Genomic DNA, 62,970 nt, shown 5'->3' on the forward strand with positions numbered 1-62,970 from the left:
GATTCAAGGCTAAATTTAATCAAAGTTAGTGTTTTTACAAAAAAGTATTTGGATTGAGTGAGGATTTGTGTGTTTTTCGCCTTTTTTGCTCCTTTTATGTTAATTATCTATCGGAATTTTATCATAACGGAATCATTCAAAAAATTGTTTTATTATTGACAGAATCTATGCATATGCAAATGCGCCAAATTGGACACATATTTTTTATCAGTTAAAAGTTCATAGTTTTTATGACTTCAACACTGTGTTTGCTTGTGTTTTTGAGTTTTAGTTGTTCTTTATTATTCTTTCTTTGTTGTTATTTTGTCTTTATTTGATTTGGTCTTGCTGGTGGCATTTTTCATTGGCTTCCTATTGGTCTCCAACTGAATCTATCTAGTGTTTTCAGTTGAAAGCTTTTTGTTTTGGGCTTTCAAAAATATTTGTTTAAAAAACAGTTTTTATTTGAGCTTTTCTGCCTTCTTTTCTTTTTTTTGGTCAAGTTGTAGCTTAATCTCAGCTGAAAGTTTGCATTTTCTTTCAAGTGAAATAAATTTTAATAGTTGCTGGGTTTTTATGTTTTAGGAAATAGATTTTTTGGATTTAAGATTTCTTTTATTTGATTTTTGGACATTTGCCCTTTTGTCATAATTACATCTATATTTTATTTTGCAAATGATTTTCGTTATTTTTAGTTGTATTGTTGTATAATCGGCAGAACAAGAACCTCAGTTGCTTCCTATTGAGTATGAATGAACCTCTCTAAGGATTTCACTCCATGGCTAAATGTTTTGTTGATGTTGAGTATCTTTGATTTAAAACAATACCAGTGGTATTTTGAACTTTGCCCTATTTTAATCCTTTTTCTGTGAATTGTATCTTAGTCGCATTAGTGAAAGGTTGCTCTCTAAAAAAATATTTTCCAATTTTAATCTAAATAGCCGTTTTATGCTTAAACTAATGGTTTTCTGGCTTTGATTCTATTGCCGTTCACCACAATTTTCAAGATTTTGGAATAGTTGACAATAATTGAGTTTAGTTTTTGATGTCTTCTCACAATTGCACACCGAAGAGAAGTCCCACCGACGTTTAACAAAGACTCAATCAAACATATGTTTTTTTCATCATTTAATAGCTTTTGATTTTATTGGCTTGGACATTGATTTTTAGCAAATCGTTTAATGTTGACAGTAATTTTCGTTCTTTTGTTAGTCGTAAGACATATTCTGAATAACGGAATGTCTGAGTGGCTTCCTATGGACTTATAACTGAGCTTGTTTAATGATTCCAGCCGAGCGCTAATTGTTTTAATGTTTTTGAAATCTTTTTTTTTTGTTCAAAAAATGTTAACTTTTTAAACTTTGCCCTTTTTACTTTTTTTGCCTGCTAGCTAACTGGTCTCTTTTTGCCTATCTGTTTTTTTTTAATGTACAAGTTATTTTTGTTATTTTGGGTTTTGTGTGATACTATTTTGACTTTGTTAGGAATTGGGCTTTGGTCGTAATTAATGTTTGTTTTGTTGTCTTCTCGCATAGTCTCGTAAATGGCATGCATACATCATCGGTCCTCTTAAGCAGAATTGTATTTTTTGTTTAATGGTTTGATTTCAAGCCGATTTTTTTATTCATATATCACTTATTTTCCGAAAAAAAGTAAATTGTTGAAAGTGTTCTATCTATTCCTCATTTGGAAGACTATGAATTCAAAAATGTGGATGAGCGGGGTCGGAACATTATGTGCGAACGCACATTACCGAGCGTCCGTGTTCATTGTCAGTTTAAATTTTGTAGTTTCATATAATTTGAAATTTGCACAGACTTGCACGAGTCGTTTGGTTTATAACGTTGCTTGTCCTCTTCAGGTCGTTTCTCATTCATCGGCTTTAATTTGGAGGAATCTATTTAAATTACAAACGAAAGAATTATGTTTTTTATTCCTACATATCAAAATATTTGAGCAAGCTATTATTGGTTTTTAGTATTTAGTATGGATGTGTGTTTCAGTGGCACAGGAGGAGGAAACATTGAGCCAGACTTCCACATTCCGATAATTGCCAGCAATTCCATTTTCGCCATTCTTATTTGCAGGCATGATTTTGGAGTAATTTCCGTTTTTTCCTTCCCCCTCTTTGTGGATGCTTATTATTAACTCACAGCTATTTGCTATGTAATTCAGCATATTTTTAAACTCAAGAGTGCATAACGTACTGGGTGGGTGGTGTCAATAACGGAAAAGCTCCTTTAGTTTTAAGTGCACACAACGCACGAAGACTGTCTCATACGTATCAATAAAGAGTAATAAGTGCCTTGACTCTAATATTAGAATGTAAGTGTCGCAATGACCTCTAGCTGTTTCTTCACTCGGTATTTGTTTTACGCAATTGAACTCATGAGGTTGTAGATGTGTTTGAACAAATTAACTTTTATCTTGGGCTTTTTCTTGGAATCGCAACAATCAGAAGTTTCATAATCAAAATATGGATCTAAAAATGATGCAATAATGACGCAAAGTGTTTATTCGAAAACAGAAGTTTTTAGTAATGTTATCAGATTTCATGATCAGGAATCAGGCCGGGGGGGGGGGGGTAGGTGTAAGTAATAATCATAAAAAGAAGAAACAGCGTCCGAGGTATATTGTTTCTGCGTTCTATCCCGTTTTTCCCTTCTGTTGTAGCAATTTTATAATAAATGTCAATTCTATCCGCTTAAGAGACAAACATCATCAGCTGTTCTGTATGGAATATTGTTGAATTGAAAGTGAATAAATTTAAATTAAATCTTAACCAAAACAATTTTTGTCTTCACACAAAAGTTGCACTAATTGACTAATGAACTGTATAAGAAAGCAACAAAATGTACAAATATACAGCAGCATCAAAGCTTCATAGCATGACTTTTACATGCAAAAAGACATCAGTAATCAAGAGGAAACTTTTTTAGTTTGGACGAAAGCACTGTTTTGTTTCTGTTAAAATTCTGAGTACCAGGCCTTAATATTCACATCTCAAGTTTGCTCTCATGGCTGTATTCTTGGGAATGGAAATTCAACCATTCTTATGACATTCTCAACCCATATCAATTCGGACTTGGGCCAAATTTGAGTTGTATTGACGCCGCCAAAAACTGACCAAAAAAATCCGGACAGTAATGGAGAAAAAAAAACTTCTGGACATTTATGCTTGCTTTTGAAAAAAGCTTTCAACACAGTTGATTATCACATACACCTATAAAAACCCTAATTTTAAGAATTTCGTGGTAAAAATCTCATTGAAAACTATCTGAGTGACAGAAAACAATATGTTCTCTGGGATAAATCGATATCAGCAAAAGTTAATTACGTATGGAGTGCCATAAAGCTCAATTGTGGGGCCCCTTTTGTTTCTTTTGTACAGCAATGATCTGGCTAATGCCGCAACGGATTGCCAAATTTCTTCAAACCGGTGATACTAGTCTTTTTTTGCTCTTAAAAAATACTGGAGAATTTGTAGAGAAAAAAGTAAAAGATGTGTCCCAATGGCTATCCCGATAAATGCTTACCCTGAATACAGACAAATGTGAAATCTTTTGCTTCATGCAAGTATCCTTGAAAAATGGTTCATGCAAGTATCTTGGAATACATCTTGAGAAGGATTTAAAATTTAGATACCATATCGGCTAGGTTAGAGGAAAGTTGGTACGTTTTTGTGGATTGGTTTTTAAGTTACGAAATTTTTTTATCCCGCAGACACCTCGTTTTCTACGAAGCATATGCAAAGTCCATCGTCAACTTCGGCATTATAATCTATGGCTGTACTTATAGATCATATCTACAAGATATTTTTAATATTCAAAAACGTATAGTTAGGGCGATATTCTTCATAAAAAAGTTCAACTTGGTATCAGAAATCTTCCTTAAACACAAGATCTTTTAAGTATTTGAACTCCACACTTCATCGGTTTCCTATGAGTTATTCAAATGAATAAGAGAGGGTAGCTATGATAATGTTGTTTTTCCAGTTGCCCATGTTTCTAGTAGAGTAAGTACTAGAAAAGCATCTCAAGAGCTCTTAAACCCACCATGAGAGCGGACAAAAACTCGAGAACAATCTATGACAAATAAATTAATAATGTCTCTCAGCGTATTGCAATCTTGAAGAATTCAGCCAGCATACCTAAATATTTAACAAAGCCGGCGTTCAAAATTTTTCGCAAAAGATTCAACGAAACATGTGTTTGATAGTGCAGAAATTATGGATCTCTTTTCCAATGAGAAACGCCTTGATTTAAAAGTTTTCAATGTTAGGTTTTGATTTAGGCAACCACTCGAATAGAAATGTTTTTCTCATTAGTTGTCCTGGTTGGACTAATGTTTTTGTTTTAAATACATCAGTCTGTATACCTGTAACAATACAACCAACCAAATTTAATTCAATTCAACCATTTAGATAGGGCTATTTAATTTGAAGCAATTATTGTAAACTTTTTGGCCTTTTTTATGCAAAATTTTTGCTTGAACGTTTTGACTTCCCGAGTAATTTTTGCACTCTTTACTTTTTTGTTTTGCGTGATCTAAATTTCTTTGCATTCACAATTTTAGGCAGCTGAACTCAAGTGGCGGCAGTTCACTACAAAAAATCAAATGAAAAGTGCGCCAAAATTGTTTTTTTTTGTTTAACTTTTATTAGTGACTACGGTATATTCCAACCTCTCCTGACGTCATTTGCAGCCCCCATAGTGATTTTATTTACTCCCCTACTCCCCCGACTGAAACAAGTAATAGGTTAGAGCTCCCACTAGTTCCGACACTAGTATGTTTCTTAATTTTCAATAGCTGAACTAGGTTACAATTTGGGGAAAACAGTGGTTCGTTGAAGCAGAGATAAAACCAACGCCAGAGAAATATTTTGATTTATCTCTTAGGAACAGTTTTTTTTAAAAGAGAATTTTCTCTAAATTTTTGCTATGTGGGAATAAAACTTCATATGACAATATGAACTAGATTTTACTTATCGAACATTGCGGCTCAATCGTGTGCCATTATAAGATTATATTCCGATAAGGGTACAATTAAGTTGCAAGCTTCTTAGCATTGTATGAATTCCAAAAAACGTTGTTTATACCAGATTTCGTCAGATCAATAATCTCACAATATTCTTTGAAATCTCACTCCATAATTCCGTTTTATTTTGCGGTTATTTTCACATTTCCACTTTGAAGCGCTTTGATAACGATTTGTCTTTAAATACTAATTATGCTACAAATTTCTGTCATTTTTGTTCTGATGTTGTATACATTCAATCATCCATCACATATATGGTATCGCTTTCAAGTGGGAACCAAAGTGGGTATCGCTTATAAAGAGCCGTGCAATTATTGGAAGCTATTGAATCCTAGGCCAACACATCTAATTAATAAAATTTGCCAATTATAATTGATTTCTCGGCTGTTTCATGGATTGTACTGTAGGTTCATAGGATAACTTCATGGTAATTTACGACAGAGAAATCGTTTTTTCATTTAGATCAACTCTGTTATTTTACTGTATTATCATCCGAAAATTCGAAAAACATGGAAAAGATGTTAAAATATCTGTAGTTCGTTTTTTCCACATTCAACAGAAGTTAATTCTCTTTTGGTGAGCATCGTATTTAAAATGATTGACTACAACCATTTCCTGGTTCGCTTCCTCGTTACCCCATTCATAAAAATATCGGCGCCCAATTATCTGAACGCCCAATCATGGGGTAGGGAGATTGTCTAGTCACCAAGGTATGAAAGGGTGATTTATAATCATAACTAACATAACTAGTCAGGACTACCCAGTATTTGATAGTAAAAAAAGGAAGACACGAATTGTTTGTTCATATGTCTACATAAACTGTTCAGACGGGCGCCGTCTATCACTTTGAGGACTGCTATTAGGGTACATGCTCGAATCCACATCTTTGCTTCTGGCCATGTAAGGGTGCTCTCCCAGAGAACCCAAATGGACGTTAAAGTCACCCGCGAGTTCAATCCCGGACCTGTGTGGATGGGGTGCTGAGGCAGTGATAGCTGATTCGAATGTGGGTGGGGGTATATTGAGGGGTGGGGGCGTTAGGAGGAGGCGGTCCTTGTTTGGTTCTGTGTCGAGTGTTGAGGGTTTCGGTTGTGTGGGTATTGGAGGAGGCCGGTTAAAATTAAATGTTGGGTGTGCGATGAAGTCGTCATAAAGCTGAGCGACTAAAAACAACTTTTAAACTTTTAAGTCCGAAAAGTTCTTATGACATGAAAAGTTACCAGGTTCTTTCGTAAACCTACATCTGTTTTTAAATACCGGAAAAGAACAACAAAAAGTGTTTTAACAATGACAATCCATCACGTGACAGATTTTTTGTTGAAAAAAAAACAAGCTTAAGCAACTACTGGTTTTATTTTACTTTGCTTTTGTGTTGTGCATACCGAAATACGATTAGTCTTCCTCATTTTGTCATGGAATGAAGCTTTAACAACAATCAAAAGATGTAAAATTTGAAAATTCCGAAGTTTTGCAGTGTGAGATTTTACAAAACCAGAACTTAATATTTAGTGAACTTGAACATTATGCACACTTCTGCAGAAATGCCGCTTCTGTGGTATACAAGCGGCAAGTGGAGCCAAAATTCTCAGTGACTTCATCTGAATCACGTAATCTATACATCAATTTCACGTATCAGGTTAGGTACAAAAATAAGTTATTGTTTTATCTCTTGACTACAGTAGCCGCAAAACTTTATTGAAAGTCACAATTTTCGAAAAAAAGTTATGACTGAAAAAAAAATTGTTGCAATTAAAGCAAATAATTTGTACCCAACTCTGAAGTGATCACTGAACTTGTATTCCTCGAAATGAGTCTGATCAAAAACACCCCATCTGATCTCAGGTAGGCATTGACGAACTTCCTAACAGATCGTCTCTCGCTCTCGGAACCCCCCGATGTTGCATTGGCTCCCCCTCCGCAATGAACCCGGTCCAAGAACTTGAGGTGTTTCCGGATGTAGGTGACCCGGTCATGACACCAGAGGATTCGCAATAGCCAGATGATGAAGTTCAAACATGTCAGAATGGCGACCAGGACAAACCAGAACCAGAGGACCACAAATATCTTCTCGTTGAATAAGTTGATGTTAAGGACGCACTGGACTGTGTACTGATGGAGGTTACCTGTTTACCATGAGGAAAATTGAGCGATATTTTTTAAATTAAATATTCGATATTAATTAAATTCAAGTTTCAGAAGATTCAAATTTCAAAATATAAGTTTCAGTTTCAAAAGACATTTGGATAGATAAAACTTTTTTCTGAAGTGATCGCAAAACTCTAAAATGCTGTTTCAGAACATATTACGCTATTTTAATTTGAAACATGTCTTCCAAAACTCCATAAATCAATGATCCAGTGTAAATGGCTGCTTTTTTCTGATTTCTATTGTCAGTTAGAATAGAACTTACCGAGTACTCTGACTCTGAAGTCGCATAATGACACGTGTGGGAACCCGAATGAGGTCTCGAAGTCCGGACCTTCCGGGTAAGTCCTGTAGGCGTCACTGTACCCACTTGATGACACTCGCGAATTCACAACCTGGAAATACTCAGTATGCTGCTGCATAAATTTTTAGAGTAATAACCCCCACCCACACATACACACACGCGCCAACACACACACAAAAACACACATGCACACAAACACACACACCCAAACACACACATGCGCACACATCCCGGGTCGAGGTTTGGTGGTGAATTTTCGTAAGAAATGCGGTGAAATGCGGTGAAAAAAAATAATTTTTACCGCGTATTTCTTACATCTTTTTGCGGTGAATGCGGTGAATCGCGGTGAATTATTTTTTTTCACCGCGTTCTCAGTATTCTTACAAAAAAGAATCGTCCCTACACGGGTTCGAACCTCTGACCTCCTGCATGCCTTCCAATGCTTATTCCACTGCGCCAACTGTCACTTTCTTGTTTGATAATTCTTGTGAATTTAAATCAGATTGAGTAAACTTTGGAAACCATATGCGGTGAATTTTTGTAAGAAATGCGGTGAAATGTGGTGAATTATTTTTTTTCACCGCATCTAGCGGTGAGAAAAAATAATTCACCGCTTGAGAGAAAGCGGTGAATTATTTTTTTTCACCGCATTCACCGCATTTCTTACATTATTTTGCCATAATAGTCTATGCGGTGAATTTTTGTAAGAAATGCGGTGAATTTGGTGGTGAATTTTTGTAAGAAATGCGGTGAAAAGCGGTGAATTATTTTTTTTCACCGCATTCACCGCAATCACCGCATTTCTTACGAAAATTTACCCAAAAACCTCGACCCGGGATACACACAAACATACACACACATGCACACACACACAAACACAGATACGCACGCATGCACACAAACACACACACCCAAACACACACACATACGCACACATGCACACACACACACACACACACAGATACGCACACAAACACACACGCACATGTCTGCTGTCCTCTATCATTTAACTTTGGTATAAATTTATCCTCACCTCGATTTTATAGGCATTTCATAAAGTAGAACCCGCTTGACTAATGTGATGTTATTTTAACGAGTACTCTAAAACGCTGTATTAATGGTGCGTTAATACTGGTGCAATATGGTGTTAATACTTTCAGTAAACTCTACCATTAAAACGTATTAAAAAACTTTGTTTAAACGCTGTCCCCCCCATTTTGACCTTATTCCTTTTTTGCTTCATATTTATCCTGGATCTACTGTGTATACCTGCCATCCGTAGTAGTTGAAGTTGTATCCGAGTAGCCAATTGAGGAAGAGTATGTGGAAGAAGATGTTGATGACGTAGACAGCCTTGAGACAGAGGTAGAATGTGGTCAAATACCCACTGTGTCTCTTGTTGCACAGGATGAAAGCCTACAACCCACCACACATCCAATAACCCATAACAAAAACTAGGGTCGAGGTTTAACAGGGAAATTATTTAATTATGAAATTATGAGAATTGGGGTAAATAGTGGTGAAAAAATATGTTTTAAACTTTTTTGAGCTATGAACTTTTGAAAGAATTGCGATCAAATATTTTACGGTTAATTATTTATTTGCTTTTTTTCCGATTTAACTATTTTCAGCTTTGCTATTTCACTGGCAAACTATTTTCACATCATTCAAAGCTAGAAACTGCTGAAACCATTCACAGAAATTCTTTAATTTTTTTCAGCTTATCACCTCGACCCGAGAAAAAAAATTGGTACAATGAGCAAATATTTGAAGTTACAAGCGTCTCAATACATTTCGAAATTGTTAAAAGGCGTTGAGTAACATGAAGCTGCGAATATACGTATGATGAAATTTGTTCAAACAGGTATATTAAATTATAAACAAAATCAATTTATCAAAACAATTATTTCGATATGTATATTGTTTTTGAGTTATTAATAATTTACCGTCACAAGCATGATCAGTTTTGAGCAAGCTAATTTTCCGAAGAAGATCAGAACTCAAATCTGATGGTACCACGCACGCTGCTTATCATTACCAGTCAGACATGCCAAAACACATTTTGGACAGCTTTGATCTCGATTTTATTGCAACTTGACGAGTAATGGATGCTGTATACCACAACGTGGATGCATGCTTTATTTGAAAATTTTTCATGATAGTTGGTAGTGGTGGTGGTGGTTAATCGCCGGGTCGAGATTTTAACGAAAATTAAAGCGAGAATTGCGGCGAATAGAGGTGGAGAAATTCATCTCAAAGACCCCGTGAAACTTAGCGATCACGCAGCGTTGAAACCCGGGTCGAGATTTTTGTCAAAAATATGTAAATGTGCTGACAGCCGCTGAAAGAAATTATTTTTCAGCGGATAAATCATGCCTAGTTATCCGCTTATTGAGCACATTTGACACCACATTAAGCGGATGATTATGTAAGATTTTTCCACTGAAAAATATTTTTTTAGTGGCTGTCCGCGCATTTCTTACATAATTTTCAGTACTTCCAGCACTTATCTTACACAATATCAGCATTTATCTTTCGCATTTTCAACGCTTTCCTCTCACAATTTGCATTTTTTGAAAATATTTCTACTGTACATACAAAAGCAGCACCGGAGCAAGAGTAAACAGCATTGCACCAGAGCATTCCAACCTAAGACCTGTTGAAAATCTGCCAAAATACTCAAGAATTTTGTCAAAGCTTAAGATAAAGCATCTATTGCAGCCGGAGTTTACAGCTAAATTACTTTATTGGATGAAACCAGGTAGCTTAAGTAGAATTGTCTTCCTCCCTTCCGATATGATGAAAGTGTGACGCTTTTCAGTTGTTCAGTTTTTTGTTTAAAAAATCAATATTCATAAAAAAAAGAACGCAGATTTTTGATTGATTAGTGGCTGCTCAGATGCTAACAGCGCTGAAAATCTCTCGTTTTCAGAAGTGCTGAATTTTTGTTAGAAGTGTGCCTAAATGTGAAAAGTTGAATATATGTAGGAAATGTGTTCAATATTGTGCTGCATTTTACAAGATATATGCTGCATTTATTTAGGGAATGTGTTCAAAGTGCTGAATTCGGAATTTTTAAACTGCTGAAATTATATAAGAGATTTGTTGATTGAAGGTGCTGAAGTTTTGTAAAAAATGTGTTGAAAAGTTCTGTAAATAATTCTATTCGGTTTTTTCAGCGCCTAAAATTACACTGTCAACACATTCAGCATGTTCCTTACCATAATTTAGAACATTCAGCGCTTTTCTTGCAACATTTTCCGCAACAGTCTTTCCGCAACAGCCTCTTGCAATTTGTTTGACAAAGAAGCGACTTGATTTTCAATCATTTTCGATGCAGAAATAGCTGATACCATACCCCCGAGGTCTTTGTTTGCAACTTAAATTTTGAGAAGTTCATTAGCATGCAAAGTTATGGAGCTATTCGTGAGCATATTTAATTCAAAGCAAACTTTAGCAGTGCAAGGTGGAGTTAACCTAGTTCATATTAGCTCCAAAACAAAACTTTTTTCGCGGAGTCATTAAATTGTCAGAAAGATAATGAATGAAACAAAGAGGACAATGCATGGATTGAAACCCAAAAAAACGCAGCAGGAAATACTAACAGGGTATTTTGAAGGGACTAATGGAAATTTTGGTTTGAGTTTCTTGCACTAACGATAAAGTGGAACTCGGTAAAACTGAAAAAAAACTGAGGGTTCTCTGCAGGCAACGGCGGTTTTATGAAAATTAAATGGCGTTCTCCGTCAAAAATTATTGTTAAAATTATTAAAAATAAAGAAAGCATGCGATTAAAAGATAAAAAAATCCTAGAAAGCTGTCCAAGAAGAACAAAAAGTAATTGGTTGTCAAACAACAATAACAATCAGCAAAAGTAGAACACAAAACTAAAAGGGCGATGTTTTCGTGATAACTTTTTTGAGGTAAAAAGCAAAGCCAACTTCATCGGGAGCAGTAGATTTACTAAAGGTTTTTATTCCACAAATGATTTCAGCATAGATTTTAGTTTACAAAAGTCAAGTTACATGGTGTAGTTCTAAAAGATTTTGGACTCTGTATAACAACCAAATTTGCTGGGTAGCAAAACAAATTAAATAGTGCTACAAGGCGGTCGAAAAAAAAACTCACTAAAAATTGAGATTGAAAAAAAAACTGATTGGAAATATTGTTTACTCTTTATTGTAGTTGTACAATTTTGGATCAATAATTGCCACGCAGTTATTGGGAGAATTTATAGGAGTAAGATTTGAAAAATGATTTTGAGATTTTGGGGGCAATCGGGCATATATCTTGGGAAATAGTGCAGTCAGTTGTTGGACTTTTTATGTCCAATTCATGTCGATCAGTTTGAGTGTATCGGGTTAGACTTCGAAAGTCCAAGTGCAAAACTGAATTTTGAGCTATAAGAGATCAGCTTATCTTAGTTTTGTAATCGGACAAAGGAAAGAAGTAACAAAATAGCAATTACAATGTAGCAATTATCCAAGTGGACATGCAAAAGTTCAAAAAGTTTTGAAAAAAGAGTTTTTGGGTCGAAATAAGGATTTATGCAGTGTTCTGACGTTTATGATAGGTAAAAAACACAAATTGTGGGTTAGTAGTTTTATGAGACAGACTAAAGTGAAGAGTGCAGAAGTCAACAGGTTTGTTTGAAAGAATTTCGGCAGAGAAAAACTAATTTTACAAAAAAAAATATACGCGCCTCTATTTTCACCATCCCTCGCAAACACCTGAACTCATACCTTAAAATGACCAATTGTCCTCAAATATTAAAGGGGTGACGCCCTGGACAATTGTGTACGCGTGAGGAAAAAAGCAAGCTTATTCATGTATCCCAAAGCTGTTTTCCCCTTTTTATGAAGAAAAACCAGTAATTAGGTCTTTTTCTCGCTCTTGAGTTTTGTATCAGAGATATCATGCTTGCGAAAATCAGTGATACATTGAAATTTCAACTTGATCAATTTAAGTTACTGAAGATTTTCTATGAGAAAAATTCTAAACTAAAAAAGCAGGAAGATCAATTTTTTGCGGATTTCTTCTTTCGCTAAGATCACAAGGGGAATTGTTGAAACTAGTTTTCAAAGCAAAGATTACTACCTCTTAGGGGCTGACACGTGTACCCATTAAATATATCGCACAAATATAGGTATCTGGGAAGAAAGAAAACAGAAAACATGCACCCACGTAAGATTAGTTACGCATAGAACAAGGAACATGGTTCCCCAAGGAACAGTTTTGTTGAATCATGAGATTTCCTGACCAGGTAAATACGAATCCCCAGTCATCTTGAACAAACATTTACACGAGAGGAGCTACGACTGGTCACTAAGCTTGTACGTCCACTATTGCAGGTGGAAATTTTCTTAAAGAAACGTCACTTGTATAACTTAGTTAGTTATCACTTGTAAAAACCGATGAGGGCGAGTACTCTTAGGCTCAAAAAACTTGAGAATGAGAATAAGAGGGTGTACGAGAGTTGAAACCCTCGGGCAGAGCAGTTGATTCTCGGAGAGAACTATGCTTATTTAGTGAGTTCTTCTTGGAAGAACGAGTGCGTAGTTGTAGTGAGTCAACTTGCATAGTTACCTGGAATTGTTGGTTGAGGAACAATAAGTTTCTGGTCAATAACAGTTTTACTAAGACGCAGAACTTGTCAGAGTTATTTAGTTATTTGGCTTCAGAAGTCAATCATTTGAATTTCGGGTATTTCGTTGGTAGATTGACTAAACCACTTTAAATTAGTGTGGACCATCAATTTGTTTTGGTGGGAAGCTTCCTTCTGCTTGTTGAGTGTTTTCAGTTGCCTGTTTCTGATTATATCTTTACTAGTTGCTGATATTAGATTTATTGATTTTTAATTCAATTCATTGGAGTGAGGTTTCTGAACCGTCGAGAGTGCAAACTTTTTGGGACAAAACAGTACACTCCCAACAGGTAGACGAATCACCAAACAATTCTTTTTTGAATTATGATAGAGTTTTGGGTGCAGTCCCCATTTTTCTAACGACAAAACTACTAGCCACATTCTTCTAACGACAAAATACAAAATTCTACGTTCCAAAAATCCGCTACTTTTGGCGTTAAGTAAACTTCCAAACGCTGACCCCAAAAAGAAAGTACAGCACCGAAATAAAAATGTTTCTGTCACCTTGGATTTAGAATAATACAATTTTATCAGGTATCTGAAATTCAAGCGTTCTGCAAAAAAAATTGTCAGCTGTTTTTATGCGTCTGCTATTATTGACAGAAAAAATTATTTTATTTTTGTAGAAAAACGAGGGCAAAGTTTTACTCGGCTGAAAATTTTGAGAGGAATGCTGCATTTTCTCATACCAGTTGAACTTAAGATTACTGAGCTCCTAAGTGCCAAATCAGAGCGAGAGTTATAATTAACTTCCTTAACTATAATTATGCTTTCCATCTAAAAAACAGGTAATGCACGTGCCTTGGACATAAACAAATCATAACAGAGATTTAGTTTTCATTTTAATAATAACCAATTGATACTTGAAGAAGTTCACAAAGTTTTTAGGAGCTAAGACTCGTAGCGTAATGTTCTGAAAATTTTATCCTTTTTGCAGACACAAAAAACTTTGCGAGCCATTACACAAATTTGTTGTGAAGGTAATCAAAAATTTCTGTAATGTTGAGTAGACAAAATTGGTTCCAATTACAGTCGCGGGGAAGACTCCCCAAATAATATGAACTTCACAAGCTTCTTTTTAAAAACATGCAAACTGCCGCAATCAAGGACCAAATTGATCTAATGCAACTGATAATTTGTTGCACAATTTTTGCTATTGCTATAATAGTATCAAACCGTTGCAAAAAGATTTTTTTCAACATTTACAGTAAAAAAATTTCAATATCCGATAAGCTGCCAAACACATCAAGCGTTTTTTAATGCATCATTAAAAATTTTAATAGTCTCTCAGTGTTTCGCTTCTAGTGTAGTTATGATGAAAAATGCCTCCCAAAGATTTTATTTTTGATAGCCCTCAATGCATGCACAAAACGCATTCTTTGTGGTTAAAATTTGCATCTTGATTTTGATTAAAAACATTTGAGAAACGTTTAGCTAAAGAATTGTTCAATAGATGGAAAAGCTGAAATCTTTTTTCCAAAACCTTCAAACTTTGGGTTACCTCATTCCATCCTAAAGTACTGTTTTTTATCATTACCGCCTTCAAAAACCGTTGAAATAACGTTGCAAACCCGAAAAACAGTTTTTTAAGTCAAAAAAGTGATTCCCCAATGTTTACATTCTTCTGAGCATCAATAATATTTAAATAAAAAACTTGGGATGTAATTGACAAAGCACGGTTGTTGATAATCAAAGTAACAGCTCGTGTTCTCCCCAATTTAATCACGTAAGAACAACACAATCGATTCAAGGGTAAACAGCAAGTTTCCTACACACTAAATAAAGTTAAAGTAACTGAACCTTAAAAAATAACTTAACTCTCCTCAACTGTTAAAACAAATCTGCCTTTTCTTAATTCACTTTAACTTCGTCTAACTCTACCTGAACTTTGCTTGAAAAATAAGGTCTCACTACCTTGAAAAAGAAATAAGGTCTCACTACCTTTAAATTTTACTCTAAGCTGCCTTAAAATTAGATACATTAGTTACATTAACGGTAACGGTAAATTCCCTTAACTTTGCCTTAACTGAGCTCAAAATTATGCCGTAAATTAACGCAAATTAGGGTAAAACGATTAAGGTAACTTAGAACAAAGTTACCGCTACCGTTAGGGTAACTAATTAAGGTATTTTTAAGGCAAGTTTGAGTAAAATTAAGGTCTTTGTTAAAGTAGTGAGGCCTTAAATTTCCATTTAAAGTGGTGGTAATTGATGCTGCGAGAAAAGATTTGTTCAGGTAAAGTACAGGTAGGGCAAATTTACCTTAACCAGTTGAGGTTTAAGGAATTTCAGTTGAAATTACGTTAAATAAGAAAATAGTTAAGGTAAAAGCCACCATGCCGGAAAAATTTTCTTCAGTCGATTTATGAACTGACTATTGAGAAAACCGTTTCCAGTATACTGTAATTTTTACGTGAATCTCAACTCAGTATAAACATAGTATATACCTTATACAGGACAGCCTCTTTTTCTTACCTTAACTATTTTTAGTGTGTAGATGCGAACGGTGACACCTTTAGTAACAGAAATAAAGAAATAAACGGATGAGGCAAAGTTGTCTGAACAAAAAATGCTGGCTGGAAGCTTTTTCACTCATAACTGCTTTAATATAGGCTGTTTAATGAGTATGCGGTATGTATTTGAGTGGTCCATGTTTAGCCAAAGTTTTTAAATAGAAAGCTTTCGATTCACGTGATTAATTAATATCAATCGTGGTGTGATTTAAGTTCATTCGTTGATTATTGATTTTAACATCATGTCTTTATTGATCTGTTCAGGTTTCCTTTACGAGCTCCAATATCTCAGTTTCTTGATCAACTTCCCTCTCCGTGTTCATTGTTAGTTATTGCAGTGTATTGTAACTATTTATTCATAATGAACATGAAATCAGGAAACAGAAACTAAATACTCAGCCGTTTAGTAATCATTCATACACTAAAGTCATCATTCATCAACAAATATAGTTAGTATCTATGATGAACATTACCAGACATCTGCATATCTAAACAGAATTTTGAATGCACCAACTTCAAAAATAAAAATCGTAAACTCAAATAACACCGTGCAACTTTTTTCCGCTGGTTTAGGATAACGTGTTTAAATTAGATTGTTATCATGAGGCGTTGTAACTAGATCAAACTAATTATCACTTGTGTATGTGCACATCTGTGATATATCAAAAAGGCATGGGAGTTTTAGTTGAAGAAGACCCGGTAGATATAACAGATTATCAAGTTCTGTTGCCAATGTCATTGCAACTTTCAAGATGATTCAAAAACCGCCAAAATTGCAACAAAAACTTGACTCTTTTGTCCAACAACGTGAAACTTAGACGTGCTCTTTTAACAAATTAACAAATGATTAGACTAGAGATATGTTTTAAAACATAATTTTGGCGACCATCCGCCTTGATAATAAGGACATAAAACCTTCTGAATTAAATTTAATTTTTTTTGAAACAAAGAGGGGGCATGAGCACACCCCAAGACTAATATCCAAGACTACGACACAGTTTCTTATTGCAGACGAGCCAACCAAAGACGAAGAGTTTTTTTTTCAAGGGTTTTCAGACGTCACCCGACCAAGAAGGCCTGACATTTTTTTGGTTACAGACGTCACCAAGAGATGATCGCCCGAGGTTCCAGACGTCACCTTAGAAGTCCTTTCCCCGGTTAGACGTATCCAAAAAAAACGTGATTTTTTTGCGACAAAAAATCTCAAACACACAAAAATTGTCCCCCAACGAGCTTTTGGTAGATGGTTTATGAAAGAAATAGCCGTGAGCAACTACAAGTCAGCAATTAACGAAAAAAAACACAAATTGCCCGAAAAAAACGATAGCGTTTTTTGCATCGGAAAAACTCAAAAACAATTTTCTCAATTTGTCGCAAAAAATCTACATGAAAGAAAAATTTTTATTTGAATGGAACACTTCAGTTGGACCTAAAATCAACTTTATTTTGGTTGAACACCTTATGTAAAATTTCTGCTCAAAAATGAGAAAGTCGCAAAAGTGCTTTTTTGAGCGTCAAAAATCAAAAAAACGTTTTTCTAACGTCTTAATGAAAACTTTTTATTAAATCCAAAAAAACCCATTGATTAGCCCCCCTGGGTTTGTTGGAAAATAAGCTTCAAAATCAGTTTATCGATTTCGCAATTTTGTAAAGAAGCAACTCAATTTTGACAAAAATTGCTTCTTTGAATCTAAAACTTCAAAAAACGTTTTCCTAACGTTTTGAAGAAAACATTTAATAGTTCCACTGAAACCCATTGATTAGCCCCCCTGGGTTGGTGGAAAATAAGCTTCAAAATCAGTTTATCGATTTCGCAATTTTGTAAAGAAGCAACTCAATTTTGACAAAAATTGCTTCTTTGAATCTAAAAATTCAAAAAACGTTTTCCTAACGTTTTGAATAAAACATTTAATAGTTCCACTGAAACCCATTGATTAGCTCCCCTGGTTTTGTTGGAAAACAAGTCTCAAAATCATTTGATTGAATATACAAACTTATAAAGAGGCAACTTGAAAATTGCAAATTTGCTTCTTTTACATAAAAAACTCAAAAAAAAAAAACATTTTTCTAATGTTAATTGGAAATTTTCAGTAGATAACAAGAAAGCGTTCGAAATAGCTCCGTCCGTTTGTTTGAAAATAATCTGAAAATTTATTTCATTTATTTCAAAACTGCAAAGAAGCAACAGAAAAGTGGCAAAATTGTTTCTCTGTTATATAAAAATAATAAAACCGTTTTTTTTATTAAAGGAAAAATCAATCAATTTTCAAAAAATAGCTATTTTATATATCTCCGCAGTTCATTAAAAAACAAGCTGAAAAACTATATAACCATTCTGCAAAACCGAAAACAACAGACAGAAAATTACTGAAAAGCTTCTGACAAAAAAAAAACCTGCAAAGAGGTTTGTGTTTTCTTTGATCTTAATTGCATACTACTAGCCGCGAGCCTAGTTAGTGGGGTAGTATGCTTTCCTAAGAAAACCCGACATTTACACTTATTTTGTTTTCTTTTTGCATACTACTAGCCGCGCATCTAGTTAATTGAGTAGTATACACTGAAAATACCTTCTCAAGAGAAATAAAAGAGAAGATAAGATCTCAAAAAGAAGTAAATGAAAAGCTCTCGAATAATTCCCCACTCAAATTCATTCACGCATATAGTCCCTTTAAGTTGGAAAATTCAAACGTCTCTTCTTTTTTGTCCGCGGTCTCAACAGTTGCCGAAAGAAGTCCCTTTTCCCACTTTGGTCTCAGTAGTCACCAACTGAAGAGGAGTGTGTTTCCGTTGGGTCGCAGTAGTCACCAAAGTAAAGATGAGCAATTCATAGGTGGCAGATAATATCCAGAAACAAATATAAGCAGTTTAATGGTAGCAGTTGTCCTTAACTCCATAAGAATCGCAAAACAGAATTTCTTGGAAAAGAGCTTCAAAGTAGACCCAGCTTTTAAGCAACCAGTTTTCTCTGCTTGTCTGTAGCTCACGTTGCTTGGTCGCACCGCATTTTAAATTCTAAAAAAAAGTTAACTTATTTTGAAGAAGTATCAATATAGATTTAGTTTGTTTGGTTTTAGGTTTTATTTGTTCCTAAAACTCCACACACACAAAAAAAAGAAAACACTTCAGTAAAATTTTTTCTGGTACTTTGATTGTGATTAAAGGAGAACTAAAATTTACAGGAGAATCGTTGCGAAGTCATATATGTAAAAAAAATTGAAAGCAAAGATTTGGTCCTGTTCAACAAACCAACGGTACACACGCGCGAACGCTTAGTTTTTCCTTTTTTTTAAGCAAATTTTTAGCTAGATTTAGCACCAAAAAAAACACCTTTAGGATTCCTGTTTTTGTGAAAAGTTGCGTTGCTACTTTTGAACGAAAAGAGCTAGGCTGATTAGCCTACATAAACTTAAGAGGTTTTTAATTTACCAAAAAAGTCGTCGCTCCGTAAATTTCGAGCCGTTCTTTACCTTTACTTTAAATACAACAGAACCATTACGAGTTGACTACAGCCGGTTCATCAAGATGACAAAAGAAAACAGCCAGAAGTTACAATACGCATTGAACAAGTTCAAAATGACTGAGCTCAACATGAAAAATCAGCTTGATCTCTTACAGACATCCGTTGAGCAGAGAAAAAGCTTCCGCACTCTTTCTTTGTTGATCAACAAAATCAAGGAGAGCGTTGAAGAGCTGAAGACAAACCTTGACAGCATCATGATTGAAAAAGTAAGCTCCAGTAGCATAAATTCGGTCATGAAGCGTCAATCGAACTTGATCTCTCGTCTAGAAAAGTTGGAACTAGAAGTCAACAGTCTCGACGATGATGGTCAATTGAGTCAATCATCAACTCGAGTGCGCGATGACATCAGCTGCATCTCACAGTCCTCAAGAAGACAACTCGAGTTGCATCGATTTACACCGGTTTCCCAAAACTCAGAGCAAAACAACATGACAGTAAAGAACCCTGCCAGCGATGTCTCCCCTCCAGTGCCCCCAAGACCGGCGAAACCATCGTTTTTCCTTCCGCAAGGAGAAAAAAACCCAACCTTCTCTCCAAATTCCTTCAGAGCAACAGCCAATTTGCGCAGGATACTAGAGAAATGACTGAAGAATCAGTAAAAAAATTTACGACGGTTGAACACATAAATCAGTCAATGTCGTTGTTAGCAGCCCCAACACCAGCATCAACCCTATTATCCAGACCAAACATTCAAGACAGATTTGTCTTGAGTAATCCTCAATCCCCAGTACACAAAGTTGTTCTCAGAGAGCAGGAGAACACTTTCAACCAGTTTGCTTCAATTCAACAACCCTCCATTCCAATGAATCAAACTGCAGTCTTATTTCCTGTTGAATCTATTGATAACCAGCCGGAATTAACTCACTTGTCAATTGGAAAATTGAACTAGTTCTCTAGTTCAAAGCTGATCACATTGCCCGAAATGCCAATAAATCAACCAGCAAGTGCCACAGTTAGACCAAAAGAAAAGTCTTCTGTTCCCTTAAATAACAAAAGAGAAGATCAAAGCATACAACGTCATGCATTAGATTTACAAAACTCAATTCAACATAACTGCCCAGTTAACAAAACCAGTACATACCAAACATCAAGTTCATGCAATTTGAATGAGCAAATGCTTCAGCGTCAATTTCATTCAGAAAAAGGAACAAATAGAGTGGCAAATGAGACCACGCCAAATCCATATTGTTACGAAGACAGTCGACACAATCCCCTACATTTTGACAACAATCAAAGTGCAACTGCTCAAACTGTTTCAAACACTCAATTTTCAGCTGTTCCAATAAGTGAAAACCAGAACAGCGTAAAATTGGCGTCAGCAATGTCGTTACCAACAGTAGCGCAAACAAACGTTTCCCAACAATTTCAGAACCCACTTTACCCAACTGGAGTTCAATTTAGCAATGGAAATCGAACGAAAGAACCAAACAATGGAATTGTTTTCCCCTCGAATACAACACACAACAACCAAGGTACCAACCTTGTTTGCTGTACATCATCTCAGCCACCTAATTGTCCGCTTACTCCGGAAAATCCCTTTACAAACTACCAAACAGCCATTCTTCCCCCCTTTACTCAATATATTAGCCAACCAAACATTTCGGGAAATTCGAAACAAATTCCAAATTGGTCTTTTTCTGGAAAGCAGCTGTTTCAGCCACGAACTGAAAGACAAACAGAAACAATCCCGTTTGAAAATAATTTTAATTTACAAACCACAAACAAAAATTCCATTAAACTTCCACCAATAACAATATCAAATTTCAATGGTAACCCACTGAAATACCATGAGTGGATAAACAATTTTTTCAACCTAGTTCACAATAATACTAGCCTTACGGATACACACCGTATAACATACTCACAGAACTCGGTCGTAGGAAAAGCCAAAGAAAAAATTCAAGCCTACTCGTGTGACCCAGCTTACTACGCGATTGCTTTGAAAGAGCTCATGGATCACTTTAGAGATCCCAGCATTGTTGTGAATGCTTTCATCAATCAACTGGAAGCCTGGCGTCCGAACAACAAACAGAGTTTCGTATCTTTTGCTTCTTTTCTCAAACGATTAGTGCAAGCTTTTGAATATTTAGGCTTCAAAGCCGACTTGCAAAGTTCAACATTGATGAAAAAGGCAAAAGAAAAAATTCCACATAACATTCTGATAAAATGGACAGAGTATACAATAACATCAATTGGAAATCAACCAACCGTCTCTGATTTTCAGAAGTGGCTTGAAGTACAGGCCCAAGTATACGACAAATTCAACAGAGAAAATGTTCATAAGCCGTTTAATAATTGGAACACTTTCGGTCACAACAGTAATAGCATTAGCAGAATTAACAACAACAATGATAATAGGAACAGCAATGCTATGAATCAATTTTCTAATACTTCACAAAACAATTGGAAACCGAATTCATTGCACTCAAGTCGCCCTGCAAACCAGAATGGTCAACCACCCTTTCCTCCGCTTAAAGATGCTGATCAGTCAAACAAGTCTTGCGAGAAATGCAAAGGAAGTCACATACTCGCAACATGCCCTGAATACCAGAAATGTGCGCCAGACCAAAGGTATGACATTGTGAGCAAGAACAATCTTTGCTCGAACTGTTTAAGCAACAAACATTTTAAGCAGTCATGTCCGTCCACAAAACGATGCCAAAAATGTAAAGGATTTCACCACACAACTTTGCATGATCCTTCGAAACAAGTTAAGCGGCCCACCGCTGCCTTCTCAACAAGCAATCCCAATCAGCCGACACAAAATCTAGCAAGCCCCCAAACACATCCATCCTTTCAACAACAAAATCAAAACAAAAGTACTGACACTGTCAGCAGTACAAAGAGCCAGCAGACAAGATACGGTCAATCGTTTTCTGGTAAAAGACAATCACAGCAACAAAATATTCAACGCGCCCATTTGAGTGCTTCGAATCCGACCCAAAACTTCAGTATCAACCGAAATACAATTCCTCTTCCTGAATGGTATGAACAACTACAAATAATACCAGTTTCATTTGTAAACGGAAGTAAAGTGTTTGATACCTACGCCATGATTGACCCCGGGAGCCAGTTCAACTTCCTGCTGGATAAAGTTACTAGCTTTCTTGAGCTTCCCTGCGAAGCACAAGCATCAACAACTCTGCAGTACCTAAACACTCAACATGAAATGCCACTGTCCAAAATTAGTGAAACAGTGACAGTAACGCCTTATGACAAAATCAGTCAACACTTCAGCATTGCAAGAGCCTATAGCACGCCATGTCTCAATGTATCACCCGCTAACGTTCTTGAACTCAATCAATTATGCGACACCTTCAAGGAACTTAGTCACATTTATTTCCCTGACATAGCCAACGGTGCAATAGGCGCCCTTCTTGGTGTCAATACGTTTCCCTTCACATATCCAGTCGAGATAATCCAAGGTAGCAAAAAGCGTCCATTCGGCGTAAAAACAAAGCTTGGTTGGACTCTCGCTGGAGAGTACGAGCTATCTCCTAAAACAATGAACTCAAACAAGCCCCCTCGCCAACCATTCATTTACCATGTCTGCCGGAAAGACACTGAAGAGGAACCATTGGACGAATTAGTTCAAAGATTCTGGAAAATAGAAGCTGAAGGTACATTACCCGAACAGAATGAAGACAGCTCACTAGATCAATTAGCAGTCCAAACAATGGAAAACTCAATCTGTCACAACGGTGAAAGATATCAGATTGGCCTTCCTTGGAAACCTGTAAAGAACCTCCAGAATAACTATTTCTCAGCAGTCAGTCAACTTAAAAGTCTACAAAAACGACTACAAAACGATCCCGGTCTCAATCTGAAGTACAACCAGACACTCCAAACAGACTTGGATAAAAATTTTGTCAAGCCAGTCGAAATGCAAGCACCACCCCCAGAGTCAATATGGTACTTACCTCATCATCCAGTCACTAATCCAAACAAACCCGGAAAAGTGAGAAGAGTTGCCAACGCAGCATCAAAATTCCGCGGTGAATCATTGAACTCAAATCTTCTAACTGGTCCTGATTTGCTAAATAACTTAGTTGGAGTGCTGTTGAGATTCAGAGAACACCCGGTTGCTGTTTTGTCAGACATCGAAGGAATGTTTATGCAGATTGCCATGAGACAAGAAGACCAGTCTGCTCTTCGTTTCCTTTGGATGATAGACAACTCCATTCGACAATTTCAATTCACTAGATTAATCTTTGGCGCAACATGTTCACCATTTTGCGCAATTTATGTGCTCAATAAATGTGCAGAAGACAACAAAAGTGAATTTCCAGCCGCCTTGAACGCTATTAAACACCACTTTTATATGGATGACTACATTCATTCCCTGCCAACAATTTCAGAAGCCAAAGAAGTCATATCACAGACAACAAGATGCCTGAAAAATGGTGGCTTCAGGTTGACAAAATTTGTTTCGAACCAACCAGATGTACTTGCTGAAATCTCTTCCGACGACAAAGACGAGACAAAAGAGATCATAAGAGTCCTTGGTCAAAAATGGATCATAACAACTGACGATTTTGTCATGTTTCCCCTACAACAATTTCCTAAAGATTCAACAGTGTACACACAAAGGAAAATTTTCAGTTTGGTATCTTCAATCTTCGATCCCTTCGGCCTGTTGTCTCCCCTGACAATTAGAATCAAAATGGTTTTGCAGCAGATTTGGAAACTTGGAAGAAAATGGGATGATTTGATACCACATGAACTACACCATAACCTCCAGAAAGTTCTAAACAGCTACTTTGCCATGCCCGAAATCCGAATACCAAGAACTGTTCACAATTTCAGTAAAATCACAAGCAGCCAACTTCATATATTTGTGGATGCCTCAATGGCAGCTATGGCAGCCGTTGCTTACCTCCGTACAACCAATAGTCAAACCACTCCGCCACAAGCACGCTTTCTCATGGGAAAATGCAAAGTTGCTCCCATTAAACAAATAAGTGTGCCAAAAATGGAACTAGAAGCCGCTGTTATAGGAGTGCACCTTCTACAACTGATCCAAAGAGAAATGACACTGACATTCGACCAAATTTTTCTCTGGTCCGACAGTCAAGTAGTTTTGGACTGGATAGCCTCAAATAAGAAGCAAAACGTTTTTGTTTCAAACAGATTGCGAGAAATTCATAAAAGTTCTTCACCCCAGCAATGGCATCACATCTCAACTTATCTCAATCCCGCCGATCACGGAACTCGCGGTCTTGAGACAAACGAAATTCAGCAGGAATGGTTAGATCCACCCCAATTTCTTTGCCAAAGCGAGTCGACCTGGAATGAGATAAACAAACCACGCGCAACATGTGCGGCAGTCACGAGAAGTCCCAAGACAATTAAACCTATAGTCGATCCGAGTAAATTCTCAACATGGAACAAACTTCTTCTGACAGTTGCAACAGTTTTCAACCTAATTAATCGTGCAAAGAAAATGCGATCGAACAATCACCAATACACAACTGAAGACATTCAATTATCAAGAAATTATCTCCTGAAATTATCTCAGGACAGTTTTTTCCATTCGACCATTAATTCCTTACAACGTGGAATCCAACTAGATTCTAAGTGCAAAATACGATGCTTAAATCCGCTGTTGGATGAGGACGGATTACTCAGATCTTGTGGTCGATTGCAGTATGCACCAACACAACTGGATTTGGAAAAACGTCCAATAATTTTGCACGCCAAGGACAAAATTGTTCGTTTGTACTTGGAACATGCCCATCAAATATGTATTCACCAGTCCACAGAACCAACAAAAGCATTCATTCAACAAGGTTACCATGTGATTGGCCTTCGGAAAGCGTTAGCAAGCGTACGGTTTCATTGTTTCTTATGTCGACGCTTTGACACGAAAAACATTCAACCAATTATGGCACCATTACCTAGTTTTTGTTTTCCAACACCAAAAACACAGTTCCCCTTTGCTAATTCTGGTGTAGATTTCCTTGGACCCTTCTACATCGAAGATTCCAAAGGCATTTTAGAAAAACATTATGCTCTAATATTTACATGCATGGTGACGCGAGCAGTTCACTTAGAAACGTGTCCAGACCTCAATACAGATACGTTTCTCAATGCCTTCAGAAGATTTTGCAGTCGTCGATGCCAGCCCAAACTTCTCTACAGCGACAACGGGAAAACTTTCATTGGCGCTTCTGAAGAACTGAAGAAAACTGTTAAAGCCTTGGACAATGACAGAATCTACAAAGCTTTAGCAGTAGCCAATACAACGTGGAAATTCAATCCCCCATACGGCCCTCATTTTGGCGGTGTCTGGGAGCGTTTGATCCAGAGCGCCAAAAGAACGCTCCTCCTCATTCTAAGATCCAGAAGACTCTCTTTTGACACTTTCCTAACAATCATGGTGGAAACAGAATCAATCCTCAACTCCAGACCACTGACTAACGTTGCTGAGCAGCCTGACAACGAGGAACCTTTGACTCCAAACCACTTTCTTATCCGGCGTCCCTTCAATAGTATGCCAGCAGGACAATTTGGAGACCAGCAACCTGCAAGCTTGAAAACATGGAAGAACACGCAGAAGCTGATGAACCATATATGGCGACGCTTGGTGAAAGAGTATCTGCCAACGCTTAGCCGACGGTCAAAATGGTCAAACAGCAACGATCGACCGCTCAAAGTGGACGACATTGTTTGGGTGTTGAAAGACCAAACACCAAGAGGCATCTCGCCACTAGGAAGAGTCATGGAGACAACGCCAGGACGAGATGGAGAAACTCGAGTCGTAAAGGTAAAAACGGCTTACGGCACGTTCGTTCGCCCCGTTTCCGGTCTCGCACGCGTTTTTTCTCCGCAGTTTTTTTAAGATTTTTTCGCTCCGGTTTTAGGCAACGTGAGTTACCCCTTTCCCACAAGTTGATGTACTGACCATATTGACAACATTTAAGCCTACAGTTTCAGAGCCAATTTCAAAGAAGATGAGAAAAGACTTCAATCAATTGATGCCTCCGAAAACCCTTGATGCCCCCTTTGTGCCCTTGCAGCATGTTGCCAATGTTATTGCAACTTTCAAGATGATTCAAAAACCGCCAAAATTGCAACAAAAACTTGACTCTTTTGTCCAACAACGTGAAACTTAGACGTGCTCTTTTAACAAATTAACAAATGATTAGACTAGAGATATGTTTTAAAACAAGTTCAGTTTCAACTGTTTTCCAGGAAACTAACAGGTTTTAGTGAACGCAATGTACCATTTCAGTAGACATTTGACCAAAAATCAGTACTTTCATGTCCCAACCCAGGATGAGGTGCGGAGCCCGAGCCACCTCTGTGCAGACCGACTAGGGTCACACACGGGGGTGAACTGCGGCCTTTCCACAAAGTCTGGCAGGACTACTTGCATCTGGAAATATTGATCAGACACCCGCTCAAAGTCTGAATAGTCTGATCATAGCGTGGCCTAGAGTATTTCTAGTTTTTGTGAAAAGATCCATTTTCAGAGTGTGCACAGTCTGGTCAGAATTCCTTCCAGACTCTGAAATTTTGCTGAGAACCAAGATCTTTAACCGAGAAAACTGCCAGTCCCCCGACAGAGAAGAGATAAATAAACCCTAAGGGGACTGTATTTTGAAGAGCACTTCCCAATTTTACTCGAGAGACATAAAAGACCTCGCTAAAGACAAAACTTAGGAAAATGCTGTTGAGCTGAAAATTTTTCCTTGTATGGAATAAATATTTTTTTAGTGAACATACGAAAAACCTTATAAATTGTTGCCAATGCTATTGCAACTTTCAAGATGATTCAAATAAACCGCCAAAATTGCAACAAAAACTCGATTCTTTTGTCCAACAACGTGAAACTTAGACGTGCTCTTTTAATGAATGATTAGACTAGAGATATGTTTTAAAACATAATTTTGGCGACCATCCGCCTTGATAAAAAGGACATAAAACCTTCTGAATGTAATTTAATTTTTTTTTGAAACAAAGAGGGGGCATGAGCACACCCCAAGACTAATATCCAAGACTACGACAGATGAAGAGTTTCTTATTGCAGACGAGCCAACCAAAGACGAAGAGTTTTTGATTCAAGGGTTTTCAGACGTCACCCGACCAAGAAGGCCTGACATTTTTTTTCTGGTTACAGAAGTCACCAAGAGATGATCGCCCGAGGTTCCAGACGTCACCTTAGAAGTCCTTTCCCCTGTTAGACGTATCCAAAAAAACGTGATTTTTTTTGCAACAAAAAAATCTCAAACACACAAAAATTGTTCCCCAACAAGCTTTTGTTGATGGTTTATTAATGAAGTAGCCATGAGAAACAACAAGTCAGCAATTAACGAAAAAAAACACAAATTGCACGAAAAAAACGATATAGCGTTTTTTGCATCGGAAAAACTCAAAACAATTTTCTCAATTTGTCGCAAAAAATCTACATGAAAGTATTATATTTAATTGAATAGAACACTTCAGTCGGACCGTAAATCAACTTTATTTTGGTTAAACTCCTTATGTAAAATTTTTGCTCAAAAAAGAAAAAGTCGCAAAAGTGCCTTTTTGAGCGTCAAAAATCAAAAAACCTTTTTCTAACGTTTAAATGAAAACTTTTTAATAAATCCAAAAAACCCATTGATTAGCCCCCTGGGTTTGTTGGAAAATAAGCTTCAAAATCAGTTTATCGATTTCGCAATTTTGTAAAGAAGCAACTCAATTTTGACAAAAATTGCTTCTTTGAATCTAAAAATTCAAAAAACGTTTTCCTAACGTTTTGAAGAAAACATTTAATAGTTTCACTGAAACCCATTGATTAGCCCCCTGGGTTTGTTGGAAAATAAGCTTCATAATCAATTTATCGATTTTCCAATTTTGTGAAGAAGCAACTCAATTTTGACAAAAGTTGCTTCCTTGACTACAAAAACTCAAAAAACGTTTTTCTAACGTTTTAATGAAAACTTTCTAATAAATTCAAAAAACCCATTGATTAGCCCCCGTGGGTTTGTCAGAAAACACGAGTCACAGTCAGTTTATCGGCTATGCATTTTACAAAAGAGGCGACTCAATTTTGACATTTGCTTCTTTGACTCCATTCCCCTAACGTTTTGAATAAATCAATTAATAGTTCCACTGAAACCCATTGATTAGCCCCCCTGGTTTTTTTGGAAAACAAGCTTCAAAATCAGTTGATTGAATATACAAGTTTGTAAAGAGGCAACTTGAAATTTGCAAATTTGCTTCTTTTACTTAAAAAGTTCAAAAAAACATATTTCTAAAGTTTATTGGAAATTTTCAGTAGATAACAAGAAAGTGTTCGGAAAAGCCGCTTCTGTTTGTTTGCAAAGAAGCTGAAAACTTATTTCATCCCCTTGCAAAACTGCAAAGAAGCAACAGAAAAGTGGCCAAATTGTTTCTCTGTTAAATAAAAATCAAAAAACGTTTTTTCTAACTTTTTTTCTTAAAAAAAATTCAATCAATTTTCAAAAAGAGCTATTTGATAAACCTCCTCAGTTCAATACAAAACAAGCTGGGAAACTATATAACCATTCTGGAAAACCGAAAAAAAACAGACAGAAAATTCTTGAAAAGCTTCTGACAAAAAAAAACCTACAAAAAGTGTTTTCTTTGATCTTAATTGCAAACTACTAGCCGCGAGCCTAGTTAGTGGGGTAGTATGCATTCCTAAGAAAAGCCGAAATTTACACTTACTTTGTTTTAATTTTGCATACTACTAGCCGCGCATCTAGTTAATTGAGTAGTATACACTGAAAATACCTTCTCAAGAGAAATAAAAAAGAGAAGATAAGATCTATTTTCTTTTTTTCTCAAAAAGAAGCAAATAAAACGCTCTCGAATAATTCCATACACAAATTTTCTCACGCATATAGTCCCTTTAAGTTGGAAAACTCAAACGTCTCTTCTTTTTTGTCCGCGGTCTCATAAGTTGCCGAAAGAAGTCCCTTTTTCCCCTTTGGTCTCAGTAGTCACCACCTGAAGAGGAGTGTGCTTCCTTTGAGTCGCAGTAGTCATCAAAGTAAAGATGAGCAATTCATAGGTGGCAGATATTATCCAGAAACGAATACAAGCAGTTTAATGGTAGCAGTTGTCCATAACTTCATAAGAATCGCAAAACAGAATTTCTTGGAAAAGAGCTTCAAATCAGACCCAGCATTTAAGCAAACAGTTTTCTCTGCGTTTCTATAGCTCATGTTGCCTCGTCGCACCGCATTTCAAATTCTAAAAAAAAATTAATTTTTTGCAGATGTATCAATATAGATTTAATTTGTTTGGTTTTTAGGTTTTATTTGTTCCTAAAACTCCACACGCAAAAAAAAGAAAACACTCCTAAAATTTTTCTGGTACCTTGATTGTGATTAAAGGAGAACAAAAACTTACAGGATAATCGTTGCAAAGTCATATATATATATATATATATATATATATATATATATATATAAAAAATTGAACGCAATTATTTGGTCCCGATCAACAAATCAACGGTACACACGCGCGAACGCTTAGTTTTCCTCTTTTTAAGCAAATTTTTAGCTAGATTTAGCACCAAAAAACACATTTAGGACTCTTGTTTTCGTGAAAAGTTGCGTCGCTACTTTTGAACAAAAAAAGCTAGGCTGATTAGCCTACATAAACATAAAAGATATTTATTTACCAAAAAAGTCGTCGCTCCGTAAATTTCGAGCCGTTCTTTACCTTTACCCTAAATACGACAGAACCATTACGAGTTGACTACAGCCGGTTCATCAAGATGACAAAAGAAAACAACCAGAAGTTACAATACGCATTGAACAAGTTCAAAATGACTGAGCTCAACATGATAAATCAGCTTGATCTCTTACAGACATCCGTTGAGCAGAGAAAAAGCTTCCGCACTCATTCTTTGTTGATCAACAAAATCAAGGAGAGCGTTGAAGAGCTGAAGACAAACCTTGACAGCATCATGATGGAAAAAGTAAGCTCCAGTAGCATAAACGCAGTCGTGAAACGTCTAGAAAAGTTGGAACTATAAGTCAACAGTCTCGACGATGATGGTCAATTGAGTCAATCGTCAACTCTAGTGCGCGATAACATCAGCTGCGTCACACTGTCCTCAAGACGACAACTCGAGTTGAATCGATTGACACCGGTTTCCCAACACTCAGAGCAAAACATCATGACAGTGAAGACACCTGCCAGCGATGTCTCGCCTCCAGTGCCCCCAAGACCGGCGAAACCATCGTTTTTCCTTCCGCAGGGAGAAAATAAAGCCAACCTCCTCTCAAAATTACTTCAGAGCAACAGACAATTTGCGCAGGATACTAGAGAATTGACTGAAAAATCAGTAAAAAATTCTATGACGGTTGAACAGATAAATCAATCGATGTCGTTGCTAGCAGCCCCCAACACCAGCATCAACCCTATTATCCAGAGCAAACATCCAGGACAGATTTGTCTTGAGTAATCCTCAATCCCCAGAACACAAGGTTGTTCTCAGAGAGCAAGAAAACTTTTTAACTAGTTTGCTTCACTTCAACAACCCAACTTTCCAGTGAATCAAACTGCAGTTATATTTCCTGTTCAATCTATTGATAACCAGCCGGAATTAACTCACTTGTCAATTGGAAAATTGAACTAGTTCTCTAGTTCAAAGTCAATCACATTGCCCGATATGCCAATGAATCAACCAGCAAGTGCCACAGTTAGACCAAAAAAAGTCTTCTGTTCCATTGAATAACAAAAGAGAAGATCAAAGCATACAACGTCTTGCATTAGATTTACAAAACTCACTTCAACATAACTGCTCAGTTAACAAAACCAATACATACCAAACATCAAGTTCATGCAATTTAAATGAGCAAATGCTTCAGCGTCAATTTCATTCAGAGAAAGGAACAAATAGAGTGACAAATGAGACCACGCCAAATCCATATTGTTACGAGGACATTCGTCATAATCCCCTACATTTTGACAACAATCAAAGTGCAACTGCTCAAACCGTTTCAAACACTCAATTTTCGGCTGTTCCAATAGGTGAAAACCAGAACAGCGGAAAATTGGCGTCAGCAATGTCGTTACCAACAATAGCGCAAACAAACGTTTCCCAACAATTTCAGAACCTACATTACCCAACTGGAATTCATTTTAGCAATGGAAATCAAACGGAAGAACCAAAGGATGGAATTGTTTTTTCCCCCCCAATAGAACTCTCAACAACCAAGGTACCAACCTTGTTTGCTGTACATCATCTCAGTCACTTAGTTTTCCGCTTACTCCGGAAAATCAATTTACAAACTACCAAACAGCCATTCATCCCCCATTACTCAACATATTAGCCAACCAAAGTTGTCGGGAAATTCGAAACAAATTCCAAATTGGACCTTTCCTGGAAAGCAACTGTTTCAGCCACGAGTTGAAATACAAACAGAAACAATCCCCTTTGAAAATAATTTTAATTTACAAAACAAAAAAAAAGTTCCATTAAACTTCCACCAATAACAATATCTAATTTCAATGGTAACCCACTGAAATACCATGGGTGGATAAACAATTTTTTCAACCTAGTTCACAATAATACTAGCCTTACGGACACACACCGAATAACATAATTACAGAACTCGGTCGTAAGAAAAGCCAAAGAAAAAACTCAAGCCTACTCGTGTGACTCAGCTTACTACACGATTGCTTTGAAAGAGCTTATGAATCACTTTGGAGATCCCAGCATTGTTGTGAACGCTTTCATCAATCAACTGAAAGCCTGGCGTCCGAACAATGACTACAACAAACAGAATTTTTCATCTTTTGCTTCTTTTCTCAAACGTTTAGTGCAAGCTTTCGAATATTTAGTATTCAAAGCTCACTTGCAAAGATCAACATTGATGAAAAAGCCAAATGAAAAAATTCCACATAATATTCTGATAAAATGGACAGAGTATACAATAAAATCAATTGGTAATCAACCAACCGTCTTTGATTTTCAGAAGTGGCTTGAAGTACAGGCCCAAGTATACGACAAAATCAACAGAGAAAATGTTACTAAGCCGTTTAAAAATTGGAACATTTTCGGCAAAATAATGATAACATTAGCCGGATTAACAACAATGATAATAGGAACAGCAATGCTATGAATCAATTTTCTAATAATTCACAAAACAATTGGAAACAGAACTCATTGCACTCAAGTCGCCCTGCAAATCCGCATGGTCAACCACCCTTTCTTCTGCGTAAAGATGCTGATCAGTCAAACAAGTCTTGCGAGAAATGCAAAGGAAGTCACATACTCGCAACATGCCCTGAATACCAGAAATGTGCGCCAGACCAAAGGTATGACGTTGTGAGCAAGAACAACCTCTGCTCGAATTGTTTAAGCAACAAACATTTTAAGCAGTCATGTCCGTCCACAAAACGATGCCAAAAATGTAAAGGATTTCACCACACAACTTTGCATGATCCTTCGAAACAAGTTAAGCGGCCCACCGCTGCCTTCTCAACAAGCAATCCCAATCAGCCGACACAAAATCTAGCAAGCCCCCAAACACATCCATCCTTTCAACAACAAAATCAAAACAAAAGTACTGACACTGTCAGCAGTAAAAAGAGCCAGCACACAAGATATGGTCAATCGCTCTGTTGTAAACAACAATCACAGCAACAAAATATTCAACGCGCCCATTTCAATGCCTCGAATCCGACCCAAAACTTCAGTATCAACCGAAACACAATTCCTCCTCCTGAATGGTATGAACAACTACAAATACTACCAGTTTCATTTGTAAACGGAAGTAAAGTGTTTGATACATACGCCTTGATCGACCCCGGAAGCCAGTTCACCTTCCTGCTGGATAAGGTTACTAGCTTTCTTGAGCTTCCCTGCGAAGCACAAGCATCAACAACTCTGCAGTACCTAAACACAGATACGTTTCTCAATGCCTTCAGAAGATTTTGCAGTCGTCGATGCCAGCCCCAACTTCTCTACAGCGTCAACGGGAAAAGTTTTGTTGGCGCTTCTGAAGAACTGAAGAAAACTGTTAAAGCCTTGGACAATGACAAAATCTACAAAGCTTTAGCAGTACCAATACAACGTGGAAACTCAAGCCCCCATACGGCCCTCAATTTGGCGGTATCTGGGAGCGTTTGATCCAGAGCGCCAAAAGAACGCTCCTCCTCATTCTAAGATCCAGAAGACTCTCTTTTGACGCTTTCCTAACAATCATGGTGGAAACAGAATCAATCCTCAACTCCAGACCACTGACTAACGTTGCTGAGCAGCCTGACAACGAGGAACCTTTGACTCCAAACCACTTTCTTATCCGGCGTCCCTTCAATAGTATGCCAGCAGGACAATTTGGAGACCAGCAACCTGCAAGCTTGAAAACATGGAAGAACACGCAGAAGCTGATGAACCATATATGGCGACGCTTGGTGAAAGAGTATCTGCCAACGCTTAGCCGACGGTCAAAATGGTCAAACAGCAACGATCGACCGCTCAAAGTGGACGACATTGTTTGGGTGTTGAAAGACCAAACACCAAGAGGCATCTCGCCACTAGGAAGAGTCATGGAGACAACGCCAGGACGAGATGGAGAAACTCGAGTCGTAAAGGTAAAAACGGCTTACGGCACGTTCGTTCGCCCCGTTTCCGGTCTCGCACGCGTTTTTTCTCCGTAGATTTTTTTTCGATTTTTCTCGCTCCGGTTTTAGGCAACGTGAGTTACCCCTTTCCCACCCTTGATGCCCCCTTTATGCCCTTGCAGCATGTTGCCGATGCTATTGCAACTTTCAAGATGATTCAAATAATCCGCCAAAATTGCAACAAAAACTCGACTCTTTTGTCCAACAACGTGAAACTTAGACGTGCTCTTTTAACGAATGATTAGACTAGATATATGTTTTAAAACATAAATAAAATGACATCTATTTTTCCGCAAAAAATACATTATACTAGTGATTACCGCCACATCAACGATTACGGTTAAGAGTGTCAGTCCATCAGGGGTCTTATTCCCCCCGTGCGCAACTCAAGTTGTATTGATCAGAGCTGATTTCAGTCTGGACGATCTGGCACGGTCTGTGCGCGAGGCAGTTCAGTCTGATAAGAGCTATCTTGGGTCACACACGCACGTCATCCTGGGAATACTCAATTTTTCAAAGTCACTGCCTGAAAGTTTTCTACAAAAGCAAAACCAAAAAAAACGACAGCGTCTTTTTGACGGCAATTTTTTTCGATTTTGCATAATGTTCCAGTTTGTATGCCCCTTTTCGCTAGTGTTTTCTGGGTACCTCAAGACGCTCAAACAAAGGACACGAGCTTCATCTTAATTGTGAAATATTTGAATTAGTTTTGTTACCTGAAAAGTATTGCCCAAACTCGGCCACCAATTCATAAGAAACTTTCAAATATTTATCACTTAAAAAGTCTAGCAATTTTTTAGTTTGGAATAATTATACATGCGTCAACTCTTTATGCGTCAATTGGGTAGACCAACCCCAAGATCATCTGAATTACAGCAACTGTGAACGTTACGTTACTTGGCGTAGTTTTGGCGTTTTGCGGAAACGAATGGCAACATTGTAACCATTTTTCATTTTGTGTAAGCTAATCTTAAAGCATGGTCGTGGCAAATAGTAACAAATTCGAGCAGATTTTTGTTCTACAGATAAACGAATGAACTAGTGAGCTAAGTACTGTACAGAGTTTTGTAGTGCTGGAATAAACTGTCCTCAAGAATTAACTCCGAGAACTCATCACAAGCTTTTAAGTCGATAATTCTGGAAGAAGTCTTACAAATTTTTGCCGAGCATGCTATAGAAATAGGAAACGCCAAGTCAAAGTATGCAATTTTGAAAGGGACAGTTAGTATTGGGGTAATGAACACATTTTTCAGTTTGCGTGCCATATTCCACTCCCCCTCTCTTCTCCATGTCCTTCCTCCAACCCAACCGGTAAAAATGGTCGTCCTAACTTGATTCTTCTACACCCCTCTAATGTTATTATCAATTTTTTGTCTAATGTCAATACTTATATTGGGCGTTTCAACCGTTATTAATGCAAAACGTGCCTTAGTTCGCTTACATTCTTATAAATACAATGAACAATTTTTGCTTACTTTTCTGGCGTTGATAATATATCCACTGCGGATTTCCCTCTGGCTCTCGATGTACCTCTCCACCTGTCTGGCAGCCTGTGTGAGTGTCTTGTTCCAGATCTCTGGGTTGATGGTGGAGTCAAAGGCTGTAAGGGAGGACACTAGAGAGTCCACGTCCAGACCCACTGCTGAACAGGCCTCTTTCCAAAGCACATAGGGCAGGTAGAACGAGGCACCTGAACACTTGACAATTTTTTCATCTATATGATATATGGTTATCTGATATGTTGCGCAGAATGAATTTTGCAACCCAAGCCGGCTCTAATCAGACCAACTTGGGTTTCACACAGGGGTAGTAGAGCAGACAGATACGGATCGGCTTTTAATCATTCTAATCTGGGAGGCAGGGACAGGAGGCAACAACCCAACAACCCAATTAACAAGAAAATATCTCTACTCTTCTTGAGAACCCAAGAGTTCGAATTGCGCTTGCGGCTACAAACAATCAATCCTGAGTCGAGGATTTGAGCGTTTTCCATATTTAAGTCAACTTGAATTTGATAATTATTCCACCGTAATTCTACCATTAGACTCGAACCTTAAAATTTCGGGATAAGAGTGGACGAGGGGAGACCTCAGCATTCTACTTTTATTGCCCCTTAATTCCGCCCTGAATCTAAGTGACCCAGCATTTCATTATCATTATGTCAAACGTGACCTATCTCAATGAAAGTGTGTACGTCTAGAGTTCCGTAGACAAGAGTAGAATCTCGCTTGGAGGAAAGTTTTTTTAACGTCGGAATCAATTAGTTTCTCTTATTATCCCTACTGATGGAAAACAGTTTCCACTTTTAATTGCACCTCTAGTTTTTAAAAGCTTTACCTGTGTTCCACTGTTTCCAACCTTAACTCTTGTCAAACCAACAGTGGAAAAATCCATTTTTTCCCACTTTTCCACTCTCTTCACAATTTTTTAGCGGTGGACAACCAAACCGGGTACTGAGCTAACAATGCACCTGGACCACAGGTGAAATCCCGGTTTTCAACGAAATTGTTTCATTTACTGTTCCCACATTTTTTGAAAAATATGGGACAACTATATGCTAGCCCCACTTTTCATTGTTCAGACCTTTTTTAGTTTGTTTAGGGCATCCCAGGCTAACATATGTGGTATCAATTTGAAGCTCCCTGTGTCTAGAATTTCACAACAAAAAAATTAAAAATTTTGCTTTTTCGGAAAAAAATTGCACCATTTTCTACCCACAATTTCAGCCAATTCAGCCCAATTTTTGATCAACTTTAGCTAAAGTTTTGGTCAAAATTCAATCTCTAACGACCACTAGTGGTTGTTGGAGTGCATATTTCAAAAACACGAATCTATTCATTCTGCCAAAAGTCTTTATATAGTCAGAACAACAAAAAAAAATTGTAAAAAAAATTGGTGACAAATTTTCAGCCCATTTTTAGACATCTTTTAAATTTTTAACCCGTCCCTCACCTTTTTTAACCTAACTTTTCATTCAATGTTCAGTTTGTTTTAAGTCTTTGTTTATGTGTTGATAGACAGTGAGAAAGTCAATAGAGATCTGCCTATTAATGGTTAATTGTTAAAAAAATTTTTGAAAAACCACAAGATATAAAGATTTCTCATATCGAATCCAACAAACTAAGAAAATTTTATATGTTAGTCATGTCAAGCACCTTTTCCGCGTGCATAATTGACTGCTCGACAGTTCTGCATTGACTGCTCGGAATGACTGATTCTGTATTTTGTGCTTTTTGGACTTCACTAAGATTCGAAAAAGCAATCAGATATTTTTTTGACATTTTTAAAATTTTAACACGTTCCTCATTTTTGTGTTATTCATTGAACCAGCAACCAATGTGAGTTGTTAAGAGCAGCTCCATGTACACAATCAGCCATAAATGATTTCCAATTTCAAATATTTATTTTTTTGCGCTCTTCTTTTTTGAAGAACTCTTAATAATTCTTGATGACTTTGAGGTCAATTCGAAGTCAAATTTGAAGGGGCTCATCAGTTAGCAGATCAACTGATCCCATTGAGGCATCACCTAGAGCAAAAAACATTAGATTTCAGGTTGCGAACGGCTATTTGTGAGATAAGGGAGAGATCAGATTCTCAAGAGTCTTTGCTGACTTGCCGTGTCTTGACTACTGCTTTTAGTTGAATCCCCTTTTCATTATCAAATTTCTTCGCGACTTCTATTAAAAATAAAAAGTTTATTCCATTTGTGCTTGTTTTTGAATGCTTGTATCACTTTACAAGACTCTGATAAGTTTTTTTACTTCGAAAATAAAAATTTTTAAAATAATGTCGATGTAATTAAATTCTACTTCTCCTCTTCAAAGTCCCATTTGTCGACTCGCCTACTGATCATTAAGGATATCAAATCGTATTGAAAGCAGGCAGTTTTTAATGGCACTCAGATTAATTTATACTTATGAAGACTACCTGCTAAGAAACGAACGTGTTTTCAAAACAGAAAAGTTGTTACTTTTTGAAATTTTGTTCCCACTTTTGTTCTGGCGTTTTTGAGTTCCAAAATGAAGCAATTCAAAGCCATTGTTACATGAATTGCTCACTTCTTTCTATGTTTTAAATAATTTTAACGTCGTTTTTTCAGGAAACAAATTTTACAACTAAAAAAACTTAATTTTATAATTCACTTTTGGTGAACTTTTCGGTTTTCTGCTTGAACCAAAAACAACTCAGGTCTCTGCATTGCTCCCTAATAGAATATAAGGACTTCCTTTTGACTCTTCCTATACGTAGCTTATGATTCTATCAAAATTGATGCAAAGTTTGAGAGTTTCATTTCTTAGATTTGGTGCTCATTTTGCAATAATTTTTTTTTCGGAGTGATAAAACGAAAACTACACCATAGAACTATTATTATTTCCTAATGTTTCTCAAAATGTTTATATTTACCTCCAGAGTTGAATAAGCTATGAAATCAATCTTTCTAACAATTTCGGTATTATCTCATAGAAGAACATCTCTCAACATGTGAAGAAGGAAGCGACATCTAAATTATTCATATCGAATATTTTCGACTGCTGCTTTGTTACAAATTAGTCTTATATTCAATTGTTATGGGTAATATTGTCTTAAATTTCTTGTTCTTTCAAAATTTGCATGTTTTTTGCTCGATTTGTTTTCCAGGACGTGTGCTTTGATGTTCATGAGTTTCTCGCACAGATTGTTTCGTTTCAACTGTTTTTGCCGATTGACAATAAAATTACCTTCAATTTGACTTCTACATGCTATTTAAATTCTTTGTTTCATCAAAGCCACCGGTTAGGGGATGTTACGAGAATAAGTTTTTGAAAAATGAAGAAAATTGTTTCCCGCTGATAATGTAAGGCACATAACCGAAATAACTATAACAATTGATCAAAGTTTGTTTCAGTTTACAGTGTTTTACATTTCTGAAGCAAACTATTACGGCTATGAGAAGCTGGAAATACGAAAGGTTTCGCTCAGTACACGTGACATGAAACCGCTGTTTCTTTAAACATTTTTGTGTTCTTTTTCGATTATCTCCGTAGAACATTAAAACTTTATTGTTTTAATAGATTTGTTGTAACTTCTGCAGCCACACTCACCAATGTTGTTGACTAAAACGGCCTTGTTGAGCAAATATTAGAGTATTAAAAAATTACCCTGGAAGAAAGAGAAATAATCTTTTTGCCTTTACACTTGTTGAGATTTTTAATGCAAGAGAATTCAAACCTAAAGGGTCGGTGTTCATTTACAACAAGTTTCAGGAAAACAATTCATAAAGTTTATCATGAGTTAAGTGCAACTACGTATTTCGAAATTAATATTTACTCAGGTTTTTTGGTTGTCCTAAAAATGAAGGACTTTTCCGAGTTGTTTGTGTTTCAAACTTCAAATAATTAACCTTAGATTTTATCGTAAAAGCTTGATAAAAATAATGTTTGGTGCTAAAAGAAATGTTTCCGAACTGTCGTTTTTGATATATTGATATGTGTTATGGTTTCAAAAGCTATTATGGGAACATTCTGTGCTACACACAGAACAAGCGAGCCTTCTTGTTTGAAATTTGCGTATATATTATTGTACAAATTCCCAAATTCTGGTTTCACCAAAAACCATTGGCAGAAAGTCATATTTTAAAGTTTTTAAAAATTAAAATTATTAAAACTTTCTGAGTTTTTAATTTGGTAAAATATCTACACTCGCAGAAGAGCAACAAAGAAGAGTGTCCCTTTCTTATCATCATTTTTTTTGAAGTGAGTTGGAAGCAAGGATTGAAAAGCGTGAAAAAATGGTAGTGGTTTAACTGCTGAAAAAATTGAATTGCAGCGCCAAAAGTGGTTTGATTAGGGGACGGGATATTAGGCAAAAAAATTATGAGGGGACGGGAAACTATGCAAATCAAGTCAAATAATTAAAGACGGTTTTTCGAGGTCCACCACTTGACGCTATAAAGTACTCAATTGTCCCTACAACTCGTCTGTTCGCTAAAAACACAGTCATTTTTCCACTTATTGAAAATTTGCAGCAATTGGGCTTACGTTCAAAGCCCATTTATCATTTATGACACTTTTTCCACGCCTATAGCCCAAAACGATTTGGATTAATTCTAGAAAAACTGTTCTATCATGCTCTCCTTGCCCTCTTTTCTCCGCAACTTTTGACAAAATCCTTTACAGGGGAGCAAAGAAATGATGTGGTAGTTTGCAAAACTTCCTAAATTTTGCTTGTACTTCATTGTCAGTTTTATATAAATGATTTTTTAAAGGAAATTTGAGTACTTTATTGCGTCAGGTTAGAAACACCACCTGCACAATTTTTGTCCTATTCGGCCTAATGTCCCCAAACTTTTAGTTCAAAATTTTCGCCTGATGGCTATGAGAACTGGCTTCGCCTATTTGAGTTTTCAACTAAATTCCTAGCCCTGATATTCCTCTTAAAGCTGCTTTCGAGGTATTTAACACTAATTTTCTTGTTTTTAAGCGATTTTAGACATTTATCGCCAATTTTTATAGTTTTAGTTGTCTTATTTGAGATTTAAATAGAAGCGTATTGATCATATATTTCTGCGTAGATACGAATTGATGACAATTTTAATGATATGAAAAATTTTTATTGTATCATTCCAAGAATTAGTCGAAAATTTTCTAAACTTTTAGCTCAAATTTGTTCTTTGCTAAAAATCCTATTTCTATGTGAATTAAGATATTTTTTCTTGAGCTGATCTAGTAGATACTAGATTAGCTATTTCAAAGGCTAGTTTCTTTGGCGAAGACGGCTCTTCGGGTCGTTTCCGGAACCCTTCCAGCTGTTTTATTAACTAACTTATTTTCCCACTTACTCATGAGGAATAGAATGACAGGAATCCACTGGTAGTAAGAGATGGAAGTGTCTCTCTGGGTCAACTTCCCATCCTTAAGAGAGACGTGGAAAGGGAGGAAGTATGTGTTCTGTACCCAGCAGATACTGTTCGCATAATCCACCCATTGACTGTCAAAGTGACCCGGACACCAGCAATTGATTGGACTACCTATGGTAGTAAATATTCAATTCATTTTCTCGAATGAAACAAATGTCAAACGGAATCAATAAAGTAAGGGCGTACCAGAGCTGGAGGTACACCCGGCTCGTTTCAGCGCATTTTTTGCACGACAAATTGTTGAAACCGCTGAAATTATACTAAATGAGCTTAAGTTTTATGAGATTAGCGGATTTATTGCCAAAGTTCACCGCGTTTTCAGCAAACTTCTATTGAAAAACTCCTAAACGAGCACGAGAATGAGTCAATAAGGGATAAATAGTGCAACTGAAATTTAAAATAAACTAATTGATTCGAATTGAACCACAAAATAAACCATTAGATTATAATTTTTAATTGCAAGAAAGCAAAAAAAAAGTATTATACCAAATATTATGTAAGGAGGTAAACATTTTTTGACCAGTCTCGATCAATTTTTAAAATGTATTGATCCCCAATTGCAAAATGACAGGTATACCAAATAATAGATATATTTAAAGTACACTTTTCACTTCTGCATAATTTTTAAGAAATGATAACAGTAAATCAAGAGGCAACAGATTATTCTCAATGTGAAAATTTCAGTATTTGAGTGTTTGTGCTTCATTAGACTTCTTTCCCACTAAAGATATCGCGCGATTTTTAAACTCACGTACGCTATTTTTAGCATTTAGTAAGAAGTTAGGAAATAAACACCCGGGTCGAATGTCTTCCCTAATTTATCCGTATATTGTTTGGGTGTTTTTTGTCTGAGATAAAATGAGATAAGAGGGGCAGACGAATTGACAAGGGAAGGGTATAAGATGTCGAAAAATTGGGCCGCAATAGACTTCAATCTGAGGGAATTTAAGGGAATTTGAGGAAGTACCCTGAACAAAATTGTGAGTGATGTAAGCAAGCGTAAGCTACAATGTGTTGTGAGACCAAAATTGTGAGTGAAATTTCAGTCATCAGTCATTGATGGTCTGGAACTAAGAACAACTGACTGAGGCGACATGGATTGAGGGTTGAAGAACGACAGTATTCAAATATGACGGGTGTTAAAATGGTTTAAGAGTGGGTTGCAATGGAGATAAAATGATGAAAGAAATGGTGGCGGTAATTTTGAACAAACAAACCGAATTAATCTTTTTCTCGCGCGATAATTCTGATTTCGGATCTATTTTTTACAAAAACGAAGTTCTCACAACAGAAAAAAGTTGCAGATATCTTGGTATTCAAATTGACAGGAATCTTAGTTTCGATGAACAGCTGAATAAAACCTTAAAAAAGATGGCTCATGCTATACGATCAATTTACTAAATAAGACATCAAATTCCCCTGAACGCGCGCATTCTTCTTCTAAAATCACTTGTGCTTTCACATTTATCTGCAAAAAACCTAAAACGCCTTAACCGACAGATTAACTGAGGTATAAAGGTGTGCTTTCTACGCAAAAAGTATGACAAAGCGAGATCTGCTAATCCAGACAAAGACCCTACCAGCTGAGCTAATAATAGCAAAAATGTCGCTAATCAAATTTCATTATGATATAGCCAGGCCAGAAAATTCTGAAAATTTTCACGGGTATCTGAATTTTCATCAGAATACTCGAACAAAACAATTCAAAATTAGACAGAATGCCAAAACCATTTGGAATGAATTCAATCGTTCGTCAATGCATACAAAAATGGAATAAGTTACTACAGTGGCCTCGGTTGGCAAAAAATGGAAACGTTTTTAAGAAAACGTTGAATGATTTCTTGCTCTCACAACCTGAAAAAATTCCTTTGAATAGTAACGTAGGAGCTTTTAAAAGTTATTTTTATTTTTAGGAAGAAAGCAATCGGAAGAAAATTTTATAATGTGATTCTTTAAGAAATTTGTTGTTTGAAGTATTTTTTCTTTCAATTATATTTAACCTTATGGTTATAATTTTAATTTACTTGTTGCAAAAAAATTGACTATTACTGTCTTACTGATATGCCATTTTACCCGTTGGAAGTTCAAAAAATGCAGGAGTTAAGGGTAATTGCACCCCAAACTTACATCTTTTTGCCCTCAGCAACCCATTGCAGCCCAAAGAGATGTACGGGATTTGAGCTGCCTTTTCCTAAAAAGTTCTATTGCAGCCCCACTTTTAGATCGGGATCTTTTTAAGCTGGAAGATTTGACCAGGGTTTGTCTCATTTTGACACCTTCCATTGGTTTCCTAAAATAGTTTTCCTGCCAACGAAGAAGATACGCTTGCGAAATATTCACAAAATTTTGGTAATGGAACAGTTAGAAAAACCGAGTTTTCCCAATATAGCCCCCTTCCCCCAGCTTAGTCTTCGTATAACAAGTACCCCACCATTTACTGTAAGTATAATTTCGCGGGGGGGTCTAATGGAAAAGACCCGATTACTTATTGTGCTACATGGTATTTGACCTAATAGCAAATTGTTCTTTAAAAATACTCTGCTCCATTATTAGGTATAAGATGCGCTTTCTAGTATAAAAAAAAGTAGACATGTGTAAGAAAAAGAGCAGCGGTTTTGATCTTCATGTTGAGTTCCATTTTAAAAAAAATTTCTTCACTTTCAGCTCTGCTCTTAAATCTTCTTCGGCAGAAAATATTTGTTTGTGCTGTACAGATTTGTAAAAACTATAAATTACAAATGCCCAGTTTGAGGAATCACAAGTATTCAAGGCAAATTAAGCGCTGTAAATCTATTTGAAAAATGCCGCGAATATTGCGAAAAAGAAACAAAAATTTACCAGTTGTTAGCGATAATTCTAAATAAATCGACCGCCTGTTGTAAAATTAACGAAAACTATGTAAAAGTTGCGCTATTATGCAGGTGTCAAAATTTTCTAAGAGGACGTTAGCTAGGGTGATGGCATAGTTTTTCCCTCCAACGCATTTGGTTATTTTGACTAAAATTCACCGCTTCTATCGTCGTAATGAAAGATAACTCACTGCTTCGAAGGAGTAAGTTAAAGTGTTATTTGAATCTCTGTGATAAAGAATTCATTTACTACATCAAAGGACAGATGGCGCTGTGTTAGAGGACGCAGGAGGTTGGTAGGTCGAATCTCAGAGGAGGCAGTGAATATTTGAAAAATGTAGCACCCGCCCCCATTAAAAGGTACCCCCCCCCCCCCCAATGTGTGAAAGAAGTAGCCTCCAATATAACAATCTTACATTATTTTGTAGTGAATGTAGCCAGATAAATTCATGTAAGATCGCCGCCTAACTTGCCGGCTGAATTTCTTTGCTTTTACCATTTAAAAGCTAAGTCTAATTATGGTAAGACTTTTGCCGTCACAAAAATACAATTTACTTTATTTGTCGGGTGAATTTAGTGTTTTTTAAATGTAAAAGCACAGGAAGCAATTGTTAATTATTATTATATTGTTATCTGTGTTTTTTCAAAATTCTAGCAAAATATTTGTCTTTAGTTGTTCTAGCAGGTTTTATGTACATACCTCCATACTGTTTGATGCCAACTAGAGAAGAGAATGTGAGCAGCAGTATAGCAGTGTACTTATTGTTCAATCTGTCAACCCAGTCCCCATCACAGCCCTCCTTCAGCCTCAGCTTCACCAGCGCACGCAGCATTGTTGACAACATTTTGACGGCTTTCGTTCACGCGTCCGATTTTTGTTCAAGAAACTTTAATTCAGATATGGAAGACGAAACTGGAAAATCTGAGCTCGAATTTGGAAGACTGAAACATCAATAATTGCCAGTCAGATAAATAATAGTTGTATACAATAAATATTACTTCATTTTTCAAAACAAAACGACGTGCAGGATTTTGCATTTTGCTTACATGTATTCCCACGCCACGGCTGGTGTTTAACCATCCTTTTGCAGATTTTTAATGAGATCTTTCGAGCAATGAGTTAATTCCTTGACAATCAACTTATGACGGTTGAAATGGTCCTCTAACAACTACGTAAATACACATTAAAGAACCCAGATATGCAGAATGTGACGTAAAGAGTAGCTTTTAGTATCTATCTTAAAAAATTCAACTTGAAAAAGAAGTTAGCTGACCAGAAATCAATTGATGATATCTTTTACCAGGATATTGAAATATATTTTAAGTACCATTTGCCAGAAATTAAACGGTTAAGTAGTCAAAGTCTTCAAATAATATCTTGACGGTTTGATTTACTTTTGTGAACTTATTTACTTGATATACAAAAGTTTCTGCAAAAAATTAAGAAGGTCAGTCACATAAAGTGCTTTTTTTTGACGTCGAAACCTATTCTATAAAGCACTAAAACTTATATTTTATATAAATTCTGAAGAGATGACATTTGCAGAAAACTTGTATACGACAAAAATTTGCAAAAAATTTATTGACCTCCAAATCTAATTCATATAGCCAAACATACTAACGTTTGGAAGCTAACTGAAGGAACTATATACTCAAATGGGTTCTGCTTTTTTGTTCAAACAATTGTGGCCGATCGATATATTCATCGTAGAGAAATGTGAGTGGTATCATTAAAAAGCTCGTCCAGCGTAGATTTCGAAATTAAAAAGATTTTATTGAATTTCACTTTTTTTTCGAGGAGTTATCGAGATTTTCGAGGAGTTATCGAGTGAACACGGAATCTTGGGTTCACTTTTGTTCAAATTTTACCGTAACTTTGTTGATTTAAAAAATTTTCTATGAAAATTTTAATTCAAAATTGCATTTCGCGCCACAAAATAAATCAATTCTCTGTTCCCTATAGACGAAAAGCAATCAAAAGTCTAGTTCTAGTCTCACAGGGAAGCTTACTATAAAAATATTCGAACTCTATTTGAGAGCTCCTTCTTTTTTAAATTTTGCATATTTTTTTTTTGTTTTCAAGTCACATAGAGACTAGTCAATTTTCATATCAAAAATCCGTTAATGACAAACCTCATTTACAAGGAAATGAGGCCAATGAACAAAAAATTCGTTTCAAAGGAATCGCTCATGTCTTTTTGAATTAGTATCTCAGTTTTTGCAATTTTAAATGAAATTTTGATTTTCTTTTTGAGGTTTTACTAAATTTTTGGAATCCTACGGCTTAAACTCTTCGGCTAAAAGTGCAATCAATTTTGTGATCAGCATCAAATGAAACTGTCTAGTGCTTTGAGTGGACAGCTAACGGCTGCTAAGTCTTTGAGAATAAATTTTCGAATTTTTTTTAATATTAACTAAACATAAAATTATTTTTTTTTGAACTGTACGTTCAGTCTCAGTAATGATAGAACCCCTCTCCATCCTACTGCAACAAAAGTTAATCTCGTTAGTGGTTTTATCTTCTTACTATTGGTTATATGACTTCAAGGCTACAAGATTTCATTTTTTTGTATTTTTGGACATTTCTTATTATTGATTCTTTTTGAAGTCTTGTCACGTTATCCTAATACTGATGGCCCCTTTGATGTAGCGCAGACGTTCAATGAATTATAGATAAAAATTTCAGAGAAAAACTGTATGGTTTAAATGACTTCAACACTTTCTTCTCGCACTTTTCTACAGAGTTTTTGCTTTTTGCATGTATTCGTTTTTCTTCATAGTCGTAAGACTTATTGTGATGTCTCATTGATTAAACATGCATGATAAACATCTTGGTCTTCACATCCAGGCATAATTAAGCGTATTTATTGACTTCCGTTGAAAGCTATTGAATTTAAAGACTGTTAAGATTTCAAAAAAAAAATTGAACTTTTTTTGAACAAAATTCAATCTTAAGCTTATTTCCGTGAACTGTAAATCAGTCTCAGTAATTACAGAATCAATTTTTTCTACTTCATCCAAAATTGACCTAGTTGGCAGTTTTATCCTCTAACTATTGGTTGAATGACTTCAATGACACAAGATTTCAATTTTTTAAAATTTTTTTTGGACATTTTGTTTTATTGGTTCCTTTGAAACCTTATCCTGTTATCCTAAAATTAATGACTCCCATTGGCTGAAAAAGTAAACTCAATGGCTCATAAATAAAGTTTTCAGAGAAAAACGTATGATTTAATGGGCTTCGACAGTCTCTTGCTTTTTTCTACAAGAATTATTGGTTTTCGCTTGAATTTGTTGTTTTTTTTTCATAATCATAGGACATATTGTGATGTCTTATTGATTATCTATGCAGTAAAAACATCTTTGTATCCACAGCGGGGAAACACGGAGCGTATTTATCGACTTCCGTTGAAAGCTATTGAATTTAATGGCTGTTAAGTCTTTAAAAAAAATTTTTTGAAAAAATTTTTTGAACATCAATCAATCTAAAACTATTTTCGTGAAATGTAAGTCAATCTCTCTACAGACAGAATTCTTTTCTTTCAATCTCAACAAAAGAATTTTTAGTTAACGGTTTTATCTTCTAACTATTGGTTTTTTACTCCGATGCGCGACGAGTTTTCATAATTTTTTTTAAATTTTTTTATGGTTTTTTTCGTAATTTTGGTTCCTTTTGCAATCCTATTACATTATCCTAACTTTGAGAGTACCCTTTGGTTTAGAAGAGATGTTTTATAGGTCGTAGAAAAAGTTTTTAGAGAAAATTTTGTGGCTTAGATGGCTTCGACACTTTCTTCTCGCACTTTTCCACTGAATTTTTGGAACTTGCCTGTATTTGTTGTTGTTTTCATAGTGAATGACATATTGTAATGTCTTAATGATAAGTTTTGAATGTCAAAAAACTTTTTCGTCTCATTTAGGCATAGTTTAGCCTATTTATAGGCTACTGCGGAAAGATAAACTTTATGACGTTGATACCATGGGTTTTCTAAACAATTTTGTGGTCTTAATGTATTTTTAATTGCCATACTTGATGTGATGAGTTACGGATGACACGTGAACAAAAATATCATTGCTCTCTCATCGAGGAAGAACTTAGCATGTTTATTTAATTCCATCGAAAGCTATTGAATTTTATGGCTTTGTTACTAGTAGTTGTCTAAAAAAACTTCGTGGTTTTATTATTTTTAATTAAGTTTGTAGTTTTTCAAGTCAATTTGTAACAATAAAAACAATCCCAATGCTGTTAAAAATAAATGAAAATAGAAAAGTTTTTACTGAAGAGTTCATTCTATAATGGCTTTGACACTTTTCTCGTTTAAATTGTTCGAATTTGCTGTTTTAGCCTTTTTTTAATTCCTTAAGTAGCCGTAAAGTGCTGACTGTTCTCATAAACTTGTAAATGCCGATTAAATGATTGATTTTACCCGAAGCAGTCAGTTTATAGCGAATAGTCTTAAAGTTTATGATATTATACATTTTCAAAGATTTTTCAAACTTTGCAGTTTTTGTTGTTCTTTTCGTCATCTTGTAACTTATTCTCGTAATTGAGAGGTCCCGACCATTTCCCTGAATTTCAAAAATTAACATGTTTACAGATATTATGTCGTAACTGATGTTTTGTTTGGTGGACAAGATGCGTTTTATGTTTCTTTTGCTTTTCTATTAGCACTTTCAGGTAATAACAGATCCCAATGATTTTCAAATGCGGCCCAAATGAACCCATTTACTTTTTCAGTATAATTTTGGTTAAATACGTATAATTAAAACTGAAGCAAAAATACATACTGTTCAGATAATAGCTAATGATTTTAGTGGCTTCAATAGTTTGTGTTTTTGAAGATTTTTCGTAATTTTTTGCGTCTTTAGTTCGTTCCTATGGCTTAGTCTAATCAAAGACAGGTCCCATTAGTTTCATAATGACTCTTTAGTAAATTTATCAAAAAGATTTTTGTTATAAGTTTAAGATTATTCAGACTTTTGAATTTATTTGGATTAAAAAAATGTTGGTTGATTTTTGATTTTAACCTCATTTTTTCTTCTCTTTGTCGAATTTTTAACCTAGTCTCATTAAAGAAAACATCCATCTGCAATATAGTTTGGAAAAACTAATTTGTGTAGTTAAGGTTTTATCTGATTGCACTTCGACGTTGTTACTAGGTGCTTTTAATTTTAGATATTGGGATTGTGCCGTGAAAATTTGTTTTCGCATATTTTATTGTTTGTTGTTTTTTCTTGTAGTGTTTTCAATGCCAGATCTCGTGAGCGCTGTAATGAGGCATGGTGTTATGTAATTCAATTAATGGTTAGGTTTCGTAAAATTTTTAAAAGACTCAAACATCTGTTTTTTTTATCTCTTCATTTGGTTGACAATTAAGTCATAAATGTAGTGGAGCTCGGGTCGGAACATCATGTGCAAACGCACATTAACGAGCCTCCTTGTTTTTAATGGAGTTGAAACGTTTAGAGTTGTATATCTAAGGACTGCTTGAAGCCATTAAAAAAAAATCTCTTGTAACAAACAAAGATGTCAGCAGCAGAACTCGCTCATTTGAGAATTATTTTCAGAATATGCCCTTTATGTGTAACCACTTCAATTACATGTCTAATGAGCAACGCAAGTCAAGACTTTGTAACATACTTAGGCTTTGGGTTGTAGAGAATTCACCTGATTCTCACAAAATTGCCCAGAAATCTTTTGCACATCATTTTCTCAGCATTGTTATAATTGGAAACAAAATCCTGATTGATGAGTTGATTAGTTGAATATGAATATTCTTTGAATTCTACACAAGTCTTCGATCCTCGAAAACTTAATTCTATGAAATCTGACAGACGAGATTTTAGGTCGATCAGCAAGCCTAAAATGAACAAAGTATACATTTTTTAGAAAAATCCACAAAAATTTTGTACGGCACACCAGCGCTCCGCTATACCCAAACTTGTTAAGTGCACCCTGATCAAAAAAGCCCCTGCTAATGAACCAAAATAACTGACAAAATTTTGACTTACCAACCTCATTGGTTTTCTTTGAATGCTTTATGGTTCTACAGGACCATTTGGTGCAATGTGTCTGTATTGAGTGCTGTTCCTCCTCTGTGATATATCTCAACATTGTTATCTCATTTTTAAGCCCCCAAAAATCAACATTCTAACAAATATCATTTTTGGTCCCTAAAACTTTCGTTTCATCGAGATTGAACACTTCCTTTTGATAATCAACATCATTTCCATTTCTGATCAATTCCACTTTTTCAAACTTTGATTAAATAGTAAAAAATGGGACACACAGCTACCTGAGAAATTACATAAATCACTGCAAAAATACTAAACGAATATTTCGGATCACCCCCCATTGAACATTCGCGAGCACTCAATTTTTTTGCAAGTTCACAAAAAATTGAACATCAGTTGCACGTCTTTGTTGATGCGTCTACATGTGCTATGGCAACAATATTTTATCTACGGAGTTATGACAATAACACCAAACAAACAGAAACCATTTTCATAATCAGTAAATGCAAAGAAACTCCTTTAAAATCGCTGAGCGTGCCAAAACTTGAGCATTAGCCCGCAGTAATCGGGATACGATTACTCAAAACAGTTCAAAAAGAGACAACACTCAAGATACACGATACACTTTTTTGGACAGACAATCAAGTCGTTCTTGATTGGATTGCCTCTAAGACGAAACAGAAACTGTTTGTCACCCATCGAATTCGAGAAATACGCGAATCTTCAAAATCCATTCAATGGCATTATATACCAAAAATTCAAAATCCTGCAGACCACGGAACACGTGGCCTAGAACCAGAAGAATTATGTTCTAAAATGTTACAGCGTCCTGATTTCCAAAAGAAACACTTCTCCGACTGGAACTCAGCTCACAACAAAATTGTTTCTGTTCACACAACGAGTACATCAAAATCAAATGAACCAGTCATTGACCCAACACGTTTTGATCTTGGACAAAGCTGCTGTTAAAACTTGCAACTATTTACAACTTTCTCTTCAGAATTTAAAAATAACGAAATAGCCAGGAGCAGTACACTGCAGACGTCATCAACCAAGCACACAGTCATTTATCTCGAGTTTCACAGGAAAAAGTTTTCCATTCAGCTATTCACTCGCTAAGAAGAGGACGTAAACTAGACTCTAAACGCAAGATTCGATCCCTAAACCCGTGCTTAGACAAAAACGGAAAACTAAAATCACAAGGCCGACTACAATTTGCTCCTGAAAAGTTACAATTAGCTAAAATACCAATAATTCGTCATGCCAAAGACTCAAGAACGCGCCTGTATCTTGAGCGTGCACATCGATTTTGTATACACCAAGGTACCGACGCCGTCAAAGCTTTTGTTCAGCAGCGATACATTGTTATCGGCCTCAAGAAAACAATGTTAAGCATCCAATTTCGATATTTTTGTGCCGCCGTGATGATTCCCAAAACATCCAGCTGTTAATGACTCCACTACCAGTATGCAGATTTCCTGATACTTTCTCGCAATTCCCATTTGCTAATACAGGAATTGATTTTTTCGGACCTTTTTGTATCAAAGGCACCAAAGACAAACACCAAGTACTGCGGCCTCAATTTCACATTTATGGTCACACATGCCGCACATCTTGAGTCATGCCCTGATTTAAACACGGACACTTTTCTCAACGCCCTCCGACGTTTTGTAACACAAAGATGTCAACCAAAACTTATTCTGGGTGACAACGGCAAAACATTTGTTGGAGCAATTGAAGAATTGAAGCGATGCGTTCGTAGTCTCGACAATCAACGCATTGCCTCTGAATTTTTTATAAAGAACACAGATTGGAAATTTAACCCAACATACGGACCCTATTCTGGCGGTGCGTGGGAACAGTTGATCCAGAATGCTGAACGGTTCATTTTGATCAACCTAGGGAGCAAGGGGTTTACATCAGATGTCCTCCACACCATCATGGTTGAGACCAAAAGCAGACTGAACTCTTGACCCCTTACAAATGTGGCCGATGTACCAGACAATGAAGAACACGTCACCCCAAATAATTTTTTGGTGCAGAGGCCTTACAATTTACTGCCACCAGGAGACTTTTCATCAACCATGCCCGCATCCTTCAAGTCGTGGAAAACTGCACAGCAGCTTATAAATCACGTCTGGAGACGCCTAGTTAAAGAGTTGCATCATTCCCCCCTTCTTTGGTTAAATTTATGTGTTTCCCCTCACCGGAGCCTGTTGATGATGCATCAATTCTAGATGACCAAAGCCAATATTAGAAAAGTTGAAAGTCTTCCCGCCAAAAAAGTGGGAACTTGACTTTTTCCAAGCAACACGTGTAAAACAGTAAGTCTCCAATAAAAGAGACTGAACATAACTTTATCTTTTTCAATTTACATTACTAGAAACCTGTTCTCTACACAGAGTACATTTCTTTATTAAGTGCTGTTTCTCCTCTGTGATACATCTCAATATGGTTATCTCATTTTTGCACCCCAAAAGATCAACATACTCACAAATATCACTTTTGGTCCCTAAAACTGCCGTTTCATTGAGATTGAACATTTCCTTTTGATAATCAAGATCATTTTGAGTAGGAGCCAGTACATCTGGCATTGAGTAGGAGCCAGTGCATCTAACAAATTGAATATAAATACCATTGCGTTAATATTTTCAGTTTGGTTACTGATACATTTGGTAATGAAAAGTTAGTAATCGTTCCTTTGTCGCAAAATTCTGCTACAGAAGCCTCTAAACACCTGTAATAAGATACGTTTTGTGAAATTAATGCGGGTGAAAGGGACTAATGACTAAGTGGACCCATCCCATATAGTTGGGAGGGGGGGGGGGGGGGGGAGTTGAATCGTAGTACTCTGTTCATCTCGCGCGCTTGAACTAATTCAACACAAACTATCTCATATAATTTTATTTTTTGAGGTCATAATCGAAAACGACATCAACGGATCATAGAACGTAGATTGCAACAAAAAATTTCGAAAAAGTTGAAAGATTGAAGAAGTTGATTGAAAAGCGTATTGACCATAGGGGTGAGCATTTTAAAAAAAACACAGCCGAAACTAAAATAAGTGCCGGTGACCAGCCGCAACTAGAATAAGAGCCACAACCGGTGAAAGAAATTAATTGTATTTTATGTATTACAGAAAATTTTTTTCCAAATTAAAACCAGTAACACAGAGTCAGAGCAATAGAGATGTCATTGGGTCAATTTTCGACGCAGAAACCCTGGCAGATATACAACAATTCGTACAAATCTTCCACGGTTCCACGTGTAATTGGATTGGAATCCTTTTCGCATAGCGATTCGCCACATTTTAAAATGGTTTAGTAGCTCACGAAAACTGATTCATAATCCATTAGCTTTAGTTTTTATTTTAAAACAATTGAGTTTGAATAGAATAATAATGACATTTTCCAAATACAAATCGAAAAGTCAACCTAATGGTTAAAAACAAGTCATTCGCAGTTGTCTTTTTGTGGAGACAATCAGACAACCAAAAAAGGTCAACAGATCTGTCAAGGTGATTTATCTTGAAACACAGTTGATCATAGTGTTTTCACCATCATCTTCAAATTGAAAAATATAACCCAATAGTGTCGGACGAGTACCTATCGAACCACAGGCGGGGGCTCAATTCTATATAAGCTTGCAATAGTGGGAGGGGGCTTCAAATGAAATAATTAGAGCTTATAGACCACTATGGTGATTTAATCTGAAAAAAGCGACTAAAAGGCGCCTAAAAATTGTTAATGAGAGCTGTCAATTCAGTGCATGCAAAACGCAAAAAAGACAAGGGCGTAAACTTTAATTGCAAGTTGCAACTGTAAAGCAAAAATTTTGCCCAGAAAAGAAACACAGAACTAAAATGAATGCTTCAAACTTCGTTCGAGAGCAATTAATAACTTTTTTGGGAAAAAAATACTTTGAACTGTTTTCCTCTATTGCATTTTACTAATAAGAATGACTGGAATAGTTTCAGATTTTCCACATTAAGTTTCCACAAAAAGAAAAGAGCCTCTTTGTTCTAACCTGCTTCTATCATCTGGATGAGGTTGGAATAGCTGAATATATTTTCAAAAGTAAACTCGTGTTCCAAGTTGTCTGGCTGGTCCCCAAAAAGTGACGCAATTGTGGCCGCAATTGGGAAGCAATTAAAGGGCTCTTATAGCCATGAATGTTATCAGTGTGGCCACTACCACCACCTACAGATCACAAGTAGAGCTTATCTGAGGCAGTTGTGAATGTGGTTAGACACTTACCATAATTTACCACAAAGCAACAATGAGCGTGGAAAGAATGCCAAATTAGATGGAAAAGATGGAAATAAATACGGGGATCTAAGTTTCAAAAAGGAGGGTTGTTTAAACTTCGCTGTGTGAACTTGTTTTGCACTGGGCTATTTATCTTTTTACACAAAGGGACTGCTGATTGATTATACCAATATGTCTATGTGAAAAGAAAAACAATTCAAAAATATTGACCCTTGTCTGAAAATTGCTCTCAAAAATCGAATTTAGTTTCTCTTCTTCCACTAAACATGAAACAACTTTCAAAAACCTTAAATTTTCTTTGCACCTTGTCAAATCCAAAATGAAGATAAAATAGACAATTGACTGAAAAATTGATATAATCTGACAACCTAATTGTTTTCATAAAAAGGTTACAAAAATCGTTTTATACAGTGTTAAAAGATATTTCTCAAAGTCAAAATTCAAAATTTTGTAAAACTATACAAGCGTAGGGGAACGTTAAGATTAGCTCTTTTTTCGAGGGCGTTTAGTCGCATGTGTTTTTGCGCTCAACTTGGTCTGCGCAACAAATAGGTCAAGCTTTTTGGTTCACGAGGCTGGCTGGAGGAGGATTTAAATCGCATCTCAACAAATAAATGCAGTGAGAAAATGCGAGAATAATTTAATAATGACAGTTGTTTTGCATTGTAGTCTGATCACTTTTTTAAACAAAAATCAGAACCTAAATATAACCTGAATTAAAAATAACAGCCTGTTTAATAATACATGATGACAGTTTATAAATCAAAATCAAAGCATCAGTGATCAAAGCATACACAAACTAAGCTTTGTTTATGAATCATCTGAGTTCGGATCTGGGCATTAAAAGTATAAGCACTGATTTTTTCATGATTGGCTTTTTAGATAGAACTATGTGAATTAGAATACGATATCAGAACAGAAAATCAAAAAATGTATTTCAATCCTGATAGTTTTATGTCTATTGGATCTCTTTTGTACCCATTATTCAAGTCCTTTTAATTACCTAAACCTGCTTTCTGAGTTTTTTTTTCTGTCTGTACTTAAATTGAATCCATTTGCTATCAAAATTTTACATAATTGAACCGTTAATCCAGCTTTGCAAAAAGTTTAAAGGCACGGTAGTCACTATAGCACAGTAGTACCACAGTAAGTGGCATACTTTCAATTATGTTGAAGCTTCCACTAGGACAGCAAGTAGTGAAAACCTGTTTTGCGATATTTTTGGTTGTTATTTGCAGTTCAGCTGGCATATTTTTTTTAATTTTTATAAGCAGATCCTTGCGCTGCATCGAACTTGGTCTTAAAAAACCTGTTATGCCCTAAACCACCTACTTGTTAATTTTAGCAGTAGAATAGGATTGTAAATTTTGAGGGGAAAAATCCAAATCAACTTTTTCCCCTCAAAAGAAAAGTAATGTGTATATGGGTGCTTCAGGGACACGGGAGGAGGAAAATTTAAAATTAAAAAAACACAAAACCGTGTTCCTGAAGCATCCATATACACATTACTAAGAAATCAAAAACCAAAAGTTGATGTTTTCCATCCATTTTTGCACGGTCTAACTTGCCTCTTTCCGAAGAAAATATGCGTAAAATTTTCAATGTATGGTCAAAAGCAATTGCTTATAAGCAATACCATTATCTCAGAAAATAAAAAATCCAAATAGTTATACGCGAAACAATAATATAAACTAGCAAACTGTAAAAAAAAAAACAGAATGAAATAAAAGAAATAAAAAAATGTTCTCTGTTAATTTTTTTCCATGCGGTTACTGAGGAGAGTTACAGAGTCCCTAAAGCATTAAATAACTCCTATCGAAAATAGAACTGGTCACCAAAACTTGTACTTCATGATGAAAAAATTGATGATAGACGGGCAAAAAACACTTTCTTAAAATGAAAAGTTATTTGGACGCCTTTAACTGGAGATTCTGAAGACATGAGGACAAACCAGTGCACAGAGATCATACTCACAAACACAATCATATTTATTCTCCACTTCAGGGCTAAGAACTATGGGCTCAGAAACATCAATCAGGTAACATTTCAAATACAAAAAGGAGGCTCGGTAATATGTGTTCGTGCATATTGTTCTGACCCCTCTACAATTTTGATTTAATTATCTACCAAATGAGGAAGAGATCGAAAACTTTGAAAATTCAAATATTGTTCGAAAATATTTGTTGTGCCCGTTTAAAAAAACGCATTGAACTCAAACCACAAAACGAATTAAATAACCCTACATTAGAGGGCCTATTATACCTGCCATAAGCAAAAAATGAGACAAACCAAATAAGAACAACGATTAATTACGACCAAAACTCAAGGTCTATCTATTCAAAATAAACTCTTTAACAAAGTCAAAATAGTGCCAACAAAAATCTAAACTAAAAAGTCACTCAAACTTAACCAGAAAAGGCTATGGTTTTTAAGTCATGGTTTTTATTGAGAAAAAATAACTTGTAGACAAAAAATAAAAAAACCAAGTTAAAAAGACGTTACTACTTTTTGAAAACAGCTGATTTCAAAGTTGTGAAAACATTAACGATCAAATGAAAGCATGAAATAGGTTCAACTACACCTCCAAAAGTCCAACAAAACATTAATGAGACTAAAAACAGAGCAGCAAACAAGCATCAAAAGTCAATTACATTTTGCGAGAAAACGGTGTCCAAGCAGTTAAAAACATATTATACTCAATCAATAAATATAATGAATAAGCTCCTCTTCAATGGCATTAAACTGATATTTGACTTGCTAATAGGGTGACAAGACAGCAAAAAAGAACCTTAAAAAGCAAAAATGTCAAAAAATCAAATAACTTTTAAAAACTTGTAGTTTCAGAGCCAAAACCCGCCTTTTTTATTGAAACCACAATGAGGACTCCATTTTAATTCTTTTGAAAAAGAATAAACCTTTCTTTTTGCTGAAACTAAGCTGCAAGGTGACAAAATACGGTAAAAAGTGGCAGAGCTCAAAAAATCGTATTTTAAGAACAATTTTGAAAAGTCCTAACAACCATAAGCCTTGAATTAAAAAAAACCAAAATGATTCCCTTGTAGCCGCTTAGGAAACCATTTTGCTTTTTCATTATTGAGATTAAGTCAGAATCCAAAATAACAACCAATACAGGTAGAAATCTATTTCAAACAATTTTACGCAAATATCAAATACTGAAGCAAAAACATGTTTAAATTATTTGCTGAAATTACAATGTTTACTGGCCCTCATTAGAAAGCGCAGACCACCTTCTAATTTACTCTCTTTCTGATGCTCTTTTTCTCTTTGATGATACTACGCTGCAAGGTGACAAAAATAAGATAAAAAGGAGAAAACAAAAAATCGTTTTTTAAAGACACATTTTTGAAAAAGTCATAAAAACCATTAGGTTTCAATAAAAACTAAAAATATTTAACTTTAAACTAGCTAGAAAACCATTTGCACATGTCTTTGGTGAGTACAAATCAAGACTACAATACAACAATTGTAAGCACAACCCAAAATTTCACAAAGTATTTTACGCAAATACAGTGGTAAAGGAAAAAAAAACTGTTACAACTTTTCGCGGAGAACACAATATATGTTTATTGGCTCTTAGATGCACGTAAATTTGATATTTGACGTTTCATGTAAATCGTTCTCGTCTGCAATTAACATAAAAAAGGAAATTTATTTAAAAAGTTACCGCCCCCTTAAAATCGGAATAATTTTCGAATTTTAGAAATCTACAATTAAGTCGAAGTTATATTTGCTATTACTGCTTGTTCATTAATACATAATTTTTCTAAATGCTAGCGAAATAACTCATTTGAGAAAAAAAATTCAGTATAAAAGATAAATGATCGATCTTGAATAACTATCAACTTATATCGGCAAAAAATTAATAGGTATCATCTGCAAGTGCTACTCATATAACGAATTAACATTTGATTAATTAGACAGAGTCAGGAGACTAAAGTCAACCAACAATGCTGGCAGAACTAAAAAAAATTTATTATAAAAAATTCAGCTGGCAGAATTAAAGAAATTATTAAAAACAATTCTCTAAAACAATTCTTTAAACTAAAAGCAAGAACGATTTCGTAAACAATTTCATCATTCTTTTAGCATGATTTAAAGTTTCACCAAACTTACTAAAAATGTCAAAAAAGCAACGCAGTGATGCTAACGTTCGCAAAACTTTAAACCTGTGCAACCCCCGGAAAAAGAGGAATTCAAAAAACTCATTAATTTGAAATTTTACGCTAGACAAGCTTTCTAATGATATCCTTCAAAAGTCTGTACGATGAAGATATCGATCGGCGAAAATTGACTCAACAAAAAATCCAGGTGAGCATATAGTTCCTCCACCACTAAAATGGGTCGGAAATGATGTTTTCAAAAATACTATTAAATAGTAAAAAATATTTCGGGAGATAAATGAAAAACTCGCATCCAGTCATGAAGGGGCGATCCCATTCCCCAAAAACCCTTGAACCTTGAGTACTCCATTGAAAATTGAGCTCAGATTAAAAAAGTAAATATTTTTACTGATTAAATTTAGGCAGCGGCGTTTGTAGAGGTCCTGTTTGTTTAAGCAGCTTATAGGGGAGTAAACTTTCTAACCAAACATTTCGTTCACAAAAACGAATTTCTCAATTAGAACTCCGAATTATGAATAAATAACTCATCAAACGTCGGGGTACTTAAATATCCAACAAACGAAGGAAAAACCTTTTTCTAATTTCTGAATGCTTTGTAATCTAGTCAGAAGTAAGCCTACTAGCAATTACTTTTTGAGCCAACATTGATTTTTTTTGGGCAGTATTTGTCTCGGCATTTTTTTATATCAACCCCAAAGAATAGGAACTAGACAAAAAGTTCTTACCTGCTTTGTGTCAATAACGACCTCAGTGCCGATACCTCCTTCACCGCGTCCCGCCAACTTCAAGTCTTGATAGGTTTAATCAAATTAGACAAGCGTTAATTTCCATTTTATTCATCCTTTACTTTTGATGATAATTTCACACAATTTCTACAATCATCAGGCTGCCAAAATGGATATAAAACGTAAGGCGCAATCGAAGGCAATTGGTACCGTTAGAAATTGAAGGTGGTAAAATAGATATAATGGTCGCAAATTAATCCGTCTTGATGTCCGGGATTTAAAAGCAATTCTGCTGGCAAAAATAGATCCCCCTCCCCATTTTAGTTCTAAGATTACATTCAGAGCCTATACCTCTTCAATGCCCCTGGAGTCTCTCCTGGGACCATTGGGCTACTGCGGAAATGATTGGGCTTGTCAGGTGGAATCATTTGAGCCCAAATGAGTTTGCACCGCACACGCAAATAAACGGATTCTATTTCAAAGATGCCTCATCTTTTCATCCCACATTATAAGCATTGGCTTTACGCTAATCCTGAAGTTACCATGATCAGCTATTGATATTTGAGTCCAATAAAGATTGGTTTGAAAAACAATCCAAGATTTTTTTTCTCATCGTCATTTAATATTTACAAATTTGTCTATGATACTCAATTTCTAGCTAGATTAATGTTCACAAGTAAAAGAATTAAAAGGCTATGATACAAGGCAGAGCTCGACAATACCCAACATCCAATAATGAAACTTAAAATTATTCACATGAATTTTAAACCATCAGTTTTTGATAGCCGCATGGAAATAACAATAATTTTTCACGTTTGGTGGTAAAGAACTGTCTTAACGGATGATGAGAACTATTGAGCTCTATAATTGACACGAGTTTTAACGCGTAAGTTTTCAAGTGTTGTTCGATTCCAAGTCGGGTACTGTTTCCTGAAACCATGATGACAATGTGCCCCCCACAATCCCCCTTTACTGGTCACTCCAAGTTAGTTCATGGGAATATGGCGAGAAATGTGATCGCACCCAGAAACTGTGAGAGTAAAATGAGGGGCGTGAAGAATTTGAAGACAGGCCAGAGTGCCATGTTGAGGAAGAGGGAGAAGAGAAGGAAGGTGGCAGTGGCTATTGGGATACCCGGAGGGAACACCTTTTCCCAATGGTCACTTGACACCTGGCCAAAACATACATTTTGTAAATAAGATTTGAAAACTTTCTTAACGTCTGCAGGGACGTTAAAACAATAAGTTGCGATTAGGTTCGAAATCAGTTATATTTTTTGCCTCAGCAAAGCCAGCATTAGGGGGTGGGCCTATTGAAGCGTTACTTTTTTGGGGGGTGGGGGGGGGGGCTGAGCGCCTTGTTGAGGACGAAAAGTTAAGAATCGCCTGACCAAAAATCGGTCAGGCGAACGAAAGAATGTTCTAGAATAAAATCGGCATAATGTCAATTTTGCATAAAGACACACACGACTAGAATAATTAGTTCAAACTTCATTCAGAGCTAAGTTCATTCAAATAGTCTAAATATATGGACACTTCGGGAACTAATATTCGGTTGGAGGAAAACCAAGGTTTAAAAATTGGACCTATTTAATCCATGAATAGATAAACGAAAATTCAAAATTAGTTACCTTTTTAAACCAAGATAGATAAACGATGAAATAAGCAGCTTGCAACAAACACACAGCAAGCATCACTCCAGACAAAGTTAGCCAGAACCAATCCACTCGCTCATCAGCTTTTATCACAACTGGCAATTGTGTGTAATAGAGGACTGCAATACTCGTTACCATCCAGAAGACACCTCCAAATGTGAACGGTCCAGAGCTACTGCTAATCTGTGATCTGTAGAGAGTTAATTTTTCAAATTCATCGTCAGTGATGTCAAATGGATCTTTTCGACCTCCTAAAGCCGCCATTGAAATTGGCTCGGAATCGGGATTGTTTTGAAAGCGCACTGATCGCTTGCGTGGATGACTGGATGTTGAGCCATCACTTGCTTTCGTAATGATTTCCTCGCTGTCCTGCTCGAGAAGCGGCACGTGATCAAATTCTGTCGAATCCATCAAAATCTGAAATCATGAATGAAAATTGATCGCAATGACAAAAATAATGAACTATCATTTATAATAATTCCAATGTGATGCCCGAAAATGTCATCTCAAGACATAAAATTGCATGAAACGAAAACAGCAGGATCATTGAAACACCCATATGCAAGGTTTTAAATGCCAGATTTTCCTGTATATCAAATTTTAAAACTTACAAGTGCGTGTTTCAAGAAAGGTGAATCTGCATTAGTCATTTCAAATCTCTTGAATTACATCCCGAACCTCCACATAGCTCTCGGCGAATGCCAGATTTCTTCAATCACTTCATCAAGTCACGTAATGTAATCTATACATAACAAGGATGCTCGTTAATGTGCGTTCGCACATGATGTTCCGACCCGAGATCATCTACATTTTTGACTTAATTGTCAACCTAATGATGAGATAATTAAAAAGAGATGTTTGAGCTTAAAAAATTGTTACAAAACCGAACTACTAATTGAATTGCATAACATGCCTCATTACAGCGCTCACATGATCTGCCAATAGAAAGACTACGATAAAAAACAAACAACAAAATAAGCAAAAACAAAAATTTTTCAGCGAATGTGCTAAAAGAATAGAAAAAGAAACACAAATATTGACCACTCACAAATTTTATGAAAACGCATATTGTCCAAAAAACAAAACATGAGTTACGACATGACATCAATGAAAAAATACCTTTTGAACTACAAGAAATTGGATGGAACCTCAATGATGAGAATAAATTACAAGCTGACGAAAAGAACAAAAACTGAAAATTATAAAAAAAAAACGTTTGAGAACGAACAATATCGTAAACCTTAAAAAACTATTCGCTATAAACTGAGTGCATTGAACAACATCATTCATTGAATCCTCAATTAGAAGCCTATGAGACCAGTTCGCATTTTACGACTACATGAAGAATTAAATGCCAAAAATAACAAAATCAAAAAACTTTGAGCGAGAAAAGTGTCGAAGCCGATAAAAAAAAGAAATTTTTGGTTAAAATATTTCCAATCTCACATAAATTTTTAGCAGCAATGGGGCTCTTCTTCTTTAAACAGTATGACTTCAAAAAATCAACAAGTATGAACAAATAAAAAAAAAACGCAAAATTTTTGAGAAAACCCGTTATATCAACAACGTTAAGTTCAATAGCTTTCAACGGAAGATAAAAATAAGCCAAGTTAAGCCTCAATGAGAAGGCAAGGATTTTTGTCAATCGTAAGTCATCAAAAGAACATCACAATAAGTCTTTTGATTATGAAAACAACAAATACATGCAAAAGCCAAAAACTCAGAAGAAAAGTGTGAGAAGAAAGTGTCGAAGCCATTTAAACCATAAGCGTTTCTCTGAAAACTTTATCTATGATCCATTGGACGTCTTCTATAAGCAAATGGGAACTAACAATATTAGGATGACGAGAGAAGATTTCAAAGGTAACCAAAATTACAAAAAAAATCCGATTTTTTTTTGAAATTATGAAAACTCGAGGCATCCACAAGTGGGGTCGGAACAAAAAGTTTCAAGATCATTAATACCAAATTAATGTAAAATTTATCTATAGTCTCGGTTGTCGAATCGGGTGAGAACCCAGTCTTGAAATACTAATTATAGAAAAATACCATACCATTTTTATATCAAAGTTGGCGATTGCGAACAGCTCCTCTTCTTAAAAACAAAAAGTAATTGAAAGTCTTAAGCTTAAACGTACCGGCATATTGCAAAATAGCCGCTATTAACTGCAGAACGCTAGAGAAGTCATCTTGTTGGGAAAATAATGAATTACATCTAACAACAGTTATGAGACAAATTCACGTAAACAAACATACCCGGCAGCAGCCGGAAAATAGCCTCCAATGATTCCCAAAAACTCCAATTGGGATTGAAAGAAAAAAATGACTGTTACAAAAAATTATACGCTAATTTCCACAGCCAAAACCTACTCCACTAACAATAAGTGTTAACACGTGCACAAGCATTTAAAAAGCCATTCAAAGGCCCATAGAGATATCAAAACTCTAAAAATACCAAAAATTTTTAATAATTTGAAAATGCACATTTTATTCTAAATTCATCAAAATTTGCGACACTAATATCTTCAATACTATTTCATTGTCACTAAAAAGTATCCGGTTATTCATCGTCAAGCTCTTAAAATTTCCATTTGCCCCTAAAGATGAAAAACTTTCAAAGAACGTGATAAAAACGCAAATTTTAAACGCAGCTGGCAGATTGCCAGAAAATAGCCTCAATAGCTT

The 62,970-nt window shown here is 35.9% G+C and overlaps 2 protein-coding genes across 4 annotated transcripts; both read right to left on the reverse strand.

The window, feature by feature from the left end:
• Positions 1 to 5,609: 5,609 nt before the first annotated feature.
• Positions 5,610 to 58,780, reverse strand: LOC142348355 (innexin unc-9-like). 3 transcript variants are annotated; one of them, XM_075399673.1, is made up of 9 exons: positions 58,632 to 58,780; positions 44,182 to 44,423; positions 40,555 to 40,743; positions 35,212 to 35,426; positions 16,095 to 16,109; positions 8,735 to 8,881; positions 7,427 to 7,556; positions 6,786 to 7,139; positions 5,610 to 6,179 (listed from the first exon to the last, which is right to left on the reverse strand). In XM_075399673.1, the coding sequence occupies exons 2-9, from the start codon at positions 44,324 to 44,326 to the stop codon at positions 5,827 to 5,829; spliced, it is 1,548 nt and encodes a 515-aa protein (XP_075255788.1). In that variant the 5' UTR covers positions 44,327 to 44,423; positions 58,632 to 58,780; the 3' UTR covers positions 5,610 to 5,826. The 3 variants fall into 3 exon arrangements, with proteins under 3 accessions (XP_075255788.1, XP_075255787.1, XP_075255789.1); XM_075399672.1 differs by lacking the exon at positions 58,632 to 58,780 and adding an exon at positions 53,523 to 53,595; XM_075399674.1 differs by lacking the exons at positions 16,095 to 16,109; positions 58,632 to 58,780 and adding an exon at positions 53,523 to 53,595.
• Positions 58,781 to 59,212: 432 nt separating this feature from the next.
• LOC142348356 (transmembrane protein 128-like) lies at positions 59,213 to 60,698 on the reverse strand. Its single transcript, XM_075399675.1, has 2 exons — positions 60,262 to 60,698; positions 59,213 to 59,802 (listed from the first exon to the last, which is right to left on the reverse strand). Exons 1-2 carry the CDS (start codon positions 60,694 to 60,696, stop codon positions 59,623 to 59,625), a joined length of 615 nt encoding a protein of 204 aa, XP_075255790.1. The 5' UTR covers positions 60,697 to 60,698; the 3' UTR covers positions 59,213 to 59,622.
• Positions 60,699 to 62,970: the final 2,272 nt, after the last annotated feature.

Source organism: Convolutriloba macropyga, chromosome 10 (assembly GCF_964194025.1).
Source record: "Convolutriloba macropyga chromosome 10, txConMacr16.3, whole genome shotgun sequence".
Lineage (NCBI taxonomy): Eukaryota > Metazoa > Xenacoelomorpha > Acoela > Convolutidae > Convolutriloba > Convolutriloba macropyga.

Coding starts and splice junctions, on each gene's coding strand:
- LOC142348356 (XM_075399675.1), bottom strand. CDS start 60,696: ATGGATTCGACAGAATTTGATCACGTGCCGCTTCTCGAGCAGGACAGC. Junction 59,803..60,261: donor ATCTATCTTGGTTTAAAAAG/GTAACTAATTTT, acceptor TGTTTTGGCCAG/GTGTCAAGTGACCATTGGGA.
- LOC142348355 (XM_075399673.1), bottom strand. CDS start 44,326: ATGTTGTCAACAATGCTGCGTGCGCTGGTGAAGCTGAGGCTGAAGGAG. Junction 7,140..7,426: donor CTTCAGAGTCAGAGTACTCG/GTAAGTTCTATT, acceptor CATGGTAAACAG/GTAACCTCCATCAGTACACA. Junction 6,180..6,785: donor AGTGATCACTTCAGAGTTGG/GTACAAATTATT, acceptor AGTTGTTTTTAG/TCGCTCAGCTTTATGACGAC.